The sequence below is a fragment of the Simochromis diagramma genome, unplaced genomic scaffold (assembly GCF_900408965.1).
Source record: "Simochromis diagramma unplaced genomic scaffold, fSimDia1.1 OVJJ01000433.1, whole genome shotgun sequence".
Taxonomy (NCBI): domain Eukaryota; kingdom Metazoa; phylum Chordata; class Actinopteri; order Cichliformes; family Cichlidae; genus Simochromis; species Simochromis diagramma.
In genome coordinates, this window is record NW_024387031.1 from 5425894 (window position 1) to 5497982 (window position 72089).

The 72089-nt window shown below is 41.0% G+C and overlaps 1 protein-coding gene across 2 annotated transcripts; it reads left to right on the forward strand.

Annotated features, from left to right (window-relative positions):
- Nucleotides 1-31346: 31346 nt before the first annotated feature.
- LOC120740686 lies at nt 31347-56490 on the forward strand. 2 transcript variants are annotated; one of them, XM_040043174.1, is made up of 3 exons: nt 31347-31847; nt 32005-32145; nt 32290-33521. In XM_040043174.1, the coding sequence occupies exons 1-3, from the start codon at nt 31571-31573 to the stop codon at nt 33468-33470; spliced, it is 1599 nt and encodes a 532-aa protein (XP_039899108.1). In that variant the 5' UTR covers nt 31347-31570; the 3' UTR covers nt 33471-33521. The 2 variants fall into 2 exon arrangements, 1 of the variants encoding a protein (XP_039899108.1); XR_005697444.1 differs by lacking the exons at nt 32005-32145; nt 32290-33521 and adding an exon at nt 56444-56490 and having other exon boundaries at nt 31744-31847.
- The last annotated feature ends 15599 nt before the right edge of the window (nt 56491-72089 follow it).

Here is a 72089-nt window from a genome sequence, read left to right on the forward strand (position 1 = left end):
TTTTTCAAAGCAGATGTTTGGACTCGTCACAGGAGGAAAAGCGCAGAATAACCGTAAAGATGGCCGAGTTCCATTTAGCGCTGCATTAATCCACGCCATTCAGCGAGGAGCCTTAAACAGCTCACCTAAATGGCATGCAACCATTAATACTGGTATCAGCTACACCGGCACTTTTCCTGATATGGAGAGTAAAATATGTCAAAATGAGAGCGTGCGGTCTCTTAATGTGACACTGGCGGCGAACGGCGACTCTCTCACATCCCTCGGAGACCTGAATCGGCCACACACTCAGCCAAGATGACATTTTTGAGGGTAGAGAGCAGCCTCAAGGGTTACCAAGAGAAAAAGCAGGATCCAAGGAAGAAAAGCAGAAGGAAAGAGACAGGAAATGTCACGGGGTGCGCAGGATGTCCTGAGGGAACATGCTGGCAGAGGATGCTGGCAAGTTTCCTTTGTGAAGAGTCTTTTCCTCCTTCTGCTGATGAGAAGGTGGATAACAGATCAGATTCAGGAAGTGATTAGCCTAGTTTAGCATAAACAGTGGAAGTAAAAGGAAAACTGTTAGGGGAGTTTGATTAAATAAGGACACTGCACCGGATGTTGCTGGGGTTATTTTTTGGCAAAGGTGGTCCATCAGCAGTGAATTTAGAAACATTTTTAATAAGACCATTAGTTTTATGTGTTATCCCTTAAAACTGGCCTGAGGACAGAGTCAGTAAAAATGGATATGATTTAAAACACTATCTTCCCATTTAGATAAATTAAAATGTAACCCTGCACTTTTTCTGTCAGACAAATTCCAGTTACAGATACTGGATTACCCGCTTCTGTCAGATTTTTAGATCCTATGTAGTTGACGCCTGACCTTTGAATCCATCCAAAGGGCAACTCAACAGTGAGCAACACTACCGTATTTTTCGGACCATAAGGCGCACCAGATTATAAGGCGCATTAAGTGAAACAAAACAGTCAGATAAGTCAAACTTTACTCATCTCATTCTTCTTGCTTCCTCCACTTCCGTACCATTGATTCATTAATGTTGAACTCTCTGGCAGCTGCTCTATACCCATGTTGTTGCAGTATATTAATGACTAACCTCGTATTGTGGATGGATTATCTCAGTTGTTCTCCTGACTGAAATTTGGTCAGTTTACTGCATCCTGCCATGCGATTGCATTTGTCCCTAACAATCAGGAACCCTCACGTTAACTTCGAGTGGAAAAAAGTTAGCGTTCATCCTCCAGCTTCACTGTGTTTATGTTATGCTAACATAGCTGTGTCACAAGCGATCACGTAGCACATCATTATATACCAGCTAGCCCAACTTCAGTAACCCTACAAACGTCACTGCTGTTTAGTTTTCTGTTTTTATTTATGTTAGAAGTGATAGCAACACTGATCATTTTATTAAAGATAAAAGAATTTACACAGTTTTTAGCTCTCAGTGACGCCGAAGTGTTCGTTTGATTTTGGAACCTGACGCGGATGGAGTTTTGGACCCAAATTACTCCACGAGGCTCCTGACTACAGCAGCTGTAATCCTCCTACAATCCATCAAGCTTCGTAGCTTACCAAAGTCATACTCCAACATTTTTTGACAGATTTTTGAGCGCTGTGTACTACATAAAATCGGTTCGAGGTCAGTAAGCAGAACCAGAATTCATACATAAGGCACACCGGATTATAAGGCGCACATTGTTGAGAAAATTAAAGGATTTTAAGTGCGTCTTATAGTGTGGAAAATACGGCAACTTACATTAGCTTAGAACCAGTTACCAGCGACACAGGCTCCAACACAAGCTCCACAGAAGGAAAAAAACAAACACCCGTGTGACTTCACACAGGATTCAGACAGAGACAACGTTAGAGAGCAGTCTAGCTTCTATAGGAAATGTTCTATGCTAGTCAGCAAGACCAGCTGAGCTAAGCGGACATCAGCTCTGCTGGTTTTCTTTCTTTAGTGATATTTAATGATGTTCAAAGATTTACTAATAAAAGTGAGAATGTCTTGTAATGCAGTGACTTCTGGCCTGTGTCACGTGTGATGACTCTGGAAATATTGCTATTAGCGCTGTCAATAGATAGCAGCATCCACAACTAATGTATGCTTCCCGTCAATGTGATATTTTAAGCTGGAGGTGCTTCGGTGAAAAGAATATTCCTTCTTGCACAATGCGCTTAATACTTTATGTCAGTCGACTGTTCCGTCTTGTTATTTTTTTAATACTCAAATTTCCCATCGAGAGGGCCAATGTGCATTTATCATCTTCCATATTGAGTTGATTGGTTCAGCTGCCCGTCACTACCAGATCAACTGCCCATTTGCGCATTTGTGAAGGTAACTCTGTGAAGGAAAAACTGCCCGAAATGCGTTGACAGAAACATTTTGAGTCATTCTGCACTCCAGATGCGTTAATAGCGTTACTTTTTTTTTTTTATCGCATTAATCATGATGACGGCTTAATCTGCGTTAACGCGTTCATTTTGACAGCACTAATTGTTATATGATATTATCTAAGCTGGGCTGATATATTTTTCCATAATATATAGTTTTACAAGCCCTCTCTCACATGACTCTTTAAAAATATTCGAGGGAGTATCAGTCAGTTTAATCCACGCTGATGTAGTTCAGTGTGGTTCATATCGATGGATGACACAGAAAGAGTCAATCTGATGGTCTCTAATCATTAGACAATCTGTAAGCAGATGAAATTCTTCTCCCTGTTCTGTCTGGTATCGGATTCAAACTTCTACTGAGCCGACTAGGAAATGTTTCATGTAAAATGACACGATACCTCGAAACCCTCCTCATCGTCTGTCAGGCAGCAGAAAGCTCCGTCCAGCAGTCCGCACTTGTTCTTGTCACGGCCGTGGCTCACCGTAACACGGCAGTCCGGCATGGACGGGATGGAGGCTGACTGCGGCGCAAATACCAGCTGCCAATCGTCACACTCCTGACCTTTTCTGTGATTCTTCTGCCTGTGAGCGAGCGGAAAACGTTTGCTAGGAAACACTGCACAGTCAGTGAAGCACAGGTGATCTCAGGGTGTGTGTCTGATCAATAAAACTGCAACACTACACTGATTACGACACTAAGTGAATAAATATACTGTTAAAGAATGGTCTGAATAAAGCAACGTGAACCAGAGGAATCCAGAACAGTTAATGGGCAATAAAATCTTAAACTCTCGGCCTGAGGTCCACTTGCAGCTCACGTCAGCCATACTTGCCCGTATATTGACATGAAGAAATATAATGCAACGCATGTGAACAAATAAAACAAAGATTTTTCTTTTGCAGGATCCAAGGTGAGTGTCTCTTTTTTTGACGTCAGACTTTGTGCCGTGTCCGTTTGTGGGCTTTTGACTGGCCAGCATTTCTTTGCACCACTTGTAGCTTTGGGATGCTCTTGACAGTAGTTTTTTATTGATTTTTTGATTGATTTTTTATTGTTTTCATGTGGACAGAGAAATCTTTCAAAATGAACTCATAAACATCCCTCTTTACATACAAATGTATCTGTGGATTTCATCCCATGACCTGGTTATCCTCTCAACAAATAACTTTTCCTGGTCATTGTTGTGATGCGTTCATGTTGCAAATGTCAATAAAGTTGTTCGGGTGGTACTTCAGCATCTAGCTGACGGACCTGGCTAGCTCTACAGAAACTGAGCAAGCACAAACATTTATAAATGTTTCAACAAATATAGAAAACTCTTTCTGTGCAGTGTGGACCGCAGCATGTCTGAAAGCTATATTCACCAGGAAGGAAAACACTTCAGTATGTTAGCAATTTAAAATGATTCATGATTCACAATTCAAGACAATACGATCAATTCACCTATTACTGGGTCCTGCTGCAAGGTGCTCTAGCTCCTCCCCCTTTACGGCAACTTCACTTGATTGGTTGGCCCCTCATACAGTGAGTAGTAAACAGATGGAGGGGCTTCTCTGTGATAAACAGAGTGTTTAGAGCAGTCTAAAGCCTGAGTTGTTGGCTCACAGGTCCACTGGACATACACTGAGCTCAATATCAGAAACTCTGGCCATGTTTAATGTGAGCATCTGTCACTGAAACAGGAAGTACGTGACAGGAAATAGGATATAGGTCCACACAGTGCTTTAAGTGGGCCGGTACGCGCCGGTACTCAGTACTGCCACTTCTAAATATAGCTCTTGAGAGTACCGCCACCTCTCCATGCGCCCAGAACGTGCTTTTAGCGTACCGGTACTCTCATTTGCACATCTGTTATAATCGTTTGGCTGCGCTGCCGCTTTTCAGAGCGCCCTTCACAAGCACGCTTCCTAATTCGTCCCACCGAGAGCAGAGACTACATTACCCATACACCAATGTGTTTTACAAGTGAAAAGCGCATGCGTCGCTTTTGCCGTTGTCATGTCAACAACTCAACGTGGTCCGGAGAGGGTGTGTAAAACGCGCAAACAGCTGCTCGGTTAAAATACAAAAACAATGAACACTTAATATGCTCTCCTGGCTTCAGACTCTGAGTAGTAAAAGAACAAGGTCAGAATCAGAGGACTCGCTGGCTGACACCCCACCAAGCCAGAATGATATCGCTGCAGGTCAGACGCAAGCTAATGAAAGCTGCACTAGTGCCGCAGCCGCGGACGACGGCACTTTTTGCGACGACGAGGACGAGAATGACACCATTTCTACCGATGACAACAGCCGCGTTAGCGAGCATGAGTGGCCAGAATGTTGGTCCCAAGTACAAGTCCGGTATTTCTCCACAAATTACAAGTGGCTGATCAGCAGAAATCAAAAGTTGGGTTGTAGTGTGTGTAGTCAAGTTTGTGCTCGCGTGGACATGCAGCAAGGGCAGAGAGTGTCGCAGGAGTGGAGTGGGTGCTTAATCTCGTCTTTTGGAAGGGACAAGGCTGCACAACAAAACTCACTACGAAAGAAAATAAAAGAGCACAGAGACTCAATTTATCACAAGAAAGCAGTTGAAATAAAAGAGAAGGCAACACAAAATACAATGCAAAAACACATTGAAGATATGAGAAAGGCTGACTACGCTTCAACTTGCAATGTGTTTAGAACAGCTTATAAGATTGGCAAGCATGGGCGTCCCTTTACAGACATGCCAATAGATGTCCAGTTGCAAGTCTTAAATGGTGTTAAGATGGGCAGAGTTTTGCACTCTAATAACTCATGTGCAAATATACTGGATCACATTGCAGCTGAAATGAAAAAGAAGGTAGTCAATGACATAGTGATGAATGAAAGAAAATTGTGTGTGCTCATTGATGAATCCACTACAATAAGTGGAAAGTCTGTGCTTGTCGTGTGCCTGCGGTCAGCTATTTCCAGTGAAAATCCAGACACAATATTTTTTGAACTGATTGAGCTGCAGGGGACCACAGCAAAGGACATCACTGAAGCACTGTTAGGATGTCTTCATAATAATGGCTTTGACCCTCACTACCTACAGGAACATTTGTTGGCATTTGCTTGTGATGGAGCCTCAGTGATGCTTGGGAGGAAAGCAGGAGTTGCTGCGCAGCTTTGTTCCAAATTCCCTTACCTGTTTGTCTGGCATTGTTCCAATCACAGACTGGAACTGGCAATTTGTGATGTTTTGAAGGAGGTAGGAGGAATCAACCACTTTAAAATATTCTTAGATCAGCTTTACTCCCTCTACCATGCATCACCAAAAAACCAAAGGGAGTTAACCGAGAGTGCTCACAATGTTGGACAACGTCTACTTGTGATAGGCCGTGTTTTATCAGTGCGTTGGGTTGCTTCAAGTGAGAGAACAGTGAAAGCAGTATGGGAGAACTACCAAGCTCTGCAGGTACACTTTACAATTGCTGCTGCTGATACCAGCAGGGACTCAAGAGAGAGCAAAATACAAATTAGTTTATAATTTATTTTATATACATTTTGTGTAAAAAAAAAACTTTACAAGTGCTGCTGCTGATAGCAGCAGTGACTCAAGAGAGAGCAAAATACAAATTAGTTTATAATTTATTTTATGTACATTTTGTTAAAAAAAAATTTCAATACCTTTTTGTCCTCTTTTTTTTACTCTTTTTCGACATTTTCTGCATTTCTGAAATTTCTCTCTGTTTTACTTTAAGGTCTATTTACAATGTTTATTCCCTGGATTATTCCCATCTCTCTGTGCTGGTCTCCAGAGGCAGCTCCCAACCATTATCTCCATCCTCGTTCTCCCTGACTGTGTTTAACACGCTGTAATGACGGAGCCCGCCTCTGTGACTTCTTATTTTTTTCTCTGCTTTTGTGTCATTAATCTTCATTGGTGACCGCGATGGTGGGGAAACAAACACATTAATACATAAATGGGTCAGTGCAGCATCAGCGCGGTTCACTGTTTTTCCTCCTCACTGAATTTCAATAGACTCACAATGCAGCATGTCAACAGAGATGCATGAAATATGATCATTTTACCGTCCACTGGCTATCTGTGTGACATGATGTATGTTTAATTAGTAAATTTACATGCTTGCCATGTCCCCAGTCCCTTCTTTTATGCATGCAAACACTTCATAGTGAGAAGTACGGGATACCTCCCACAGATTAAAGCTGCTGTGATTAAAAAACGCCTGTGCACACTCAACGGTTAGCACAACAAATTTTTGGTTATTAAATTCTCATTGGTTAGACTGTCGCCAGTCAAAAACACAGCTTCTCTTCTGTTTCAGGATCAATCAGTTAGTTATGGCAACCTGCAAAACACCCCTACATTGTCAAAACTGTGGACTCACCCAACGAGCTTTTAATCAGCGTCAGCTCTGAGCTAACATGTTAAAGAACCCATCAGTATGGCTGCGTTTTGTTCACAGGTCAACGACCGCCATGACACATGTTCTGTCATCTTGTTTAATGCTTTAGTGCAGGGATATAAAACTCATTTTACATCATGGGCTGGACCACAGAAACTCTCTGATAGTGTAAAGACACTTAAAGACTACTAAAGACTACTAAAGTACTTTGGTGTAGTATGAAAAAATATAGTTGTCGTCTTTTTTTAATAGGAAAACTTTTAAAACTTATCAAAATACAGCTAAAAGTTTGCACTCCTTCACATTTTCCAAAGCCTTCCACTGGGCCGGATTGGAGTCTGTGATGGACCAATTTTGGCCCTCGGGCCTTGTGTTTGACATACAAATTCACCCAAATCTAAAAAAGCTCCCACCAGACCCCCCGTTTTTTGCGTTTTTACTCCTTTTTCCAGCGTTTTTGACGTGTCATAACTTTATAAGTGCAACTTCAAGGTATGAAAAACACATATAAGCTCTGCTAAAAACAGCAACCAAGTTAATGTTACACAAACTGTAAGGTTCACGATCTAAAGATTAAATGGTTTACCAGCTGTGAGCATCAGTACGATGGGATCTATCATAGTTTCTGTAATATATCTATATTATTGCTAAAGCACTTCTGGATGGATGCAGACTGCATTTCGTTGCCTTGTACTTGTGACATGTGCAGTTGAATTCTATTCTTTTCTATTCTATTTAATAAACTACAGCAGATGAATGTGCATCACACAGAGGAACCTACTATCATGTGTGATTGGTGGCTTCTCAGAAGGTCTCCTTACATGAAATGCTGTCAGTTGGCATAAAAGTGTCAGTTAATGCAACACGTCGTGATTGTCTGATTTAAAATCCTCTGTGGCCTTGCACAGAAACAGAACATGTCTTTTATCTACCAAACTGTGGACCAGAGCTAATGTTCTCTGTGCACCTCACAGATGTTCTGGATGGGGGTTTTTTTGTTTCACACTTTGGACTTTTATGAAATCAAATTTGTCCACAACTTGTTTTTAGATTTAAAAAAGTTGAAGGTAGCTAGTTTATTGCATGTTTCAGCCATTATTCATTGTATTTAAGTCAGTAATTCTGTTTCATTCTTTGCCCCAAATCACCTGCACAAACCCAAAGCATCAAAGCGAGGATTAGAAGGTTAGCTTCAGATGAAGCAAATGAATTAATTGACTAAAACTGAACAGAAAAGCAAATATATATACTTTAATATTCTGGCTTCAAAAGCAACACAATGAATCTGAAATCAAACACAGATATTTTTGAAAGACTTCCAGTTAAGTGATCTTTTGTCTGCAGCCAAAAGGATTTACCTCCAAACATTTAGTGTGAACTTTATACAGTCGAGTTTCTTTGAGTAAAATCTAATATCAGTCACTTTGAACATCAGCAGCAGGTCCTTCATAGAAGTTTAAAGTCTCGCTAACCTTCAACTGAACTTTGAAAATGAGTCATTGAGGTGAATTCAGTCAGTTTGTGTTTACTGTGAAAAGAAGAGCACAAGAGGATCCACTTCATCGGCTCCTGCTCGTTATTCGCGCTCGCTCCTTAATATGTGGGTGCATTGAAATGACTGGCGCAGTATGTGAGCCTTTCACTTCCACCGCTGCCTGTTCACAGCGCTTTCACAGGGCTTTTATAAAGGAGGATTAAAAACATGACCGGAGCTAAATGAACTAACAGGCAGGGAGATGGCTCTGCGCCGACCGGCCTTGGTAACGGGACTCAGGTAAAAAAGAGAGCCAGTGCTGCAAAAAGAGAAGAAAGAAAGAAAGAAAGTTATGTGAATGCGAAGCAGATGGATGTCTTACACTCTCTGAAAGCTTGATAAGATGAGAACTCAGAGCTGAAAGAGACACCAAAAGGCAGAGGCGAGGAAAGAGAAATTTAAATTCTCTAGTTTTCTTAATGCATTCATTCAGGCTGCCTGAACGTGGCTGAAACTCCTCAAACATGCCTGAGGATCAGAAATGAAACTGCTGGCAAGTCCAAACAGGAGTCTGTGCTCCAGCTGTTGAGCCCTTCTCACTGACCCCAAATACTGAACATAAGCAGGAGCTTTCAGGGCCTAGAGGAGCTGTTAAGCCTCCAGTTGGTTTGTTATTTGCTGTGCTGGGCAGTTCAGTGGGGCAGAGAGCATTTACAGAGTTCATATACTGTGTGTGAGCTCAGTCAGAGGAAAAGCTATAACCAGGTGCTCTAAACAGCCAGTGAGGAATAAATTAATCAACAAGTGCAACTAAGAAAAAAGACACTTCAGATATCTCTGATGGCTCCACCGCCATTGTCTAACATCCACAACGTCCTGTGAGCCGCCGAGCCTCTGGCCTCAGAGTTCGATGGCCTGGTAGGTGTGTGTGTGAGTGTGTATTCATATCTTTGTGGGGAGAAAAGTTGTAAGTTTACTATACTTGTGTGGACCAAAATCCTGGTCTCACAAGTTTGAAGGCATTTTTGAGAGGTTTTAGTGACAGGGTTACAACTGGGTAACATTAGGGTTAGGGTAAGGGGCTAGGAAAAGCATTATGTCAATTAGATGTGCCCACAAGATATGAATGCCCGACGTGTGTATGGGTGTGTGTGTGTGTCCTGTTAATTTGAGAATCGCAGTGAAGAAGCTGCAATGATAAACTGACACACTTTCATTGTTACAAGTTGCAGAAGTTAACTGGAGGAGACGCTGAGGAGCAATTGTGAGACACGGGAACGCAGCTGCTGATAAATACGGTCATTAAAGCTCCGAGACACTCGGCGCGTCCGAGCAGGAGGATTCCTGAAGGGAAATCTGCTGCTGCAGGCACGTAATGAAGGGATAGATCAGAGGAGGACCTTTCTCTCTCATTTTCTTCTAGCGTTCTGCCTCCACCTGTAACTCTGACAGTCTCCCACAAACTGGTGAAGTTTCCGGTTGTTGTTTGGCACTGTGGTTAATAATATGAACACTGGAACTCTTAAAGGAGTCAAATACCAAAAATCTGAGGTTTTGCACTTATCGCTCATGTAACATGTCAAACCTGATTCTTTAACGTGATTTTAATAAAATTACATTTTATTTGGTGTGACCACCTTTATTCTCAGCTCAGTTCAAACTCTCTGAGCAGCATTCTGTAATTTCTGGAAGTATCTTCAGGAATAGTTCTCCAGGCTTTTATTAGAAAATGTCTAATAAAATGCATTATTTGCAAAAATGCATTATTTGCAAAATTCATCACAAAAAATAAGTTTGTGCAATTTTTCATTAACTGTAAAAAATAGTCAAAATGAAAATTGTTATTATTTTAGTGTTAAAAGTGTTAAAACTCACACTAAACATGTTTTTATTAGTTTTATTAGTTTGTGTGTTTAGTTTACAACATGGAAGGGCAACTTTACCAGTCAGATCAAAGAAAACATGCACCGATATAAACACCTCAACAGGACTGATATTGACCTGAACATCAGGTAACAACAGCAAGGCAATTATACCTAGCTAACAAGAAGTCCACACATTTTCAAACGCGTATAAAACAAATCAGGTTTGGGATCGAGCAGCGATCAATTCTTTTGCGAGAGTTTCCAACACAGACAACGTTTTACACCCGGGTAACCTGCAGTGTTGAAAACGTGTTTTCTGATGATGTTTGCTACCCTGCGATCCGTCCTATTCTGTGGTAAAATCAGCGACATTTGACCGTTGTGTTGCTCCCATTGAAATTTATGTAGCCTATTATACAGCTGTGTGTTAACTGATGGCACGACACGCAGTGAATTAATCTGAGAAGGTGCATTATAAATGAATGGCCAGGCCAGCGATGCACTTCGCAAATTAGCTTGCATAGACACATTAGTTGTGCCGCTTCTTAATGATGATATCTTAGCTAGCGATCCTTTTGAATTTTCTCTCACACGAAGAGTGTCCTCAGGTAGCCGTCTGAACGCTGGACACTCGGAGACCTGTGTCTCTGAGTGGGAGACTAGAGATCACATTAACATGTGTATCTGTGTATTAACAAACATGCCATATTGGCCCAGTTTATTTTTCTTATCATTGTTGTGAGGAGACCATAAATAGCATTTGCATTTTCTGTTGTGCAATTAATTTGCTGTTATTTATTTCTTGTTATAGATAAAAAGTCTTTTTTTTGTTTCAAAATAGCTGATTACTATTCGCTGATAGCTGCCAACATCTGCGAACAAATATAATTCTATAAAGTTGTTCTATATAGTGTGTAACTGTTAATATAGAGTGTTTTTTAATTTATTGCTAATGCAATCATTTGGAACATTGACTTCTGAGGAAATTTTAGATGGCACTCGTCATCAGAAAGGTTGCCGACCCCTGGCCTATTTAAAATCTAAAACTTAAAATTGTCCGCAGCCTGATGTTGTTACCGCTGTCCTGTTTGAAATGGAATGAGAGAAGCTGGTTATTTTATCATATGTGCATGTGCCGATATTAAACCCAAGGTACTAACTAACTAACTGGATGCCCATTAACCTTGTAGCTCCTGTTGTGTGTGTGTGTGTGTGTGTGTGTGTGTGTGTGTGTGTGTGTGTGTGTGTGTGTGTGTGCAAAGAGACAGCCAGGTTCATAATGGATATAAGGAAGTTTTTTCCAAATAAGGAGACAAAAAAAAAAAGATAGAAAGATAGAAAAAAAGATCAAATGATCCGTCAACCAAGAATAATGTTGGATCAGTGTTTCAATGTTTATATCTTTTATTAGATGTTCATGTGGTTTGGTTATTTGCATTTTTGGTTGAAAGTACACTGAGAGAGGACTTTTTGTTAGTGATCTTAATAGTAATTTTTTTTTCATATTAATGTAATTTTTTCATCTAATTGAATACAATCTATTTGTGTATGATTGTCAGTCCGAAGAGGGAGAGAGGAAAGAGGTGAATGTGAGGAGAAAGTACAAGGACAGGAAGAACCAGGTAAGAAAACAGACAGGGAACAGTGACAGGCACAACAGAAACTGTTAAACTGACAAAGAAAAAAAAAACTAATTTTACTCATACAATATGGAAGTTTTTATAATTGTTTTTATTAATATTTTGTACATCTGTACATTTCAAGACTCTTCTATTTCTGGAGTGTATTTTTTATGCATCTGTATTATATTTTACACACACATTAAAAGGGAATCTCTGTCCAAAAAACTCACTCAGTTAACTTATTACTCACTATGAGCATCATTCATCATTTCCCCCCAGTAATTAAGGTTAGGGTATGTATTTTTTTTTTTTTTTATTCCAATCCATTCTACTTTTGCAGCATTTAAATAACCTTTATCAGATTTGATGGTTTTGTTACCGACTTTTCAAAAAAGTGTTTTGCTTTACTTTCACAAATGTGGGGATTAAACTGTGTTAAAATGTACAAAACAGTGATGTCATGTTTTGTGACGAGGACCCAGGCACAGAGAGACTTGATGAATTTAAGAATCTTATGAATTAATAAAGAAATTTGCAGACTTGCACAGAGATGGTAAAATTATGATGAGTGATAACGGAGACGAAGACAACAGACGACGAGGACAGGGAGGAACAGGGGTTTGAATGCACCAAGGAGACAGTCAGAGAGAACTCAGGACAACTGGAGACAGGGGACTGACAGAGGCGGGGAAGAAGTCTCATCGTGACGAGTAAAGTTTATGTTGCCTGGCTGGGCAGCTCTCTGGGTGCTCAGCACCCCCAAAGCTCTGATCCTAGAATCGCCCCTGCTTTAAGCATATTTTTATTTGGACTGCTAAGCAGGATTATGACTTTTACTTTAGTAAAGAGTGAATACTTTTCTCACCACGGTGCAGTCACGCCTGTTAAACTTAAACGTTCACTGATTTCCTACAGATCAAAAATTCTCATGCAGCATGTAGATGTTTGCATAGACAGAAAAATGTCCCGCGTGCGGCTTCAGTCTGTCTGCAGATAATTTCCCACGCGGTACCATATCCGGTGACTTTTTTCACATTGCCACCATTTGCTGCCATTTTTTCTCCCTTTTCCTGCCTGTGGCACAGCACAGCCAGCTTGTTTCCTTCAAAACATGTTTTCTTTATTTTTGCTCCATTTGACTGACCTTTGACCCACTTCGCCTGCAGCCTTCATCATCTCTGGTGGTACTGTGCACTGCTGTGTCTCCAATCATCTAAAATAAAAGAAGAAAAACAACAACACTGACTTATGAGAGTCTGACAGCTGCTGCTCACAGGTCTGAACACGGTGTCAGCGGGAATGCCTACCACTGAACTTTGATTTTGCCATTTTGAGATAAGATGCGGGAGGGGCTGGAGAGCTAGCAGGTCCGTATATAGGAAGCGGCGTATTTTACCTGCAGGGTGTTTCCATTTCTGCTCCCTCTGCTGGGTTAGATATTATACACTGTAATTCAGCCGGGGGAATAATTGACCTGTCAGCGGGTTCACGCCACCAGTCCCGTCACTCAGCAGCAGCGGCCCTGTTCCTGCAGATTGATACAGCCCGGTTCCCCCTCAGAGGGCTCGTAACCTTACAGACATTTCACACTCAGACATAAAGATGAGGAGCTGCTGGAGAGCTGCTGCTTTTCCCCTCAGCTGCTCAAATTCAGCATCAACACACTGAAACTGAAGCTTTGCCTCCATCAAGGCTCGATCAGCTGAATTGATGGAGGCGATTTAAGAGGTATATATCCATATTCTGCTTTTCCTTAATCTTGCCTTTATCTCCTGTCCCGGTGGTGGATGTTCATATTAAAGATGACTACAGATACTAATAAGGAGGTCATAGTATGTACAGTAATGTTTTCCTGCACACTGCTCTAAACACTCAGGTTGACACAGTTTTTTCTGCTCTTGGATCTTTATATCTGAATGAGGGGATCTCCTAATATGGTCATTTTAGGCACAGGAGCTCCACCAACATGATGTGCAAATCTTTTGCAGCCAGTCACAGCATTGAAGGTTTAAATGAGGTGGAGCTAGAACAGCTTGTTTCACATTGAAGCTGTGTTAGCTCCTCCCCCTACCTCCTCCTCCTGACTGGCTGCCCCTCACTTTTGAGCAGCCTGTAACTGGAAATACGGAGAAAAACGGTCAGGTGAATGATTTCGCTGTCATGATGAGGATTAAAGATGAGTCTGAGTTAGAAAATACTAAATTTCCTCTTGTGATATCAAAATGTTAGAAATGCATCTCGAAACATTCGGCTCCACTTATAAAACACGAAGAAGCAGCTGATTCAGAGAAATTTGGGGTTTAAGGAGCGCCCCTGAATGCACCATTCCTCCCACTCAGACAGCTCTCACACTCCTGCACATCAGTAGTTTAATAAAGCATTCAAGGGATCTTATTAACTCACAGGTACAGGTAAATGACGAGCGCCAATCAGGAAAGGCCAGGTGTAACGGCTGCCTGTGATTGGTGTGGGAGCTGCTGCAAGATTCTCTGTTTGAAGTTTATTTTTGGTCACATGATTTAAAACTTTTTGTTCATCTGTAGTTCAGATTCTGAATAAAAATGTGAATAAAATAAAAAAAATAAATGCAAAATAAATTCAAAATAAATGCTAAAAAAATGTCATAACATGCTGAATAAGAAGTAAAAAACAAACTAGAACATAATCTGAATAGAATGCTAACTACAAAGTTAAATAAAATACAGTGAAACATCTTGTTAAAATAACTTAATAAAAAGTAATTAAAATGTTTAAATATATATTTATATACATTTTTAAGTTTTTTGTGCTGAAATCCTGTTTTTCCAGCTTTGTTTTCTCTGTTTTCCATGGATGTTATCTCATGTCCAACACAGCAGGAACAAATATTTGACAAACAATGACAGTGACCCAAAAATCCTTCAGCTTGGCATGCTGACGTTCTGTACGCTTCAGAAAGGATCGTCCACGCATGACTGCAGCTCGCCGTGACGCCGTCGCCACAGATCTGCGAGCAGCGATAACACGCAGGAGGATTAAAAGCAGGCGACTCTTCGTCCTTGTTCGCATTTCGTCTTTGAAGCTGAACCTGTCAGCTGGTGGAGAGACACGACGGTCTGTCAGGACAGGGAGGGGGTCCACACACACACACACACTTACCATAATCAGCAGGTGAGTACAGTAAGGGACAAACTGTTGGAAAGTGACTGTGTCCTCCCTGTCAGCTTGAAGCAGCTGCTGGAAGAACAAACCTGCAGCATTAGAGCTTCACACTAACCCTAAGCCATTTGTAAAGGCAGAGTTTATCCACTTAAAGGTCTCAGAGACAGAAGAACACAAAACATCCTTAAAACTAATACTGTACGTGTTTGAAGTCGTTGCCAACACGGTGACGCTTGGCTTCGAGCATGTCCAAAACTGCTGCTCTGTGGGGTGTCTGCGGTCTGTGGGGGTCAGTATCTATCAAAAGTGTCCAAGGAACAGGGGTGAACCAGCGACAGGTTCGTGGACGGCCAAGGGTCACTGATGCAGATGGGGAGCGAAGGCTGGCCCGTGTGGTCCAACCCAGCAGACGAGCAGCTGTAGCTCAAATTAGTATTTATAACAGGGGGGCCAAACATACGACCAGAATCAGCCTACCAGAGACTCCAATCCGGCCCACTGCATGGCTTTAGGAAGAAATTTGGACTGTTTTTCATCTTTTGCTACACTCATACTACAACAAAGTATGTGTTAACCTCTTCGACATGTCAATGGCTGTGAACAAAGAAAAACTTGTAAATAACTCATGAAAGAATAAAGTTACGTTGAAACCAAGCACACCATTGTTTTTCTTGTGACATTACCAATAAGTTTGATGTGTCACATGGCCCTCTTCCTATTGAAAAAGCAAAAGTTGTATCCAAGATGGCCGACTTCTAAATGGCCACCATGGTCACCACCCATCTTGAGGAGTTTGCCCCCTCACATATACTAATGTGCCACAAACAGGACTTTAATATCACCAACCATTCCCATGTTATTACGGTGTATCCATATAAATGGCCCACCCTGTAATTAGTAACATTTGGGGTGGCTGTAGCTCAGGTGGTAGAGCAGGTCATCTACTGATCGGAAGGTTGGTGGTTTGATTCCTGGTTTCCCCTAGTCTGCATGCCAAATATCCTTGGGCAAGATACTAACCCCAAATTGCTCTCCGATGTGTCCATCGGAGTGTGAATGTCAGTTAGAAAGCAACTAGGAAAAATGTGCTTGTGCGAATGGGTGTGAATGGGTGAATGCACAAGTTGTATAAAGCGCTTTGAGTGCTCAGAAGAGTAGAAAAGCGCTATACAAGAACCAGTGGGCAACGAGCTACTAGAACCGGTTCTGCGATTTTACACATTTACTTCTTACAGCTTAATCCCAAAGAGTGGTGCTGCCATATTTCTTTTACTGCTGCAGCAGCTTTTCCTTATTGTGCAGAAAAAATAAGATGCACTTGAAAACTGCACTTCTTCTTTTTGTCTGTGACCACATCTCTGGGATTAAATGTGCAGCTAAACTTCATTTTCACTGACAGAAGTGAGTTTCACTAGTCGCGCTTGGAGGCGACAGTTGTGATTTAGTGACTTGATTTAGTGACGTGACCATCTTTCTTGATGATTTTTGTGTTAATTATCAATTTAGTCAAGACAGCAAGAGTTGAAAGCACAGCTACAATAAAATTAAATGTTAAATCTTCTTAACAAGCACGTGAAAATGTTGAAATTTCTGTTTGCTCCTCTGTGGGCTTTATTAATATTCTCTTCTCTCTCTTTAAAGGCAGGCAGAGGAGCTCAGAGTGTCTTCATGTGAGCTGAAGAGTTCTGTGTTTCCTCTTAGCTGATTATGTAACCCCATCCTGCTGGCTGACTCGCAGTCAGAGTAATGGAGGGCCGAGCTAATCGATGCTCAGACCGTGTGATTTATAGCGTTTGCTGAAATCAGCAGTACGAGCTGCTTGAGAGCGGCGAGGGGATTCTCTCTCCGGCATCCCTCCCTCACACTGTACCGCTCACTGCTCGTAATTGGATCTCTGTATGAGGCTTCCAAGAAGTTCTCATCTGGGCTTTACCCACAATGCACAGTTCTCTCCTCATAACCTAGATTACTAATGGAGACAAATGTTGCAGATCCTGGGAGAGTTCTCTAATTGGAGGAGTAGGAGAGGAAACAGAAGAGCGAAGAGACAGAAAGCGTTTTAACAGGATCTCGACTGCGAATCTTGTAAATCCACAAGTGAGTAAAACCAGAGAGTAGAGGTTACTCTTCTTTTAAAGTCCTGTGGTACTTCAAACGCAGCCGTGGCTGTACGGCTCTTTAACGTTTTCTTTTCTTTGAAAACGCAGGAATTGATTTAAACTTAAACTAAACTGTGCTGTGGAAGAAAAATCTGAGACTAGATTTGTCAACATTGATGCTTACAGCATGTTTCATCTGCTTGTTAAGAGATGAAGTATTGACTATTTTTACTGGGCCGAACCTCTGCTGCATGGGCGCGAGTCCTAAAACGCTGTTCAGCTGTAATTCTTCCCACATACAGCTTCTTTGATTAGCGCTCTTAGTTCTCGCAGTTGAACTTGTTATTTGGCCTAATCATATTTCTAATAGTGTCATTCCCCACCACGGGCAACTAATAACCAAGCCCAAAGCAATCTGCTACAAAACCAGGCATTATTGTCATCGATATCTCAATGTCAGCCGGCACTCCAGAAGTCTAAGTCCAGTCCTGCTTTGTACAGATTAGAAATATTCCCCAGGCCAGTCCAATTCTTCTAAATAATATAAGTGAACACCTTATCCACACAGTCATTTCCTCCAGATTAGATTACTGCAGCTTGTGAGACGATTCGCAAACACTCAAACATATCACTCCAAGAATTACACTGGCTTCCCGTTCGCAACAGAATCCAATTTAAGCGTTCGCTGATTACTTTTAAATCACTACATGGTGTGGCTCCAACTCCTAACACCTTACATGGCCTCCAGACCCCTCAGAGTGGAGGATCAGTAGGTAGTGATGTGCGGATCGATCCTGAAATATCAATTCCTCCGATACCAATCATTTATGTTCTAGAATCGATTCTCACATTAAAATATCGATATTTTAGTAATTTAGGGTAAATTTGTTGTTTATCACTAACAGGAACACAGTGGAAAGAAACTATAACATTCAGATTGTCTACATTCAAAGGAACTACTTCCTCTTCCGCCTTTCATAGTCATGTGCGAAATACGGCTGTATAAATGTCTCGCAGCCCCTTGGCGTGCGCACTCACAACAATGGCTGAGCGTAATCGGAGTCATATGCGGACTTATTTTACCTCCACAAACAGCTGAGACGTGGTTTGCGATACATGTGGCAAAAAAAGTGCTCCAAGAGTGAGGTGTTGTGGCCATACTAGAGAGACATTCAAAAGGGCTGTTGGGGTGGGGGGATACGTTTTACAGTGTTTATTTATCGGATAAAATACGTTAAATGTCACCGTTATTATTGGCCGGCCCGGAAACAGCGGGGGTGTCCAAATTCAGAGGCTGCTTCCACCTGAGGACCCGGCCTTCGCGGTCTAAAGAAAGCCGGGTAGTACAGCACGAGCTCCCTCGGTGGAGTGAAACTGCCGTCTGCTCCTTGCTATCTAAAATATAACCGGGCACTGACGTAAACGCTCGACCGTCTCACACTTCTGTTTAATCATTTTCTGTTTGACGTTTATTCAGCTGTGTGAAAACCCCGGAGGAACCCTCCCGAGGGATTAATAAAGTTACATTTAATTTAATCTAATCTAATAACTTTAATCTCAGCCAAACCGATTTGCTCATGAACAAATAAAACACTGAAAAAGCCAAACAATAACATTTTTAAGTTATCAAAGTGACTTATATATCATGTTTAACCCAAGAAAGACTGCGGGGGTTTGAAGACGATGTGTCGGTCGGCTCAGATATTTGAAGTTTACACAGCTACATTCTCACCTGAAAATATGTTAAAAGTTTTTTTGCGACCCAGAAAGAGAAATAAGAGTAATATTAAAACTAAGTCGCTGCCGCCATTGTTGGAAACTGGAATTGGCTGGGCCGCGCTATGAATTCTGCGATATGGTTTTTCAATTTTGTTGTCCGGGTGGAAAATCGGGAGAAATTCGGGAGAATGGTGGCTCTGGGAGATTTTCGGGAGGGGCACTGAAATTCAGTATTCTCCCAGAAAAATCAGGAGGGTTGGCATGTATGGTTGTGGCAACATCACTAACCTTGTCAAACACCTCAGAGTAAATCATATCACAGAATATGACGAGCGTATGTTGAGGCGAACTGAAGAGGAGGACAAAGACAGGTGCTGCTAGGGCGAGACAGACCTCTCTCACGGAGTCCTTTAGTGCTGCAGGCAGGCAAGGTGTTCAAATAGCACAACTTCAGTTTTTTTATTTCTATATGATGATCTCTGCATTATTAAGTGATAAGAACAAGTAATCTGATGTCCTGTAATCATTATGATGCTATAATTTGAGATACAATAAATAAAATAAGTTTTTGTACAAAGTATTGGTATCGGATCAGTATCGTCGATACCACCCTGAATATTACTTGGTATCAGATCGGAAAGAAAATCAGTGGTATCGCACATCACTATCAGTAGGACAGGCTGTATAGGCTGATTTGCATTTCCTCTTTTATGTGTTTTGGAATTTTCTAATTCTGTTTTATTTTGTTTGGGGTTTCTTTTACATTTTAAGTAAAGAAAGAAAATGCACCGCACACAATTACACCAGTGCCTGAACTTTGTTTTCAACGTGTTTTTCTAATTTCTCCCTTCGTAACAGCTGTATGGGGAGTCTCTGAACTGGACCTCTGGACTGAGTTGTGTTGTTGGAGACTTTTGGAGCATTTTTAATATATTTATCTGACCAGTAATATTGCTTCTTTGAAGTTAATTGTACTAAGAGGCCATCTGTTATTAACTGTTCTTTACCTTGTGTTAATTTTACAAAGTTTCTTTTAAAAAAGCACAGTTTGGAATCATGTTGCTTTATTTAATTTCAGCTCAGTTTCTTTTATAAGTAGCAATAATACTTTTAACAAGTCTCCAATAATATATTTTTAACAGCCAAGCTCAGATTTGATAGCATTCCCATTTTAACTATGGTGTTCCTCAAGGCTCTATCACGGGCCCACTATTTCAATATGCATGCTTCCATTCAGCCAGGTCTTTCATAATGACATAATTGATCATAACTGTTAGATGTCCCTCTGCAATCCAACCCCTTTAGCCTTTATAAAATTTTTGCAAGCCTACTTTAATATATTTTAAATAGCCTCTAAGCTCGTTGTTTTATAGTGTTAAACAAGAAACACCCAACGAGCTGCATTCTGAGGAAGGAAACGCCTTGCCGGAAAATCACATGATAAAAAGAGCACTTACATTTTCGTACAGTCAAACTCAAAATGTGCTCAACTATACTTCCTCTGAAACTGTTCATCTCAGCACAATAACACATTAAACTGTCCTCACCTCTGTGAAATCTCGCAAATCTGCATGCAGTTATAAAGAAGCCCTGCAGCAAAGTGTCAGGAAGCAGCTTCATCAAACCACCACAGAACAGACTCATATAAATGGACCACATCAAGACACACACACAGACACTCATGCAATACTCTGCTGTAACACAGTGCAGATTTGTGCACAGACAACGAACTCCGGGTGTTAGAAGTTGACTGAATCCATTTAAATAACCGAAGCATTAAATAACAACGCATATTAAAGAGAGATAGAAGGAAGCTGCTGCACTGTTCACCAATTATTACAGCACAGTTTATTGCCACAGATGTTAGAAAAAAAGACTCAACAGCAGGCCAGCGCTGACACTGTGCAGACTGCAGATCTGCAAGTCAGCTGCTGCTTTGTAGACACAAAATGAACAGCAGCACTTAGTGACATTATTACAGCAGATTTTCTATCAGTGATTTTCACACTTTTCATACATAAAGAGACATCTTGGACTGCAATATCTGCATGTTTTGATTATTAAAAGTTTGATTTTATTGACTCGTTCAAGGGTCCTTTGATACATTTCAACCATCAAATGACACACATTATCATATGTAGTGAAAAAAAATGTATCATATTCTAGATTCACCAAAATGGACCTGCTTCTCGTTATTTCCTGTCATCCAGTGGTGGATGTTCTTGTTAAATATGAACCGCACTGTCGATGAACTATGTAGTTGATGCCTGTGTGCAGACCTTTGAATCCATCCAAAGGGCAACTCAACAGTGAGCAACACTACCGTTTTTTTCGGACCATAAGGTGCATTAAGTGAAACAAAACAGTTAAATAAGTCAAACTTTACTCAACTCATTCTTCTCACTACTTCCACTTCCGTACCATTGATTCATTAATGTTGAATTCTCTCGCAGCTGCTCTATTCCCATGTTGTTGCAGTATATTAATGACTAACCTCGTATTGTGGATGGATTATCTCAGTTGTTCTCCTGACTGAAGTTTGGTCTGTTTACAGCATCCTGCCATGCGATTGCATTTGTCCCTAACCATCGGGAACCCTCACGTTAACTTTTATCGAGTGGAAAAAAGTTACCATTCATCCTCCAGCTTCACTGTTCATGTTATGCTGACATAGCTGTGTCACTAGCAATCACGTAGCACATCATTATATACCAGCTAGCCCAACTTCAGTAACCCTACAAACGTCACTGCTGTTTAGTTTTCTGTCTTCATTTATGTTGGAAGTGATAGTAGAGCTGTACGTTTCATTTTTTTCAGAAATCTCTCAGTCAGAACATGATATATCATGTTTAGGTGGAAACTAGCGAGCTAACTTCCTGCTAACTTCTAACTCCATTAAATTTAATAAATTCTCTTTTCATGGATGCCTGGATGTTAAACTTCATTGTTACACCTGGTAAAGCAGCAACGCTGATCATTTTATTAAAGATGAAAGGATTAGACAGTTTTTGACTCTCAGTGATGCTGCAGTGTTTGTTTGAATTTGGGACCTGAAGCGGACGGAGTTTTGGACCCAGATTACTCCGCAAGGCTCCTGACTACGGTAGCCGTAATGCTCCGACAATCCATGAAGCGGTGCAGCTTCGTAGCTTACCAAAGTCATACTTCTACATTTTTTGACAGATTTTTGAGCAAAGTGCACCTCATAAAATCAGTTCGAGGTCAGTAAGCACAACCAGAATTCATACATAAGGTGCACCGGATCATAAGTTGCACTGTTGATTTTTGAGAAAATCAAAGGATTTTAAGTGTGATTTATAATAGAGACGATGGGGTTTATGGGGACTCACTCAGGCTACGAAAATTTCAGGAGCCTTCAAAGTAATGAATCATAAAAAATGTACACAATCCATTTTGCTTTCCCCTTGCTAGTTGAATCTGATGCTGTTAGGTTTAATTGTACACTTTAAAAAATGTAAGAAAATTGATCAAAAAAGAAGAATTGATTACCAAAATGCATGTGCATGTAAGAAGTATAAAACAAAAAAAAGAAAATAAAACTTTGACCATATCGGTTAAAATGCTAAACAGTGTACACCAGGTCCTCATCAGTACTGAGACAGTAATATGAATATTTACATCGGTTAAGATTATTGACACACAGCAGAGGTGACCCTGTGTAATCACATTACCATTTCAACATTAATGTTATGAAATAAAAATAAAGAAATAATGACAACCTTGAATTTATATCAGTCCAAACAGTGCAGTACCATCAGCAATCATTCAAGAGTTGTTTATTCAAATCTAAATATATTAAAGCATCAAACTAACAGGTTCATTAGCTTTCTCTTTGCAGTAGTTTTTAGAAGCAAGCGCCCTCTCCTGGATTGGTCAGTATTTTTTATTCCTTCTCTCAAAGTTAAAACTTTAATTTGATTAAAATGTATGCTAGTAGGCATATACATATTAAGTGCTTTTTAGTATCACTGTAACGTAACTTTTCTAACTCACTTAATTCTGGAAAGATTCCTACTGGCATGGTGTATAAAGAATGTAAGTAGGTGTACTTTCTTTTTACAGTGACTGTATATGGCTTAAACTTTCCATTAAAATCTAAAGGACATGATGTTTATGCTCCATGTGTCTTGGTACAGTTAGCAACATTAGCTAACATTAGCTTAGAAACGGAATCCAATAATCACTAACGTCTTTAGACAACTGGCTCCTAGCAGAGCTTACATATATAAAGACAAAGATAGGTTAGATGAGTTTAGTGAGCAAGCAAGCTAAGATTAACTAGCTAGCTCGTACACTGCATATTAAGAAATTTGCTCTTGTTTGCAGGTTACCTAACATTAGCCACAAAAAAAGAAAAAATTGTATTATCTAATGAAGGCCATCTCGTTAAATAGGAATTTAACCATCAGTTGAGTTATAATCTGGACAGCATCTGATTTATGGTGGAACTGTTTAGTTTTCAGGACAAATCCCCAGCGTTGCCAACTCCTCAGTAAGGAAAATTGCTATTGGCTGTCCTAAAAGTCGCTAGAAGTCGCTAAATGACATCATGGTCTAATTTGCATAATTGGTCATGCTTACGTAATTGTAATCAACGCTGTAGGAGAGAGGAATAACATTATCGAAGAGACATAAAGTCAGTAAGAAAAACACCCTAAATGCATTTATAATATATTTAGAACTACAAATTAAATTTCTTTTAGCAATTTTTTTTTTTTTAATGTCCCAATTCCAACCCTCCTCTGTTAGGTTTTGTATTGTTGATTGTCATTTATGCTTAGAAATATTTAACCATATATGCTTAGAGGTGTATAATCAATTGTGTAGTGATAGGATGTGTGATCTTTAGCAGGCTACAAAGGCTTGGTGCACACCTACATCCTGGGAGCATGGGAAGAGGTCGTACCTTGTTTTATTGTTTTATGGTAGGATAAACGTGGCTATATCTGTTTTAGGCTAAGTGCCTTTTGTTTAGATGAACTGTTGGACTTCCAGACCAGCAGGTTTAGGGAAGCCATTTATGGGGTCACACTCTGACCACACACACACACACACACACACACACGGTACTCTTTGTTTGTATGTAGACGTCATATGTTAATGAACCTATGCATATTCATGTAACCTCAATAAAAGAGCAGTGTTACGGGGGAGCGGACGAGAGCAACTGGGGTCAAGCGAAGGAACGGCGTTTGTCCGGTTCTCTCCCGTGCACGAGAAACATGAAGAACTTTGCCTACTTCGTGTCTTGCTTGCTGTGTAATTATATTGTCTTCTACGTTCCAGCGAATAGGTTCAAGCTACAAACCTATCACCTCCTTTATCCGAAATAGGCACTCCGGCGGAGTTACTTTGTGTGTGTGTCTGTGTTTAAGTAGTTTTAAGCCTAGTGATCCACAAAAAGTAACAGTAAAAGAAAAACATTTTTAACAATAACGTTGTTAACAAACTACATTAACAATCGAAATGGACAAAAAAGAGACAAATAGCCGATGTGCCAAAAAGCTGCAAAACATTATCAGACAGCTGGTGTTCATAGCAAGCTTCACCAGGTATCTTCAGTCCATATCGGAAGTACAAGATGGAGTTAAGGCTCTGAAAGGACATCCAATTTCTAAGTTTTCAATGATTGGAATTATGTATTTTAGTGCACTGATTTATTTTAGACAAAGAAAGATGTACATTTACCACTGCTTCTGCACTGCGTTACAGTCAGGGTGCGAGCGGCGCAACTCATGTGCGATTCATTTGCAGTTTGGACGCGTGGAGGGGGGGGACATCTCCTGCTCTGACAGCAGCTAGGGGTGACTGCTGCGTGAGGACTATCCGCTGCATGTGAGCGCTGCTTGTTGAGAGTAAGAGCGATACGTGCTTTCATGTCAAAAAGTCGTCATAAGTCTCCACTAATGCCAGCAAAAGTCAGCAGATTTGTCGCTAGTCGCTTTTTAGAAAAAAGTCGCTAAGGGGGTCTGAAAACTCGCTAAATATAGTGACAAAGTCGCTAAGTTTGGCAACACTGCAAATCCCACCTTGAGCTGGCTAATGCTAGCTGATGCTAGCTTTCCCTGCTAATGGTCACCTCAACCTGAATTTTCTGCTATTGGCTCAACCTAGCATTCAGCACAGAGCATAGCACTAATCTGAAGTGGTCATAACAAAGATGAGTTTTGCCTCTTCGTATGGAAAAATGCTATCTTGAAGGAGTAAACTCGGCTAAATCATCCAAAGTCTGTGGACTGACCATTCTAAACTCGTCATCAGTTTTGTGTAATGTAGCTAACTTATCGTTAGCTGGCTAACCATCTCGCATGGTAACATTATTATGATCAAAATCCTCTCAGTACAACATTGTACTGTCAACCTAAATTTCACTGAATTAAATCTGGATCATTCGTGAACCCGCAGTTGTTATTGAAGCAGTGTTAAACTCATGAGTAGCCATCAACAGGATTTCAATGGTAGTTAAAATACTCACTTAAAACAGAAAATTAGCAATAACACTTTAAAATATTGTATTTCTCAATATTGTCAACAGCGAGGGTAATTGGCATAATAATGTTAAATAAATCTATTTAACTTTGCTATTAAACAACAGGATCTAATATGTAAATAACAACGGACAAGCCCAGTTAAATACACAAGTTTATTTCATTTCTAGATCGTAGCTGAGAACTGCCTCTATGTGAAGAAGACCTCTCATTCTGCCAGTGACTCCATCTGTAGAATCAATCCATGTACAAAGCAAAGCTAAACCTAAACTAAAAGTAACTGTATATAAGGAGAATATTAATATTATATCCATATCATTATATTATTCATATATTTTATTTACTAATTCAATTACTCGTAACATGCACTCTGTGTAAATAATGTTAGTTTGTAAGAAAAACATGAACTCTTTGTTAAAGTATATGTTGTGTAATATCCCTATTTACAGTTGTGCTATTCAAAGATATGCATGTCTGTGTACTCAGTATGCCATGAAGAAGATTATATTTAGTGGTTAATCTACTGTGTTACATTCCCTGCTCATTGTTTATTCATGTAATATAACAGCAACATTTGAAGACAGTACACAGAACAGTTTTTGTGAAGCAAATCAGAGATAGACAAATACAAAAAATAGACAAAAACTGTGTAACAGCAGTTAATATTAAAATGCTTCATGCAAAATTAAAAGGAACAGAATAAGTCAACCAAAGAGGATATGATAAGACCAATATTTGACAGAGGACGCATAGAACTCAAACTTTTTCCATATTAAATGGCGATTAATGTGCATCTGTAACATTTACATCAGCATTAAAGATTGGTCTGTACCCAGAAACCAACAATGTCATCAGTTCATTCAAGAACCTCCAGTAGTGACCTTTTATATCTCTTCAACAGGAAAGGGTGAATTTATATACTGCAATATTATATTTGTTCATGTGTTCAAATTGGTTGAATCAGTGGATAAAATAAATAAGTAATGTGTAAAATACTGTGACATATCAAAACATTTGCATTTGAATAGTTTGATTAGCTAATTGTAATCTCTTTACAGCAGATTGATGAGACAACAGCAGAGCAGGAAACGTGAGCAGATACAGGAGACACGGTGTAAAAGGAGCCATCACGGAACAACAGAAACGCTCTGAGACCAGGGCTGGTAAAGTGAACACTATCATCATGTCCACATGCAATCAGTTTGTCTTTTAAATGATTTTCTGAGTTCACGCTGAGCCTCTTTTTAACTTAATTCCTATTAATTATTCTCTTCTCTGTTGTCTGGCTTCTTTACCTCCTGCGTGTTATCTTTCCTTGGATACCTGCCATGTGTGCATGTTTCCATTGTGTACATTATCTTTCTGCTAACAGTAATTTCCCTTTGGAATAATATAAAAGTTAATCTTAACTGGAAGCACATGATCAACGTGGGGACGGCCTCGGTGTAGCGATGCAGAAAGGTTTCCACGCTTAAAGTCAGACAGTCAGAGCATTTCCGGCCCCCGGGCAAATTCATCTGCTAAACTCTCCTCGCTGATCACAATTAAGAGATGAGAAACTTCTGAAGACCTCTTCTACCTTCACTCATATCTCCCCTCCACCCGTCCCCCCTCGTCATCCCTCGCTCATCCCTTCCTCCTACCTCTGTGATGCCCTCCTATCTGTGTTTGCAGTCACACTGGGATAATTGCACACCTATAATGGAGAAATTAGTCGGCCCTGAAATGAGCTTGTCTCCCTCTCTTTCTCTCTCTGCTCTGAGAGGTCGAACGCTGCCGCTCGCCTCGCTCTGCCACATCAAACCCTGACGAGCTGCAGGAGGAGGAGGAGGGATCACCGCTGCGAGGCATCCTCCACAAATCAGCTTTCACTCTGCAGCTTCCTGTCTTCCTCTTCCCTCTGCTGCTCCTGCTTCTTATTATAATATCACTTTAATGTCGCACTGCAGGTGTTTTATGACTATAAAGAAAAAATAAAATGGAATAAAAAGCGATGCAGCGGCTGTCAGCTGAAGAAAGTGGCCTGTCCACGTTTCTTCATTAGTCCCTGGAAATGTCTTTATCAAACGTATTGATCTGGTTTTCTGGTCCTGAGATATGATCGTAGCTTTAAGAAGTGATTTTAACAGTTTGAACCCTGCAGGAATTTTTCATATTATCTTTATAATGATGACGGCTACATGCATAAAATGTACGGTGGCTTATAAAGTACTGCTATTGTACCGTGGACAGTGTTTTTGAACCTGTGGTGAAAATTTGGTACTAATACTGAAATTGTTAAAAGAATCATCTATATATGAAAATGTGATTTCCCTTTTTTTTTTAAATAAACAGCCACTAAAGCTACAAACATACAAGAAAAAACCCAAAACGCTTGAATATTAAGAAGCTAAAGAGCATTAAAATCACATTTACTCTGATATGAATACTGGGGTGGGGGGGTGGGAAACACGACCTCCGACCTGAAAAACAATCACGGTCACGTGTCAAAGTTTAAGCCCAGGGGCCACATCATGCCCTTTTCAGTTTTTAATCCTTAATTACTTCAGACTAGGCGCAAGCATTTTCCAGAGCTAGTCGAGCCTGATGAAAAATTACCTGGGATTCAAAATCTAAATATATATTCAGTTTACAAACACACCTATCTACATTTGGTACAATTTTCTATTCACAAACTTCACTGAAAATAATTATTGTGCACACAATTGTCAAATGCTTTCCTCTGATTTCTTTACTCTCAATTTGGAGTTGAATAAAAGCTTTACTTTTCTCACTTGTTCGCCTCATTTCCACCTCCATATTTTTATTCTAGGACTCTATAAGAGCAGCTTTGCATGATTCACAGTTCAAAATAAACCAGATGTTTTTGATACAAGGATGAAGCATGGAGTTCGGTGTATTTTGAAAAATACTGACACTGATCTGGAAATAAATAACCTCTTCTCCTGGCTGACACAGAATGCCCTTGGCAGAGGTGTGGACTCGAGTCACATGACTTGGACTCGAGTCAGACTCGAGTCATTAATTTTATGACTTTAGACTTGACTTGAAAAAATGTTCTAAGACTTGTGACTTGACTTGGACTTTTACACCAATGACCTGGGACTTGAATTGGACTTGAACCGGTTTACTTGAAAAGACTTGATATTTTACCCCAAATATAAAATTTAACATGCATATTATATAGAGATTGAAAATGTGATGTCATTCAGGGGTAAAACCGCAAAGGATTCTGGGAACTCGTGGCAAGAGGTACTAGCGCACGCAGGCTTTCAATTGAAATCAGTTACACAGCGATAAAAAGAAACACAAAAAATGGCAAGAAGCCGTTGTATTATTAACTGCAATATCCGGTCGCATGACAGCCACGGGAAGCCGACGGGTAAAGAGATCGGTTGTTATCGGATTACGTCGTTGAAGAGAAATTGTTCAAGCCATGTTTCCGAAGTGACAAAGACGCGACTGGATTGCAGCCATTCAAAGATCAAATATAACGTCCCAGAACACTCCAGCTCACAGGTTAGTCTGCTCCAAGCATTTACACGAAGGTCAGTGTTTTTTAGTAGTTAATACGTCATTTTCATAACATAATTGGTGATATAGGTTACAAGCAAGTCTGGCGCTGAACAGAAATTGTCGCGCTATGCTCCTTTGTTTATTGTGCATAAATAGTGAATTGTCCTGACACAATATTGCGTTTCGCTTCTGTTATTATGGTACAGTGACAAAAACATACACTTTTATTCACAGGATAAAACAGTTGTTTTGTATCACTAATTGCCCAGTACGATTACAGCATACAATATTATTGTCACTGCTACATTTCTGTAACTCGTACCAGAAATTATTTCCACTACTAATTAATTACCCTTGAGCTCAAAGGTCCTATTAATAAACGGTTAACGAATGTGTATTTATGACGACGATTTGTGAGACTGGTAAACTTATGATACGTACGATGGTCTTTCGTTCTACACGGTGCATTTCAAGGTCCTGCACCCATCCGTCGGTAAACTGTACCTGGGCTTTGTAACGTTGGGTTGTGTTGTGTGGTTGAGAAGAGGCGGCAAAACACCTAGCAGGCTAGGCGGAAGGATACACACCCACACTGGTATCAGTAATCCACGGCGGTTCTTTAATACGCATTCTTCAGCAACCGTATAAAAGCCCGGCTGAACGGCTGCGGCTCAACAACAAAATGCCCAGCGTTCATACAACCCAAGCGTTGCAAACAAAACAAAAAAAGGGTCTGGAAAAGAAAACATAAGTCCGTCCCTCATTAAGCACGAGCGTGAAGGCACATGTCCACACCATCAGAGGGGAAGAAACTGTTCTTATGGCGAGAGGTTCTGGTGCGAATGGACCGGAGCCTCCTGCCTGAGGGGAGCAGGTCAAACAGACTGTGTCCAGGGTGAGAAGGGTCAGCTGAGATCCGAGCTGCACGCCGCAATGTCCTGGAGGTGTACAGGTCCTGCAAAGATGGGAGTCTGCAGCCAAGTTACTAAACTTCATGAGTGTGTGCACTCACTCCAAGAACCATATGATTATAAATATGCATATAAATATGCTACAATGAGATAGCTGACTTCATCTAACTAGCAAATGTTTTCCAGGCTACGTTGGTGATGCAGTTTTTTTTAAATATGTATGATATTTTTGTCATGCGATTTTAAAGCCGGTCCTACAACCGCATCCAAGAATAACATGCAGCTTATCTCAGAACTGTCGGTGAAAATTATTCTTGGAGCTAGGTTTAATTGAGCTGCATTTTAAAGAGGTGCAATTTCACAATTTGTGTATATTTTCTAAGTTCACTATTTTGTCATGTGTTGAGAAAAACACAGATTTAAAAATTACATGGTCTAATATTTACATTTAGCATAACTGCAACATTCTTTTTTCGTTTTTTTTTTTTAAAGACTCGAAAGGACTTGAAATTCAAAATTTCAGACTTGTGACTTTACTCGGACTTTTACACCAGTGACTTGAGACTCGACTCTGACTTGCCTGACATTACTTGAGACTTGACTTGAGACTTGAGGATAAAGACTTGAGACTTACTTGAAACTTGAAAAACAATGATTTGGTCCCACCTCTGGCCCTTGGTATTCTTAATATGCTCTACATTTTCCTGCTCCATATTTTATTCTTCAGTTATATATGTCATTACAGCATGGTACACGGGTGCTTTTTATAATTGTATGAGATCTAGAGGCGACTACTGCGGTCTCCTAGTGACCAAATCAATGCCAAGGAAGGTTTTTGCAGGTTGCATAGACACCTTTCAACTACAACAAGTAGTTTGCAGATGTTCAGGACCAGTTTCACCTAACTGGCAACAAAAACTTACCAACCAGTCAAGGGATACATAATTTTTTATCATTTTACCCACTTGACCTCACTGTCACACGTCCAAAGTGGCAGACAGCCTAATGTCACACAATTAGTAGTCAAAGGCCGTGTCCAAATTCATGGGCTGCATCCTCCCGAGGCCGCATTTGTCGGCCGATTACGACACAGCGACGCAACAAAGGCTGTCCAAATTCGTAGACTCTGACAAATGCGGCCGACAAATGCGGCCTCCTTTTCCCCAGATTTGAAGGATGGGTCGGGTGTATCCTTCGCGGTCCACCATATCCCAGAATTCATACCACGGCCCAGCCAATTCCAGGCGGCAGCTACTTAGTTTTAATATTACTCTTATTACTCTTTCTGGGTCACAAAATAAACTTTTAACATATTTTCAGGCGAAAATTTAGCTGTGTAAACCTCAAATATCTGCTTGGTTTATCAAGACATCGCATATTTGCAAAAATACTCAGAGGTTTTCATTGATGTTTGTTACCCACCAGCTCGATAGCTAACCGGAAGGTCGAGGCTCACTAGAGCTGGGCTCCCGACACATTGTTTTCAGACCCCCCGCGGTCTTTCGTTACTCAGGTTAAACATGATATATAAGTCGCCTAGCTAACTTTAAAATGTTATTGTCTGGCTTTTTTTTTTTTTGGCGTTTAATTTGTTCGTGAGTAAATCAGTTTGGCTAAGATTACAGCTGAATAAATGTCAAACTGATTAAACAGAAGTGTGAGATGATCGAGAATTTACGCCACTGTCCTGTTAAATTTTAGATAGCAAGGAGCAGACGGCTGAGTTTATTAAACTCCACCGAGACAGCTGCTGACGCAAATCTGAAGGCTAGACCGTCCAATTTCACAGCCGCTCACTTCCGGCCTTCGGAGGACCTGGCCCATGTAGACCGCGAAGGCCTGGTCCTCAGGAGGATGCAGCCTATAAATTTGGACACTCCCAACGTCTCTATAGGGCTTTGGAGCGTGATGTCACAGGAGGCGGGCCACGCCCCCCGCCGCCATGACAGTAGGCCAGACAAAGGATACAGCTTCAGCTATGGTTCGTACGTGTTTTGTAGTTGGTTGCAACGTTAGATCTCACGATCGTGAAGGCAAGAACCTGGATAATGGGCTATCTTTTCATCGTTTTCCATCCTGGCGGCAACGTGAGGGATCCCATGTATCCGATATCACCAAACAAAGACGCCAGGCATGGATTGCAGCGGTGAGACGAGCGGATATCGAGTTCCGTGCAATCCCCAGCTTTTTGTTGGTTTGCTCGCGGCATTTTCTCTCCAGTGAGTTCTAAATTAATTCATATCACTATTAAAAGGCTTTTAGTGTTTTTTTTTCAATGCGCTGCGATCATAGATAATGAGATAAAACATGCTAATGTGTGATGCTGCAGAACCATGTCATGTCGACTGAGTAGCTTTTGATTTGGCATTATTGCAGGCAAACCAGCATATGAAATGGATGCAACAAATCCAGACTGGGCACCAACACTGCACATGGGGCACGACGACAAACCTGTGTCAGACTCGGACCGGCACGCAAGGCGTATGCAACCGAAGCGAAAAAGAGCACCCATTGCAGGTAAACACCCCCCCCCTCTGAAAACATACTAAATTGCTCTTATGGTACACTAATCCGCACATAACTTAAAGATGAATCACACACCTGTCATTGGAATATTGGTGTACATTAACCTTATGTCTATGCACTATTTTTATCTTACAGGCTTGATGATCGATGAAGGTCTGACAGAAGAACAACAACAAAATAACCATGTCATGGAGGCAGTGGACAGCAGTTGTGTTGGACAAGTGGAGGTTGACGTACCAGCTGCAAATGTGGACAGTGGTGATGGGAGTGACAGCGTCACGGAAGCTGAAGGGCAGACGAAGGATTGTGTGTGCAGTCAACAGGGCAGAGCAGAAATAAACCGGCTGTTGGAGGAGAACAGACTGCTTCGAGCACAGTTGCAAAAGACAGAGCTGAATGAAACTTTCTTAAAGGACAATACCGAAAAAGTAAGATATTACACTGGACTACATTGTTATGCTGTCTTAATGTCCCTCTTCAACACTGTCAAAGATTTCCTGCCAATATCGAAGAAACTGACAGGTTTCCAAATGCTCTTACTCACACTAATGCGTCTGAGACTTGATCTTCCAGTCCAGCATCTTTGTCATCTATTCCATGTGTCCCACAAAACACTGTCTTCTGTCTTCACCGATACCATTGATGTTTTGTATGCCCGCTTAGGAGCACTGGTGCACTGGCCTGAGAGGCACTGTCTGCAGGCAACAATGCCTCCACAGTTTACTGAAACATTTGGAAAACGAGTAGCCATCATTGTTGACTGTTTTGAGATTCGAACAGAAAGACCATCTAATTTAAAGGCACGCGCACAAACATACTCTCATTACAAGGGTACACACACCATAAAATACCTCATCGGGATTACACCCCATGGAGCTATTTCTTTCATTTCCAGGGGATGGGGGAGTCGTGCATCAGATAAACACATCACAGAGAGATGTGGCATTCTTCAAAAGCTGTTACCAGGGGACGTAGTATTGGCTGACAGAGGCTTTGACATCAGAGATGCTGTAGGAATGATGTGTGCGGAGGTCAAGATTCCAGCTTTCACAAAAGGCTACTGTCAACTTGATGCAAGGGACGTTGAACAAACGAGAGCAACTGCCCACCTGAGAATTCATGTTGAGCGAGTAATAGGTAGTTTGCGCAACAAGTTCAAAATGTTACACACTACAATGCCAATCCGACTACTCTTATCATGTGAGGCTGAAGACACAACACTTCTTGATAAGATCGTTAAGGTTTGCTGTGTTTTTGTTAATATGTGCCCCAGTGTTGTTGTCAAACCAGGGCCAAATGACACTTGCTCCTGTTGAGTATTCTTAAAGCTGTTTTTTTGGATGTACAGTACATTGTAAATAGCTGTACTTTGTGTGAAGTTGTTTTAATAAAACAAAAAAGAATAGTATATTTGTTTGTTTTTCTTTATTATAGATCTATTCACATGTACACAGCAATCACATAAAAATGAAATGCAAACTATTTACATCGCACCACACAGCTGTCATCAATCTTTAACCACAACATGAAACATTACAGGCTATTTAGAGCAGCACGTTGTTTCGAGAAGTATTTCCTAACAAGTTCAGGAAGGCACACTTTACGAAAGAAGTCTTGTGCTTGCTTTAAGCGCGGTTTCCAGAAATCCATAGCAGGGAAGATACAGCCCTTTGTCTTTTGCGCTGATTTTGAGCATGGTTCTGGCAGTCCCTGAATCCAACACTGTGCGCTTGTTTTGCTTTCTGGCCTACTGACATGGCGCCGCGATCCCACAATGCACTGCGGCGTGACGTCAACTCCAAAGCCCTATACTGGGCCTTAGCTTAAACAAGCTGTGTTAGCTCCTCCCCCATTCCCCCATTGGCTGCCTCTCATGAACATGAAGTTTGAACAGTGTGTGGGTGGGGCTTCTGTGCCTCTGATGACATCACACATATGTAAGAGTGTAAAAAACTGTGATGAGCTGAATGTTTAGAGCAGCCTGAGCTTTTAGCTCACAAGCCTTACTGTACATACACTGACCTCACAATATGAGCCTCCAACACTGAAACATCAGATATATGACAGGAAGTAAGAAGAAGCAGAATAGATCATCTTAAAGCTGTGTGTAATCACAAAATTCGTCAATCGAGATTAAAATTAAAGATTAAGAAAAGGTAATTTTATGGCCTGATATTATAAAATAATGTAATTAAATTTTGTGAGTGCTGCTTTTCCAGTAATCAAAAAAGAAGAAGAAAAGAATCGATAACTGCAGATTTACATAAAATATTCAAGTATTTTCAAAAAATATCTTGTAAATAAGTTTTAAAAAAGCACCTTAATGTGTGTATTTTATTCTGTGTGCATCACCTGCTCTGCCATACAAACACAGCCAGAGTGATAACATGTTATTGGACTGTATGATGCATACACTGTGGCTCAGACCTGCAGATCTCTGGTCACTGAACCATCAGCAGGAAAACAGATAGCGAGCGTTCAGGATGAGGCAGCCGTCGGGATATTTGCTGATTGAGAGCTTTAAACCGACAAAGAAAGTGTAATTGAAAAGGCGAGTTTAGCCCGACAGCCTTTTGTGATATCTTTTTAATTAAGTTTCCCTTTCTAATGTGCGATCGGCGGGAGCGATAGGAGCGGCGGCGACACGCACAAGGTTTTGTTCATTAAAATGTGGATCTTCAAGAATGTGGCGCTACTTAAAATTCACCCAGATGAGAGGGGAAAAAAAGCCGCTGTGGATACACAGCGACTCACACCGAGTCCACTTTACAGGCGCGAATACACAGAGGATAAAGCATACATGTGATCAACGTGCAGAATATTAATATCACACCTGAATACTAAGCTATCATCACAGGCTCTGCACACCATCTTATATACAAAACCCTTCTTGTAGAAGACTGAGAGATGCTAGAATTTAGTCAAGTCAGTCAGCAGATTTAAAAACACCAACGTGAACTTCAGATACGAAAATGTACTTGTATATTTATTCATGTGTTAAGTCTGATGGCAGTAATCGTTCAGTTACCAACAAATAACAAACTACGAGGCACTGCTCAGACTTAAAAACGGCCCCAATAGTTATGAGGGCCACGGTGGCTCAGTGGAGATATCTCATATTACTGTCACGTAGTGTATTTTGTATGATTTACTGATTAATTTCAGGAAGTCCAAAGCTTTTATTGATTTTTTTTAAGCACTACAATGTACAATGACTACAATGTTTCCATACTGTAAGGTTCATTTATGTCTATGTCAGCTGCCATGCAAATGACATCCAAGCATCCCTTCATCCATCCACCCATTTTCAGAGATGTGGGGGGCAGCAGCCTACTCCAGCTATCATACTGAGAGAGGCGGGTACACCCCAGAAATGCCCCCAATCTGCCATACCTACTTAATTTGCAAAGATGGTCATTCTTCATAAAATTGTTACCATTTATAGTCTCACTTTAGAAATACACAAGTCACTGTAGTCTTCTCCTAATAGATCAATCGCACTAGAGAAAAGTTGGCAGTTGCCTGATGATTGCATTTGATCTTTTCACAATGGGCAACCGATTGCAAGTAGTTAGGCAAGTTACCAAGAAGTTGCAATTTCAGTACCTACGACCTCTGTGCAACCACATTTGGTGTTCTGACTCTGACTGCAGTCACTTTCAGACAAAGTTTATTTAAAGTCAAGTTAAAAACACGGATCGTCAACATGTTACAGCAACAGTGAGCATGTGAGGCATCTCTGTCCGGTAGGTGACTCAACTCAGCTGGTTATAGTCTTATATAAAAGCAAGCCGCTTAGGTCATTTGTCATTAAATCAACATGTTGCAGCAATTACATCTCTACATCACTTTGTGGAGGAATTTATCTTTCTAATCTGCGAGCTTCTGGCTGGAGTCTTAATGTAAGCAGTCAATACCAGCCAACTTGACCCCATTCAATCACAGACTGATTAACTCTGTTTTACTGGAAGTTTATTGCCATCTTCATGCAGCAGAGTCAGTCTGAAAACAGCAACTGATGATGAGCTTGAGTCTATCCACAGGATGAGAAGCTCAGTGGAGAAACGGGCCATATTTGCTTTGTTATGTATCGTCACAAACTGTGTGCAGTACGATTTATTGATATTTTAACAAAGCCTGTGTACCAATTGCCAAAGTTACAGCTTTTATATAAATACAGTGTTTCTCAAAAAAAAAAGGTACGTCTATTTCAGCTGCCAAGCAAACGTCATTGTGGAGTGATGATTTTCTAGTGCAGGACGAGAGCTGGGAAACAATTTATTTAAAAAAGAAAATGTTCTGAATCTGAATGTATCATTTTTAAGGTGAAAATGAATTTAGAGTAGGTAAAACAAGAGGAAATAAGGAAAAGCAGAAGGGTTTCCTGACAATAAAGCATGCGTTTGAGGGTTATGGATGGGATTCATCTCCTAAAACCGCCATCATTACACTCTCTGTTATTGAATTGTAAGCAGGTGTAGTTCTTGAGTCTTGCTAGCTTTATGTTTAGTTACACAACAAGATGCTTCCAGTTAAAAATACCAAAACGTAAAGAGTCTTCGATAGCTTTGAAGAGAGAAGATGGCGTCTGTACGTCCGTAAGAACTCTTTGTCTTCAATCAAACAGAAAAGAAGCGAGGAGAAGACGACGCTCGGCATGAAAAGAAAGCCTCGAGAGGGTTTTGAGCGGAAGCAGAAAGACCTCTCCAGTTTTTCATCATGAGTAAAGTCAGACAGTGAAAGCCCAATCAGAGCTGCAGGGTTACAGAATAAATTCAATGGAAAGAGACTCATCACAAACAACAACTTCTCCTGACAGCGCTGATTGAGAGGCACGGAGACACAAACGAGCAGCTGTTTGGGCTGCGTTCTCCCTCACTTCCTGTTTGTCTTCGCAGCTTGAAGTGTTTCTTTCCTCCAGTTAAGGTCTATTCAGCGTCTCTGGAAACTGGCGTTTTGCCTTTTGTGTCTTGTTGATGACTTTGGAGGCAAGTTAATGAAAGGCGATACTGAAGGCAGAAAGCGAGGAGAAATAAAGACCAGTGTTGTTTTTTAAAACGCCATTACGGGCGGTGGATTACAGCTGAGGGAGGAGAGAGCGCACAGTGAAAGACGAGCCGGCTGCTTCGCTAAAGCTTTGTGTTTTAAGGCGGAATGAAGCAATGATCTCTTAAGGTTTCCCAGCATGGAAACGCAGGAGTCTCCTGGATCATTTATGCTGTCGTCTGTTTCTTTATGATGATTCACACTAAACGTAAAGTGTGGCAGTCATGTTTGTATAAGCGAATACTAAGAGTGACCAGAAAAAAGTATTTTCTCACACAGAAGAAAGACATAATGGCCTCAGCCCGGTCACTGTTATAGAAACTCTGTCTGGTTTGTGATGACAGCCGACTTATTGTGACTTGAAGACTCGCTTTGAAAAAGAAAAATATCCAGTCCTTGTACCTGTTGGCCTTGAGTGACCGTGAGACCTCCCTCGCTCTTTTCTCCTCGCCTTCTCTGCACTGGAGGTTTGTCTACACCGATTATTTTGCAGGACATGGCTCACACCCTGATATTTTTCTTTGTAAATGGATTTCCTGTGCACGGGGCCTCATTGTACCTTCAGAATTTGCTTGACTGAACATTTTATAAGTTGAGGAAGAATGAAAATAACTATTGCAACTCAAAGAAAAGAACAGAAAAGCGAAGGCTGAATTCTTTCTAATGGCCAGCAGAGGTGATACTGGTTGTATAGAAGTGTATGAAAAAATGATCCCATTGCTCACTTGATCTCTGGCTTCAGTAAACGCTTTCTTGGTGAGTTTATGGTTTCAGGTATTATTGAATAAAGCATAATGTTCATTTTGTACATTATGATCCCAGTTAAGCCACAGAGAAGGATAAACGTGAGCATCCCTCTCAATCAGGTCCAGCAACAAGATGGAGAAAGTGAAAATTCCTTATTTACCAATGGGTGGTGTCACAGTGGCTACATCCATCCTACAGTCTATGACACTAGAATGAAAAAGTAAGCTGCTGCCACATTAATTAAAAGTCATGCAAGTCCATCCTATGTAAATTACTATTTATATTAATTTGCATTGTTTACACTCCTGATTTTATTTAAACTCCACACAAGTGACTTTGCTTTTACCTATATATCAAGATTAGCTGTAGTTACAAAGGTTTTGCCTTTAAAGGTAACCCAAGTAAATTAATCAGGTACAAACGACCTTAATCTGCGTGATGGCAGTGTGGAGGGTGGGTGTTTTAAAGGTGTCCCACCACCAAGCAGTTTGGATGGAGTTTAAAGCCGGCTTTAGTAAGTAAGCCCCCCCTTTCGGACCATACGGTGGCTCAGGTGGTGGCCTCAGAGTTGCTCCTGATTCTGGACTCTGGAGATCAGAGGAAGTTGCCATGCCTGCCTCAGGAGGCAGCATTCATCATAGCACAGCATGCAGTGGGGTTGTTCCAAGGTTACACTGCCTGCTCCATACATTGCTGATTACATAATCCTCCAGCAGGGTCGGGATCAGTTTATTATAGTACTCATTACAGTGATAAAAAAAACAAAGTGCTCTTTATATATGATATTACTGAAGTCGACACTTGGACAAGAGGTAATAATTACGAAGCATAAACAAATCAGCCATTGCTGGGCTTTGGATTTACAGACATCATCATATAGATGACAGTTTTAAAACCCATAACATTTTTTAAAAGACTAAAATCCCCTGCTCATTTACTCTCTCGCTTCCATTTGAATACACAGTTCACCAAATTTAATGAATAAAATTAAGTATGACACGGATAAGTGGAAGACAATATATGGATGGCTGGATGGATGACACATGACAGTAAGTAATTCAATTAAAGACTTTAGAAAACTTTAAGAAATCCTGGTGAACTATTGCTAAAGACCACTTTTAAAAATTGTAATAAAGTCTGTCTCCTTGAAAGCAAAATATAAGAAGTGAGGAGTGGCGCAAGACTTTTGCACAGTACTAGTATATGTTTGAGCCTGGCTGTCAGTATCTTATTCAAAAAATGTGACACACATATGAATCGTAACATGACAAAAGTATGCTATGTAGCTAAGGTACAGTTAGCTAGTCATGTACCCTTGTCTTGCTTTTGGCAAAAAAGCAATTGTGCTCTTAAATAATGTATTGCTGATTTAAATCAGCTTTTGTTTGAGGGCAGACATAAGTTGGTATCATGTTAGCTGGTGAAGTTGTTGAATAATCCAGGCAGCTAGCATTCCATTCAATGCTAGCAAGCAAGAAAGCTACTACAGCTAGCTAACTTAGCTACAGTGTATGAATAGTTTATAATGTTAGCTGATAAAATAAAATGAATATGGTTTGCTTTGGAAAATTTGTTGATTTTTATGCATACAAGCAAGTATCTCCAAAGACAAAGAAAGGCTCCAACATGAATCAAAGGTCTGACTTTTGAGACTAATTTTCATTTAAATCAGGCTTTATTAAAGTAAATACTGTTTTTGTCAAAATATGCAATATGAAAAACAACAGATGAACTTATATGAAACATTCACATTTATACCCAATTGAAAAAGTCTTATTTTTATTCAATTTTTTTTAGTTGTGACCAGAGATGGGCAGATCCGATTACTTTTTTCAAGTAACGAGTAAAGTAAGGGATTACTATTGCAAAAAAGTAATTAGATTAGTGTTACTTTCCCGTAACCAGGCTGCGTTACTGCGTTACTAAACCGTGATTTTGTTTGTCAGAGTGTTTCATGACAATGACGTAATCGCGTGCGACATTTGTGGCAACAGACGTGTGTAGATCAACAATGGATAATACAGGGAGTGCAGAATTATTAGGCAAGTTGTATTTTTGAGGAATAATTTTATTATTGAACAACAACCATGTTCTCAATGAACCCAAAAAACTCATTAATATCAAAGCTGAATGTTTTTGGAAGTAGTTTTTAGTTTGTTTTTAGTTTTAGCTATTTTAGGGGGATATCTGTGTGTGCAGGTGACTATTACTGTGCATAATTATTAGGCAACTTAACAAAAAACAAATATATACCCATTTCAATTATTTATTTTTACCAGTGAAACCAATATAACATCTCCACATTCACAAATATACATTTCTGACATTCAAAAGCAAAACAAAAACAAATCAGCGACCAATATAGCAGGGCTTGTGATGTAGCATAACTTAAGCAGCAAGGAAGGTGATAAGTAAATAGCATTAGCAGACAATTGAAGTTCTTTTTAAGCATACTTTATTGCTAGCATCTCCCTTTTACCATAAAACAATCAATCCGGCATGCAAAAATCCCACTGGCTTTATACAAGACTTTGCCCACACCTGACCTCGTTAGTCCCTACCATTGAACAAAATAGGTCAAACCAAATAATACAATTCTAAACAAAGAACAGGAATAAAGTCATGCATGAAACTGACAAACTCATTTACTCAACTAAATAGTTTGTAAAGTAAAACACTGCATACAATATAACTCAAAAGGCTACTTTAAAGAAAACAAACAATACTATACAAAATGAAAAACCCTCCATTTGGTTACACCCAGTGATCCAATCATTGACCTCATGACCCTATATAAACAGGAAGTAGTGGGCGGCCCTTCCCATACACCTGTCTCACATATAGGACCTGCAAGCACAACATGGACACCATGGTAAGTATAACCAAAGCAACATAAAGAAACATAATTTACTAGACATGTGCCTGTAAACAGAAGAGAATTCAGATGATCTGGTGGTTAGTAGTGTTTGCTTTAAAACACATGCATGGATGTAAAGAATGTAACTACTGCTACCACAAACAAAACCCGGGATATTGTGTGTTAAGAGAAGTTACACCAGCAATGTCTAAATTAAAGCATTATGGCTGACTGTAAAATAACAGAGCACAGAATAATAATATACGCAAGTGACAAATGGCAAATGAATTCTGTCCTAGCCACTTTGTCACAGGGCTCTAGACTAACTTTTTGCCATGGGTGTACCGGTACGCCTAACTTTAAAAAGTTAGGCGTACCGGCACAAAAGTTAGGCGCACACAAATTTTATAATAATTTATATAATATAATGTGTTTTTCTGGATACACTGTGCTTTTTCAGCATTCAAAGATTGATGACACCGTGTCAGAGCACTGGCTATGAATATCAGAAGGATCAGGCCTTAACTTAACAGAAAAGTTAGCAATAGTTCTTTTCCTATTACAGCTACATCCACTTCTGTCGTGCCTAGGCTGCTCACTAGGGCTGGGTATCATCACTGATTTCTATAATCCATTCGATTCCGGTTTTCAAAGTCCCAATTCGATTCAACTTAGCCTCAGACAGTCAGAAATATTATAATTCTGATCATTTATCAGTACTGACTTCATCAGAATTGTGAACATCACAGCAGATGCCTTTGTGTGAAAGTAACTGAGAATAAAACACAGAAAAACATGAAGGAGATTTTCCTGGTCTGGCTTTTTATAGCAGATAACCTTAAAAATATTCTACAATGTCCTGCATATAAAGTTTAAATTTCTTCAGTATTGAACAACAGAAAAAAATAGGCTTTCTTGTCCGAGGTCATTTAAGTGAAAAAAAGAAAAAGAAAAAGACAGCAGCCGACAGCTCTGTAAACAACGGTAGACTGGTGGGTAATAAGCGAATGAATAATACAGAAAACAGAGATTGGAGACGGGAAACTGTTCTTGAAGTACAGAGAGAGAGCTAGCTGTGCATGAAGTGTGATTTTAATAGCCGTGGAAGCAAAACAGCAAAATTCATGACGACATTGATCAAATGTGAAGCGCAGTTTGCTGCTTCTTTTGCTGCTGGCTCGGTGGATTTTGGTTGGAGAGAGACAAAACCTGCAGCTCAGAATCAGCGCAAAAAGACGTAATCACAGCGCGGAACGGACGCATCAGAATCGCTAAGTTCCGACAGCGTGTCTGTCTACGGGCTGTCGGGTGAGAAAGCCGAGAAAGACAAAGTTGATTCTGATGCGTCGGTCCGTTCTGTGTTTACGTCTTTGTGTGGAATCCGTGTACCTGCTCTCATCTGCTGTTTGGTTGTTGTTGAAATGGTTTTGTGAGCTTTAATCTGAGAATCTGGCGTTTCTGGAAAAACACAGTTATATTTAAAAGTCGATTCAGGATTTAATGAATATCGCTTTATTCAAGCTACTCACCTCCCACTTCCACCTGCACTTTCAACTGGACCACGACCAATCAGAGAGGTCCCGCCCCTTACTATCTCTGATTGGTTTAGTCCACGATAGGGGCAAAATGTGTGTCTGTTGTTGACCACAGGGAAGGTTGCAGATTTTTTTTTTTTTTTTTTTTTTTTTTTTGCTACCCAAACAGTTGGTTGCACAAGTGCGACCAAATTTTTTTTTTTTAGTCGCACCACTGAAAAATTTGGTCGCATTTGCGACCAAATTGGTCGCACTCTAGAGCCCTGTATAGCCACCTTTCTTTGCAAGGACACTCAAAAGCCTGCCATCCATGGATTCTGTCAGTGTTTTGATCTGTTCACCATCAACATTGCGTGCAGCAGCAACCACAGCCTCCCAGACACTGTTCAGAGAGGTGTACTGTTTTCCCTCCTTGTAAATCTCACATTTGATGATGGACCACAGGTTCTCAATGGGGTTCAGATCAGGTGAACAAGGAGGCCATGTCATTAGTTTGTCTTCTTTTATACCCTTTCTTGCCAGCCACGCTGTGGAGTACTTGGACGCGTGTGATGGAGCATTGTCCTGCATGAAAATCATGTTTTTCTTGAAGGATGCAGACTTCTTCCTGTACCACTGCTTGAAGAAGGTGTCTTCCAGAAACTGGCAGTAGGACTGGGAGTTGAGCTTGACTCCATCCTCAACCCGAAAAGGCCCCACAAGCTCATCTTTGATGATACCAGCCCAAACCAGTACTCCACCTCCACCTTGCTGGCGTCTGAGTCGGACTGGAGCTCTCTGCCCTTTACCAATCCAGCCACGGGCCCATCCATCTGGCCCATCAAGACTCACTCTCATTTCATCAGTCCATAAAACCTTAGAAAAACAGTCTTGAGATATTTCTTGGCCCAGTCTTGACGTTTCAGCTTGTGTGTCTTGTTCAGTGGTGGTCGTCTTTCAGCCTTTCTTACCTTGGCCATGTCTCTGAGTATTGCACACCTTGTGCTTTTGGGCACTCCGGTGATGTTGCAGCTCTGAAATATGGCCAAACTGGTGGCAAGTGGCATCTTGGCAGCTGCACGCTTGACTTTTCTCAGTTCATGGGCAGTTATTTTGCGCCTTGGTTTTTCCACACGCTTCTTGCGACCCTGTTGACTATTTTGAATGAAACGCTTGATTGTTCGATGATCACGCTTCAGAAGCTTTGCAATTTTGAGACTGCTACATCCCTCTGCAAGATATCTCACTATTTTTGACTTTTCTGAGCCTGTCAAGTCCTTCTTTTGACCCATTTTGCCAAAGGAAAGAAAGTTGCCTAATAATTATGCACACACCCCTTCTCATTACAGAGATGCACATCACCTAATATGCTTAATTGGTAGTAGGCTTTCGAGCCTATACAGCTTGGAGTAAGACAACATGCATGGAGAGGATGATGTGGACAAAATACTCATTTGCCTAATAATTCTGCACTCCCTGTATATAGAGTATGGGAGAGCAGTAGCGGTTTTAGATACGGGCGGTTGCCCGGGGCGGCATCGTGGTGGGGGGCGGCATCATGGGCATCGGCAAAAAAAAAAAAAATGCTTGTACTCATGCTGCCCCGACGTCAGCCAACACATATTGGGAATGGCATAGGCACCGATCGGTTTTCTATCGCCCATTTGCTGGGAGTAAGGACGCCCTTCGTTTGCGAGGTGCGCCTGCTGCTTGCGGCGCAGAGAGGAGAGGGCGGGGCGGCGGGGGGATTTTCTGACCGGCTGGAGCAGCATCTAATGACCAACTCGCAAAGTAAAACAAAATAAAAATAAACCAACAAACACGAAAACACCAGACATTATGATACAGACTTATAATTTGCACCAATGTTTTTTCGAAATTCTATACACGAAAAGTGAGCGCGAGAGCCCTCGGTGCGCCTGCTTGCTGCTGAAGTCAAAGTAAACTTTATTGTCATCTCCGTTACATACAGTCCAGTATATAGAGCAGGGGTCCTCAATCCCAGTCCACGAGGGCCGGTGTCCCTGCAGGTTTTAGATGTGTCCTTGATCCATCACAGCTGATTTAAATGGATAAATTACCTTCTCAACATGTCTTCAGTTCTCCAGAGGCCTGGTAATGAACTAATCATGTGATTCAGGTGTGTTGACCCAGGGTGATATCTAAAACCTGCAGGGACACCGAGAATTAACAGAGAAACCCCCGGATCCCCCCACTGACATGACCGCTGTGACACCGGGCAAACCTCCGCCTGCTGCACTCCTGCTAAACAGGTGAATATAGATTTAAGAATTTTCTGCTGTGTTTTATTTGCATCTATTTGAAAGAGCGAGTGTAAACCCAAAAAAATTATTTTATTTTATGCTAAGTAATGCTTAAGTAACTAATTACTTTTGAAAATAAGTAATCAGTAAGGTAATGGGATTACTTTTTTGGAGACGTATTCAGTAAATAGTTACTAATTACGTTTTTCAAGTAACTTAACCAGCACCAGTTGTGACAGTGTTTTAAACCAGCGGTCCCCAACCTTTTTTGCGCCATGGACCGGTTTATGTCCGACAATATTTTCACAGACCAGCCTTTAAGGTGTCACAGATAAATACAAGAAAATAAAACCAGTACCAAAAAAAAGAAGATTTATTCATAACACAAAGACCCAGGGAAACCGAGTTAATGATAAAAAAAAAAAATAACGATAAAAATCCTGAAAACCATACATTTCACACCCGAGCCTCAACTCTCACGGCCCGGTACCAAACAACTCGGGGTTGGGGACCGCTGTTTTAAACTAACTGAGAATTGTTTTTAGCTAACGCTTGCTTGCATGCTACCAGAAACAAACTGTAATATCCAATGTAGCTGCTAGCTAGCTAACCTTAGCTTGTAACATCTCTTTGATTCCTCTTTGAAGACACATCAGTGTTAGTTTTTGTCCTTATATGGTGTTTCTGTTGTGTCAGTTATTTGTTGATGTTAATAATTTCCCTCCATTGGTAATCTAATACTGCTGACTGTCGATGCAGTAGTGAAGAGGGTCACTGAGGCAAAACACTTAGTGGAAAACTATAAAGTTATTAAATCACTCATTTTAAATTTGCTTTACAATACATCCATATTCTACCAATAAAAAGTCATGTTAAAAATGTTTCAAAAGCAGATTTAGCCTCATACAATCGAGTCCAGAGTTAACACTGAACATGTACATGAGTCTAAATCTCCAGTGGAGCTTGATTTTATTTTGAAAAACATGCATGCTCTGTTTGGTGCATTTTACCTGTGTGTGTGTGTGTGTGTGTGTGTGTCAGATGTGACTGCACTAATGAATTAAACAGCAGGCTCATTGCACACGCAAACACACACTCTCTCAAAACAGCCTCCAACAATGACCACTCACTGAATCCCATTCAGCCTTGATTTAATCAAACTCCACTCGGCCTTTAGTCTTTTGTTCACTGATTTTATTTTTCCTCTCTGCCGTGAGTGGCTGCGGGGATGCACGGGCAGGGAGGGAGAAAAGCTGCGGTCAAATAAACAAACAGGACGAAACCATCTTTTGTTGTAGATTAATGGACGCCGTGCTGTCCAGCGGGGTGTTATTTTGAGGTTTATTTTTTGAATCATTCGGGTTTAATTGCAGATGACAAAAGCAAGGGGATGGGGCTGAATGGAAAATTACAAACACCCTCCATTAAAAGGGAGGGCTTTGCTGAGGAAAGGGCGTTTAAACACAGCATAGACACAGGATGAGTTCAGTTAATGGGAGATTTCATTTGTGTTAACCCAGAGCTGTGATTGAACCTCTGAACCTCAAGCTGGGCTTTGGTTCAAATGAAACCAGACCACCCCGCACAATAAAAACCCACAACCCTTTAGAAATGCCTCAGAGACCACTGCCATTTCTTCAGTTTATCTACTGTTTACCTTTTTCTCCTGTCCTGTTCAGATCTGTACATTAATATTAATGTTGTTTGGTAATGTCTTTTTCTCACCCACAGACTGTATATAAGCATCACCTTTGAAAGACTCCACCTCAGACAGTATCAAAGATGGACGTGGACTTAAACCTGCATTCTTTTTCAGCTCCACCAGGGGGCGACGCTGTTGACTTCAGGGGTACAGTGTTTCGTTTCTGACCACAATCACTGCTCTCGCAGTTTCTGAAGTTTCAAACTCACTAAGCAACCTGAGTGTCCATGGAAAGATTTCGATGGTACCAATCAAAGACAACTTTGTTTCATTGTAGGATGATGGGTAGAGCTGATCATTTACACAACATTGCAAATAAAATGCTTACCATCATTACCATCATTTTACCGCGCCGTAGCTCATAGTAAAGTCTGCTTTGGATTATTGGCTGTTGTGATTTGGTTCTATACAAAGAAAAGTCAAAGGAGAACATCCATTCGTCCATTTTCTTCCACTTTTTTCCCGTCTCAGATTGCTGCCCTTCCCACAGCCTAGTTCTGTCATGGTCTGGGTGAGTTGTGAAGCCCCTGTGTTCCTGGCGTCTCCACCCCTGGGCGGGGTCCCTTTTTTTTCTGACCAGTGGCACCTGTGAGCAATTAGGCTATGGAGATATAAGACTAACGCGTGCAACCACTCCTCGCCAGATCGTCAGCCCACCCATGTTAGTGAAGGTTTCGCAGTCACTGAATGTTGTCATGTTTTTCTAGAATTAATTCTGAGCTCTCTGCTCACAGTTAAACCTCCGGACATCTTGCAATCAGGTTCCTATTTCCTCATTGACTTTGATCGCTGGATTACTCGCAGCCTCTCCGGACACACTCACTTACCTGCCCCCCATGCCCAGCACATTGTGGATGCATTGAATATCTCCTTCATGTCACCCAGACCGTCTTCCTCCTCTATGCTTTGCCTCTGCCTGCAGAAAGTAAGACTGTTTGCAAATGCAACCTACATCTGGGATCTGTGTCCGGAATAGTAACTAACTACTTGTTTCCTTGTTTCACTGACTTGGGTTTCTTGCTTGCTCCTTTTTCCCCGGGTTCCTACTCTGGATATTGCCCAGTGTCGGGTTCCCAGCTATGTCCACGACATCCCCAAAGCTCCCTCATGGACTCCCTCACTGACTATTTCACTGTAAATGTGTATATAGAGTGACTCATGTAGTGTCTCTTCCAGTAGGGCAACATTTATAGTATTCACCTGGAGTGTTTAGTATTGTGCTCAGGGAATCTTAGTTTAACCTTCATTCGTAGTGAGACTAGCTACATTCTGTTTTTGCTGCAGGGTTTCCTTAGCTCATCGAGATGATAATTAATCGGATGATCTCGTGGTGTTTCATTATTTGAAGTCATAGCTAAATCTGAATTAACAATAACTGGTCTGAATTTACGTAATCCCCAAGGTTTTAGTATATCACGGCAGATGTTGTTTATTTGAGTTGTCACCCTGTCAGTACTGTTATGTTGTGAATAAAGTTTCGGATACTTGCATTCACTTCACGTGAATGGGTCATGAGTGGTGTCTGCACCTGAGTCCTTCCTCCTGTGGGCAGTTGCTCTTATTTTCTTCCCACCGTCACCACTTGCTTGGGGGGGGGTAATGGGCTTCTTGTGGTTCTCTGTATTATTGTAGGGTCTTATGAACCTTGAGGCTTCTGTGGTTGTGATTTGATGCTGCATAAATAAAATTGAATTGAAAGCCTTAATTAAGAATTTAAATTATAAAACAGGTGACTTTTTAAAAAAAAAAAAAAAAAAGAAAAAACACCGCTGTACAGTTGTCATAAAGGGAGAAATTAGCTGTAGACCAAAACAGTTTTTAAGTGGTTTTATTTGTTTTTTGCATCAGGCTGTAAACATGTTTCTGTTTTAGAGTTGGGCATTTTAACATGGGAGTCTATGGGGACTGACTCACTCTAGTGGACATCAGAGGAACTGCAGGTTTGGAGGCCACGTCCATCTTTTATGTCCAGTCGGTGGTAACAAGGTACTATTGGAGGGGGGGAAAGGTGATGTTAGACTTGGACAATGAAGTGAATATTAAAGGAAAAGTATAAGAATTATTGTTAATGTTAGTACAGTCAACCCGATTTGTGTCCTGCTGGGTTTGATTTTCAACCAAATTTTAAATCTGGTCTGTAACCAATTAACATTTAAACACTTTTCTGTTGTCCACAAAATGTTGCATATTTTTATATTTTTTCAAGTTTCTGCACAAGTGGTTTTTAGCAGGTAACATACGGTCACTAAAAATCTTGCTATAGATCAAGTGGTTTGAATGCTGAGGAGACAAAGGAGGAAAAGATCAAACATAAATCACTTCTGCAGATGAAAACACAAAATCACAGCAGAGGATGAAACGTGGTGGCGCTCAGACCGGAGCCCTCCAGCGGCGTTCGTGGAGGCAGAAGCACATAAACTCTGTGCTGTCAGCCGATGTTGGACTAATACTGAAATAATCCAGGAGTTCATTTATGAAGCGGCTGGCGAATAAAACAATATGAATCCCTGGACTCTGCAGGAATACATTAGGCAGCGTGCACTAATTCTCTGTTCAACTTGAGTGCAGCCAGTTTCTCCATTAAAGGCCTGTGTGCTGTTTGCTCTGTAATTACTACTGCAGCTACAAACAGTCACTGCTAATGTTCACTGTGTTAAAGTGGCTTTAAAAAGGAAAACATACACTGAGCTCTGTGCTGCTGTATTTCTAAAATGACCATTTCATCAATAATGCAGCAGCTGCAGGAAAAGCGGGAACTACTGGCTCTATTTCATAACTGGACTAATAAACCCCCAGTGAAGACTTCGCCTCCAATTTGTGCATTTATTAAAGCTTTTTGTACTGTGGGGCTGATAAAGGGATGGAGGAAGGAAACACTACAATGTTAAAGCGATATCCAGTATCAGTGAGTCATTTTAGTGACTAAAAAGCCTTCAGCTCTGTCTCTGTTTAAAGTTACTCCCTTTTAGGAGAAGGTGTCAGTGACAGAAAGAAGCGACTAATAAGACTGAAAAGTCTCTGTCAGAAACTGCAGTTCCTCTGCTCTCCACTAGGGGCTCCAGCTGTAATTCAGTCCCTATAGACTCCGATGCTAAAATGTCCAACTTTATATGAGAAAAAAATTTGTTTACACCCTGATACAAGAAAGGAGGCGTGGCCATTAGGGGCGTGGCCTCTTTAACTCAAAGGTGAATGGTGACACAGGTGGTATTTGAGAGCATACCGTGTGTAGATGCAAAAAATGGCAGTAGCTTGAATGTTGACCCATCAAAATGTGGCATCGTGATGTCTATCGAGGTTTCTCACATGAAAACAAGTGAACATTGCTCAAGTCTTGTCCACCATATTGGATGAGATAACAGAACAAGCATCAAAGGAAAAATGTGTATTCCTTGAGGGGGTGGTGAGTGGTTTGAGAGGTTGCTGCACCCATAAACGTGCTTCCTTATAATTGCTAAAAGTGCAATGCAAAGTGGGTGTGCTGGGTACCACTGCACCAGACACAATCACTGACCCCTAAGAGTAGCTAGCAAAACTACAGGTGACCACAGCAACTTGTTAGCAACCAAAGCAATCACCCAGAGGTTTTTGGTGCCCCTTGTCTTTATGACCAATTTAACCCAGAGTTAACTGAATATTTATTCAGTGAATTAATCCTCAAAAACTAATTAAACTTTGAGATTTTTGAGGAGTAAATTCATTTGCAAGAAGAAGAATGCTAACGTTAGCCTCAAAACTGTCCAAGTCTTGGTCAAATTAATTTAATGTCACCACCACTAAGCTCCTTGGTTTGAATTATGACACTTAATTTTCTTGACAGCTTCTGTTGTCTGGTCTTATTGTTGCCACCACCTGTTGCAAATAAACACACAGTAGTTTAAAAACTGTGATTTTATGTTAAAACATCTTAACTTGTGTAACAGACCTTATTTCAGATGTCCACCAAATTTGAGACAGATAAGCCAAAAGGACAAAAACTCATTTTCATCTTTAGGACTCTTTTTCAAGTTTTTTTTAATTGGCAAAAAAGTCAGAGTTGTAGAAAATGTCAAGTAAAGACATCATCCAAGTTATAAAAAAACAACCCTCAAAAACACACTTCTGTGATATTAGACCATTAAATTAAACCAACCACTCTGCTCACTCAACAGTGCTCCATCTCACTTCAAAGACTTCAGCGTCTCCATCTATCCACGCCATGGTCAGCTCCCCTCTCTTACTCTGGTCAATTGCCTGAATATTTAAAATCAGCTATAGGTCAACTATTGCTCCAAAAGTCAAACCCATTTCAAACAGCTTCCACCCGATATCTAAACCCCCCTCTTGGCCTTTGAAAATGAGCAGATCATTGATTACATGAATGGCACCGGCTCTTTGATAAATGTCAGTGGGGTTTTAAGGTGGACCCAATAGACACTCTTTGACTTTCTCCTATGACCGAACACCCACTCCAGTGCTTTTAGTTTTAGAGTCAAAAAACCCCAAACACTAAGTTCATTATCATAGAACGAGTTATTACAAGCACCATGTTTTATTTTTATGTGGCTCAAAATGAACATTTGAAAATTACGGTCTTGTGAGGATCCCAAATATTTAATCCCGTCTGTGTAATTGGTCTTATTGTTGAACTACTTCCTGCTTAGTTTTCTCCTCATGGTTTCTACTTCCTGTCTTAATTATTTCCACCTGTGTCTCATCTCCAATCTTTGTCTTTTGGCCTTCTAGTGTTCATTGTTTGAGTTCCTGTGGTTTTCATATCCTGTTCCTGTTCCCTTTTATGGAATTTAATGCCAGCCTCAGCTGGAATATCTTGCAACTCATGTGCACTGCTTTATTATTGTGTAAGTCGACTAAAATCGCTTTTGTTTTACTCCTTGCCTCATGTCGTATAGTTCTTCTGAAACATTTACCATATACGTTACTGGAGCAACCACTGTTTAAATATAACTCACCAGAATGAAGCTTTGGGCTTGGGGTGTCAAACAAGCGGTCTGGGGGCTAGAATCAGCCCACTACAGGTGCAGTCTGGCCCACTCGATGGCTTTGGAGAACATAAACTGTGAACCTTTAACTAACTGTAATTTGATCAGATTTCTGACAGAGAGATTTTTTAACTAAACATTGACACATATTAATAATCCTTCATGCATAATAATAATTCATGCATTGGGTTAAAATGAAGAATCTAAAATTCAGATTTTCCCATCTCAAAGATAATCGACTCCAACTTGATAGAATTAAAGCCATCATTAGCACACTGGAGGATTTAATGTATTATTACTGTTATTGCATTAAATTAATGTTTACCTGTAAGACAGCTTTAGTATTTAGTGTCAGCTCCAGCCTGATTGGACTGGTCGGTGGGGGGGAGCTTCAAACGTCCTCTCAAATGTAACCTGCTGCAGAGCAGGTCTGCAGCATACTGCAGGTTACCTATAATTTTGTTTTTTTCATTATATAAATAAAAACATTTTGATCATAAACTGCAGAAAATGTAGTCGTGGGTGCGTAAAAGTGATCAGAATCCAGGGAAATAAAGTTCCTAATGCTGAAAAGTTTCCAGGTAGAAAATGAGGGAATTAGTGAGATGACATCTGATTCTGTGAAGTTTTCGAGTTTAAAACCAAAAGTATTATTTCTGTTTCCAGGAGCCCAGCCGTGCCTCTTTGTTTATTATAAGTTATTACAGAAAATGCCCCAAGTTTTAATAACTTTAACAGCTCCCAGCTTCAGAGCCGGTCCTTAATAATGATGCGAGCCGCAGCAGTGAAATCCTCTGAGAAATGGTTTGCTGGTAACGGAGGGGACAAACTCCAATTCTCAGCCTGCGGTGGAATAAAACCACGAACAAATCAGGGCCAAGCTGACATTAGCCTCACACCATCGCAGGACGCCCACTTCCCATGAAGGCCAATTACTGTACCTTCACAGGGGCGACGGAGGGTTTCCACCACTTCCAGCCAATGTTTTCATGTGAGGTTAAAGGAGGTGAGAGGAAGCAGCCAGTTTTTACCTTTACAAAGGCACACAGCAGACATGTCTGCCAGACCTGACATGTTTTTTCCTTTGGTTCCCCTTTTTACTCCTCACCCAGCTGCTGTATAATGAGCCTATCTGGCCTTAAGAGAGAGCATTAGCAGTCCGCCGGCTCTGCTATCTGTGACACTTTGCCGCTGCTGAGGAGGAGGAGAGCCGCTTTCCCTTTGAAGAAGATATCAGAATCATTTTGTATTTCCTGCTCATCATCTCTCTGAGCAGAGCTGCAGGACGTCTGAGCTCTGCTTCATCACAAATCAGCACTTCATGTTTGGGTCAGTGAGCTGCAGACGTGTATGCACAGTTTTTATTTCTGCTCAAGGAAAGTAGTTCATTATTAAATCCATTAATATTTTCAGTGTGTGAAATAAAACGCCATCTTACATGTGCTACTGTACTGTAAATAGTACTGTTTGTGTGCTTGGCTGGATGTGTGAATACACACCATTCCCCTCTCTGAGAATGCTGGGAATATGCTGGGAATAATCCCAGTCACTGTCGAGTTTTAAACTGAGCAGATTAAGATGCTTCAAAGAAACTGTCTAAACTAAAATCTCAAAGATGTGAGTAAATGAAAATACAAAAGTAAAAACTAAACTTTTTGGGGGGGAAATTCAAACTAATCTAAAATGATTTATATGAATTTACATAATTAACAAAACATAAACAGGTAATGTCTTTAGTTGTAGTGACAGGCAGTTTTGGTTCACTAACACTTTTCAATATGTCTGCTGGGTTTGTTTTTAAAATCTCGCCTCTGAAAAATATCCTCTGTCAATATTTTCCAACTAGCACTGAAACTAAACATTTTAAAACAATTAAACAAAATAAAATTATATAAATATGAAAATGAACTGAAACTAAACTGAATTTAAAACAAAAATTCAAAATAAATAAAAACTAACTAACTGAACTATGAGGCTGGACCAGAGATGAGAACTCTGTTAGACTATGTTATCATATGTAACATTTTTACAACCTAAAATTGATGTTTTTTAGGAACGTTGTTGCTACATTAGCAATGCTATGCTTTAGTAACTTCAAATTTTAATCTGTTAGCATATGTTAGCCTGATATTAGCATAATTTTTTCGAGGATCCAAATTTCTATTGTCTTTTATGCTAAATAAAATATTTAGATTTTATTGTGTCTCCATACCTTAATAATGTGTACTTCCACTCCACCCACTCCAGAGTTATCTTTCCTTGTTGTCCGTTTTAACCGTGACCCGTGGAAAAGGTAAACATGGCTGCTCTGTTGTCACCTGTTGGTTTGTGAAATTCCATTTTGAAGTCTCAACACCATTTTTCTGTTTTTCCCTCTTGTTTTTTTTTTTTGTTTTTTTTTTTGTTTTTTTTGTTTTTTAAATCTAATATGAAAAGTCAGAGGTGGATCTGAGAAACTGCATGTTCATCGCCAAATGACTTGTTAGGCAGGGGGCTTACCCTGGTTTATCCTTACTTTTGACTCTATTGGGACCAAAATGTAAAAACTTAATTTCATGTTTTATTTAAAAGGACTTCCAACTAGCTAACTAAGCCCATGCTGTTCAACACCGAGAAGACCAAGGAGCTCATCATGGACTACAGGAGGAATGCTGGTCCACATCCACCAATCTACATTAAAGTAAGTAAGTAAAATTTTATTTATATAGCACATTTCTAGATAGACATCACAAAGTGCTTTACAGATATAACAGATTAAAAGACAAAAAACAAACAAAGTTAACAAAAAGCAATTTTAAAAAGGTACGTTTTTAGCTGTTTTTTAAAAGTAATCAATGAATCAACGGATCGTAGGTCCTGAGGAAGGGAGTTCCAAAGTCGAGCGGCCACAGTAGCAAAAGCTCTATCACCCCTAGTTTTCAGTCTCGTATACTGAATGACAAGTAGGCCCTGACTACTCGACCTCAGAGACCTACTAGGGGCATAGGGCTGCAAAAGTTCAATAATATATGGTGGTGCTTGTTGTCGAAGAGCCTTAAAAGTTAAAACCAAAATCTTAAAATGGACTCTAGATTCGACAGGAAGCCAATGTAACTGCTTAAGCAACGGTGTTATATGTGAATATTTAGAAACTTTCGTCAAAAGTCTTGCTGCAGCATTCTGAACGATCTGCAGACGCTCCAAGGAACCTTTGTTTAAACAAGTAAACAGGGAATTGCAATAGTCCAATCGTGATGAAATAAAAGCATGAATAACAATCTCGAGTTCGGTATAGGATATTATGGAGCTCAATTTAGAGATATTTCTTAAATGATAAAAGCAGGACCGATTTAACAGATTTAACATGACTATCTAACGTAAGAGCAGGATCAAGGATAATCCCTAAGTTCCTGACAGATGGTTTTACAAACGCTGAAAGAGGACCAAGAGCATTTATTATACTGGGTCTATGTCTATCTGGGGCACATAAGAGGACTTCGGTTTTGTTATCATTTAGTTGGAGGAAGTTTTCAGCCATCCAGCCCTTAATGGTTTCCAAGCACACATTTAAAAGCCACAGCTTAGAAACCTCCTCCGGCTTAAAAGATATATAGAGTTGGATATCGTCCGCATAACAATGGTAACAAATATCCTCAAAAGGGCTCAGAATGTGCTGGAGAGGGAGTAAATAAACTAAAAACAGTAATGGCCCCAGCACAGAGCCTTGTGGCACACCAAAAGACAGAGACGCAGAAGATGATCTATACTTAGAAACTGCCACAGAGGAAAATCGGTCAGAGAGATACGAGGAGAACCATTTCAATGCAGTCCCAGAGACACCGACCCAGTATTTCAACCTGTTAAGTAAGATAAAATGGTCAACAGTATCAAAAGCCGACGGCTGTGGAGCGTGTGAGCAGCTTCAAGCTCCTGGGAGTCCATATCTCCGAGGATCTCATCTGGACGACCAACTGCTCCAAGCTGGTCAAGAAGCCTCACCAGCGCCTCTTCTTCTTGAGAACTCTGAGGAAGAACCACCTGTCCTCAGACATCCTGGTGAACTTCTATCGCTGCACCATCAAGATCATCCTGACCAACTGTATAACAGTCTGGTACGGGAGCTGCTTTGCCTCAGACTGGAAGGCATTGCAGAGGGTCATAAAAACTGCCCAGCGCATCGCCGGAGAACCACTTCCTGCCATAAAGGACATCTACAGGAAGCGGTGTCTGAAAAGGGCTGGGAAAATCATCAAAGACCCCAGTCACCCATCACATGGCCTCTTCACCCTCCTGCCCTCTGGGAGGCGCTACAGGAATCTCCAGACTAAATACACCAGGTACCGGAACAGCTTCTTCCCCATAGCTGTCAGACTCCTGAACTCTGCCTCCTGACATCTGACCCACATTAAACTCATGGACTGAACATACACACACCCACAACCACCTACACACACACAATGGACAAAAACAAACAAATGGACAACTGTACCCTCATACACACAATAATAACATGGACTGAACCACCACTCACAACCACTAGCTCTTTATAGAGCCTCTGTAGAAATTATCCACATATTTCACTTATCTTAACTGCACCACTGTAAATGCTGTATAGACAATCATTCTGTACAATACGATAATTATAATTCTACAACTGTTTACAACTGTTTATAACTTGCATAGTTCATATCCGATTGTTCAGTCTGACGTCACTAGCCGTGTCTGGGTCTAAACTCCGCTGCAAGTCCATATATCAAACGATCACTATGGCATTACTGAGAGTTGAAAAACTGTCTAAAGTCTTTCATCTTTAATAAAATGATCAGCGTTCTGCTCTACCAGGTGTAACAATTGAGTTTAACATCCAGGCATCCATGAAAACGGAATTTATGACATTTAACGGAGTTAGAAGTTAGCAGGGAGTTAGCTCGCTAGCTTCTATCTAAATACAATATAGCATGTCCTGACTGCGGGGTTTTGGAAACAAATTAAAACGTACAGCTCTGCTATCACTTCCAGCATAAATGAAGACAGAAAACTAAACAGCAGTGACGTTTGTAGGGTTACTGAAGTTTGGCTAGCTGGTATATAATGATGTGCTACGTGACCGCTAGCGACACAGCTATGTTAGCATAATATAAACAAGCTAACTTTTTTTCCACTCGATAAAAGTTAACGTGAGTGTTCTCGGTGGTCAGGAACAAATGTAATCGCATGGCAGGATGCTGTAAAAGGACCAAACTTCAGCCAGGAGAACAACTGAGATAATCCATCCACAATACGAGGTTAGTCATTCATATACTGCTGCATGGGCTGGGCTGTAGTTACATCCTAAGGTTTTAAAAACTGAGCTTAAATAAATGATTAGCGGTAATAAAAGCCGAGGGAGGTCAACAGTGATCACTGACTGTTTTAGGAGGTTTTTGAGATTAAATAGAAGAAAATATATAACATTAAACATGTTAACAACACAAAAGCCATATTAAACGCAGACTACTTTAGGCCCGGAAGTAGGATTCGTCGCGTCATCACTGAACAACCGGATAGCTTTCATATTTATATCCTGTTCATAGCCTGTACAGTGGGGCAAAAAAGTATTTAGTCAGCCACTGATTGTGCAAGTTCCCCCACTTAAAATGATGACAGAGGTCAGTAATTTGCACCAGAGGTACACTTCAACTGTGAGAGACAGAATGTGAAAAAAAAATCCATGAATCCACATGGTAGGATTTGTAAAGAATTTATTCGTAAATCAGGGTGGAAAATAAGTATTTGGTCAATAACAAAAATACAACTCAATACTTTGTAACATAACCTTTGTTGGCAATAACAGAGGTCAAACGTTTACTATAGGTCTTTACCAGGTTTGCACACACAGTAGCTGGTATTTTGGCCCATTCCTCCATGCAGATCTTCTCGAGAGCAGTGATGTTTTGGGGCTGTCGCCGAGCAACACGGACTTTCAAATCCCGCCACAGATTTTCTATGGGGTTGAGGTCTGGAGACTGGCTAGGCCACTCCAGGACTTTCAAATGCTTCTTACGGAGCCACTCCTTTGTTGCCCGGGCGGTGTGTTTCGGATCATTGTCATGTTGGAAGACCCAGCCTCGTTTCATCTTCAAAGTTCTCACTGATGGAAGGAGGTTTTGGCTCAAAATCTCACGATACATGGCCCCATTCATTCTGTCCTTAACACGGATCAGTCGTCCTGTCCCCTTGGCAGAAAAACAGCCCCATAGCATGATGTTTCCACCCTCATGCTTCACAGTAGGTATGGTGTTCTTGGGATGCAACTCAGTATTCTTCTTCCTCCAAACACGACGAGTTGAGTTTATACCAAAAAGTTCTACTTTGGTTTCATCTGACCACATGACATTCTCCCAATCCTCTGCTGTATCATCCATGTGCTCTCTGGCAAACTTCAGACGGGCCTGGACATGCACTGGCTTCAGTAGCGGAACACGTCTGGCACTGCGGGATTTGATTCCCTGCCGTTGTAGTGTGTTACTGATGGTGACCTTTGCTACTTTGGTCCCAGCTATCTGCAGGTCATTCACCAGGTCCCCCCGTGTGGTTCTGGGATCTTTGCTCACCGTTCTCATGATCATTTTGACCCCACGGGATGAGATCTTGCGTGGAGCCCCAGATCGAGGGAGATTATCAGTGGTCTTGTATGTCTTCCATTTTCTGATGATTGCTCCCACAGTTGATTTTTTTCACACCAAGCTGCTTGCCTATTGTAGATTCACTCTTCCCAGTCTGGTGCAGGTCTACAATACTTTTCCTGGTGTCCTTCGAAAGCTCTTTGGTCTTGGCCATGGCGGAGTTTGGAGTCTGACTGTTTGAGGCTGTGGACAGGTGTCTTTTATACAGATGATGAGTTCAAACAGGTGCCATTCATACAGGTAATGAGTGGGGGACAGAAAAGCTTCTTACAGAAGACGTTACAGGTCTGTGAGAGCCAGAGATTTTCCTTGTTTGAGGTGACCAAATACTTATTTTCCACCCTAATTTACGAATAAATTCTTTACAAATCCTACCATGTGAATTCATGGATTTTTTTTTTCACATTCTGTCTCTCACAGTTGAAGTGTACCTCTGGTGCAAATTACTGGCCTCTGTCATCATTTTAAGTGGGGGAACTTGCACAATCGGTGGCTGACTAAATACTTTTTTGCCCCACTGTACATACTTATAGCATATTCATAACATTCCTTCATACCGTGTACATTGTAACATACCTATAATAGACCCATTTTTGTAATATATCTATTTTATTGCTAAAACACTTTCTGGATGGATGCAAACTGCATTTTGTTGCCTTGTACTTGTGACATGTGCATTGACAATAACGTTGAATTCTATTCTTAAAAAAAACAAAACTAAATTTTCTTTACAGTTTTAAAAATAAAAACTGTCTATTCATATGTGTGGATTTCTCATATTTTAAATTTGACATGTATTTTTTTTTTTTAATTTATTGATATTTCATGATTTCTTTTCTTCTAATGGTGTACAGTCTGAGCTGCAGCTTCCTCAGTGTTTGAGTCCCATCATGCTTTGTACCACACTCTGATGTTCTCACTCTGATGCAGTTTTTTGTGTTTTAAAAGGCCTGATTAAAAAAAGAGGGGGTTGTGAGGGGGTCCTTTAATCTATAATGGAACAGACGTTATCATTATTGTTAAATAATGCACAGCGGCCACCAGCATCAAATATTAATAACTTATTGAACAGAGCGGTTTCCGGTGACCTGCCTCTGGGCCCAAAACCACGACTTTGAACAGGTCCTGTGCGCGCGTGTGTGTGTGTATGTGTGTGTGTTTATTGACAAAAGGCCACTGTAATATCGAGGGCTGAAAAAGCCCAGGAGGGGCAGCAGAGGGGAAGGTTGTTTCTCTTTCACATTGCTGCAGTTTAGTGGATTATTCTTATAATCCTGGTGTTTACTCAGATTTGTTTTCATAATGTGTAAGAATTAAAATCCTTATTTTATTCATAACAATATTCATTGGGGTAATTTTTCTGGACCATTTCCTTTCTTTGTCTCTCATTCCAATGAATATTTCAAAAACTCTACTTGCTCTCTGTTCTGAGTATTAAAATTAATCCTACTGTTTCTGCAACTATCGGAAAAAAACCTTCTGAGACTCAGTTTGAAACTAAATAGTTCATGTTTTTGAACCAAAGTACTGTACTAAAATATTAAATCTATTAAGAACCAACAAAGGCCACTCAGAAAATTTCATAACCATCTAACAACTTGATGTTTTGTTTTTATAGTGTAGAAGTGTAAAAACCTTTAAAGGGACAGTGTGTAAAATCTCACCACTAGATGTCAGTAGATTGCACTGAACTGTGTTCTGTTTTCTTACCCCTCCCAGCTCATGTGCATTCTCCCAGCTGCGCTGGCTGCTAATACTATGAGTGTATGACTGAGTGAAGCTCACTTCTATCTGATGACAGTGGTACTGAAGTGAACTGCTCAGTAGTTTGTATGACACCCGCATGGTTGCACAGATGGCTGACAATGTTGGGGCATGTTCCTAATGAGACAACGATGAGATGGTGTCCTGGGGGTTCTCCTACCAGATTTGGACCTGGGCATCACAGAACTTGATAGACCAAAACAGAACCACCAGGAACTGCCTTCATATTCTCATGAGGGTGGGCATTGTCTAGCACCAGGAGGACCCCAGGACCTGCTGCACCAGTGTAGGGTATGGCAGCGGGTCCAAGGATTCCATTCTAATAACTAATGGCTGTCAGGCTGCCGTTGCCGAGCCTGTAGAGATCTGTGCGCCCCTCCATGGATATGCCTCCCCAGACCATCACTGATCCACCACCAAATTGGACATGTTGAACAATGTTACAGGCAGCATAAAGTTCTCCACAGCTTCTCCAGACCCTTTCACATCTGTCACATATGCTCAGGGGGAACCTGCTCAACTATGAAAAGCACAGGGCTGGCATTTTATAGCAAACAGGCTCCATGGTGCAGGGCAGTGAGCACAGGGTCCTATAGTGGAGGTTGGGCCCTAAGACACCCTCATGAAGTCTATGTCTGATTGTTTGGTCAGAGACATTCACACCAGTGACCTGCTGGAGGCCATTTTGTAGCTCTGGCAGTGCTCATCCTGTTCCTCCCTGCACAAAGAAGCACATATCAGTCATGCTGTGGGTTAAGGACCTTCTGCAGCCCTGTCCAGCTCTTCTAGAGTAACTGTCTGTCTCCAGGAATCTCCTCCATGCTCTTGAGACACAGCAAATTTTGATGTGCCATCCTGGAGGAGCTGGTCTACCTGTGTGACCTCTGTGGAGTCCAGGTATAACCTCATGCTATCGGTAGTGACACTGACACTAGTAAAATGCAAAAGTAGTGAAAAAACAGTCAGCCAATATGAGCAGGGAGACAGTCCACATGTGAAATCCTTCCTATTTTGGGGGATTGTCCCATTATTGACTTTCTAGTGCACCTGCTGTTAATTTGATTAACATCAAAGCAGCTGAAAATAATTAACACCCTCCTCTGCTACTTAACTGACCGGATCAATATCCCAGAAGTTCAACTGACTTGATGCTTTACTCTGATTAAAACTGTTCTTTTTTCATTTTATTTTTTGATCAGAGCATTTTTAATGAATTAAGTTCATTAAAAACTCACTGTAGGAGCAGCAAACACGACCCCTGACCCTTGTTCAGGCCCATATTTGTGTCTCTGCAGAGGCCGGCGGTCTTTGAGAAGGCCAGCATGTCTGCAGATGTTTATTTGCAGCTCAGGAGAGACCCCGTCTGTCGCAGTTTACTCACAGCCGTCTACGTTTCATGTTCTGCTGGAAACCCATAAAACTAAATGAAAAACGAAACACGAGTTAACAAACATTTTGGCCGTCTTTCACCCTGTGAGCACTAAACATCCCGTATAAAAACCTATTTGCTGGACGGCTTGTAAATTGAAAGCTTTGGAGACGGTTGCCTAGCAACTGGGGCCTGGTTGCCAACCTCGGCATTACTGCCAATTATGGTGGGCAGGAGAAATTGGTGTCATCCCTTTTTTTTCTCCCCCTTTTCTCTTTCCCATCTTCTGAGTGCTTTTTTCCCCAGAAGCCAATCAGCCTTCACACAAAGATCTGAGAACAGCGCCGATATCTCAGCCTTTCACCACACACAAGTGAAAAGTGATCAAAACACGGCAGGAAAAAAAAAAGTTGATGAAAAATCTTTTTTTTTTTTCTTTTTAATGGAGTTCTGCAAAGGCTTTTGTTCGTGTTTGTTCCCTCACTCAGTCTCTGTGTCTGTAATAACATAAATCAAAGGGGGCTGTTTAAAACCACCGTTTGATTTATGTTATTACACACGCGACTCATCATTCGGGCGCTCGCATCATCATCTTTCAGGCTGGGGTTTGCTCATTTTCTCCAAACACGATCCAGAAGTTTTTGTAGCAAAAAAAGAGGAAAAAAGGGCAAACAATCCGCGAGTTAATGCATTTTTTCACAATTAGATTTCAGCAGACATGTTTTGCAGCCCCACCTAGCTGCTGGGGGGACACTGATGAAAACTAATGCTGTAATTCTGCTCAGATATTGCCACCTGACTATTAGATTTTGCCCTTTCTCTTGTATGGGGGCCAATGTGCTTGTTGGTTAACCGAATTAGCTTTTGTGTGTTATTGCTTTACGTTCTCACCCAGAGGACAGTTTCAATAATCGTAGGAGGAGGAGGAGGCGGAGGAGGAAGGGGCGTTCGTCAGCCACCCAGCCCACGGGGTCGTGAATCAGCTCTGCAGCGCAGTACGAGCTGCAGAGGAGCAAACACTTTCAGTTCAGTCAGCATCCGTGGATTAAACCTGTAATCAAATCAATTAAAAACGAATCGGCTCATTTAGAAAGTTTAAAGTACCTGAAAGTCTGTAATGCTTCAGGCTCATTCTAACCAGCCTTTAAAGAGGACGCGATATGCTTATTTCCACCTCTATGCTTTTATTCTTCACTCTACTAGACCAGCTTTGCATGATTCACAGTTCAAAATAACCCTTCTTTATTATACATCGAGCCGTACTGCCGACTGTTTGGTAATCATCACAGAGTTTAACTGTACTTCAGGTTCGTTCAGCCATGAGGCTCTCGTGGTTTTATCTTGGCTCCATGTTTTCATCTGTCTCTGCTTATTTAGTTTTAGCTGTGTAAGTTTCTTTAGTATTCTGTATCAGTTTTATTATTATTGATTTTTGTATTCTAGTTTGTCATTTCTGCATCCTCGTCATCCTCCTGCACCTGGTTGTCAAGTCTCTTGTGCATTGCTTTTACTTTTACTCCTTTTCACACTTAGTTCAGATGTGTTTTGTCCCCCAGGTGTTTCCATGCTGCCTTGGTTACCTTTCTGTGTACATGTACTAATCGTCTTCCTTTGGCCTCTGAATGTCTGTGTTTTCTGCCCATTTACTGTGGCTCATGTGCATTGATGGACTTTTATACTTCTCCTAAATAACAGTTATGTTTTGTAGGTCTTGCTTTGAGTCCTGTAATTGGGTCCCCTTTTTTTGCCTCTCATAACATCCCCCTCTCTGATTCAAGATTCAAGATTCTTCATTTGTCACATGCATAGTTGTACAAGTACAACACGCAGTGAAATGTATCCTCGACTGTTCAAAAGTGGAGAGAAGAACACTATACATTAAGTGAATATATACATGGGGGACACTATGTGCAGTAAGTGGCATAGTGTGGATCAAGTGGATGAATTATGTAGAAAGTGGCATTTTATGCAGTAAGTATTGTGTATGTGACATCATACAGATCCCGGAGTAGAAAAACTGTGATCAACTGAGTGTTTAGAACAGTCTGAGGTTTTGTCTCATATTGCTGTGCATACAAACTGATCTCATCTGAAACTTATTGTAGGGTCTTGACATTACAGCATAAAGCGCCTTGAGCCAAATGTTGTCATTTGGAGCTATATAAATGAAGTAGAACTGAATTGATATGGATAATCATTGAGGTGTTTTGGGGGCTTTTTTTTTTTTAATTAACTTTAGAGTCACGTTATTCTTTTCAAGGTTTTACAGTGACATTTTTACACAAAATATAAAATACAGGAAAATATAACAGGATAAATGTTTTTTATGCAGAAAATAAATATCTTAATCTGTGTAATGTTTTTAAAGACTCACAGCATCCAGAATTGCTCCTTGGTGTGAAAGAAAATCAAAAACCAGTCACAAATCGTCACTTTCTTTGTGCGTGTCAGTCTGTCAGTAAGAAATATGTTTTTTTTATCATAACCCTGACCAAGTACTTTTTAATGCCTAAATCTAAACATGTGGACTGTTTTATCCTTTAAGTCAGGGGTCTCCAACTCCAGGTCTCGAGGGCCGGTGTCCTGCAGGTTTTAGATCTCACCCTGGGTCAACACACCTGAATCAAATGCTTAGTTCATTACCAGGCCTCTGGAGAGCTTCAAGACATGTTGAGGAGGTAATTTAACCATTTGAATCAGCTGTGTTGGATCAAGGACATCTAAAAACTGCAGGACACCGGCCCTCGAGGCCTGGAGTTGGGGACCCCTGCTTTAAGTGGAAAACAAAACAATAAAAACTCGTGCTGATGTCCAGGAACAGGAATCAGACCAACGGCCATGAGACTGCGTTATGAAGCCACACCTTAATACTAAAGAAGAATTGTATCGCAGCTTGATAGTAACACACTAACAGTTGGGTAATAACGTGGAATGGGGTCAATAACTTTGTAATACCATTTTATTGTGGGACAACTATAGCAACGATTCATGGTTATTATAAACAAACTACCATTGATATTTCCAGTTAATAAAACACAGCATCAGACATAATAATAATCACATAATTACCTCCAAAAAGAATTTTAGAGGTTATAAGGTCGGATCATCTCAGTGTCCTAAAATTGGACAGCACCAACCCAAATTATTATTAAATTATTAAAATATTACTGTTGCTAATGGGGTTGAATTGAAGGCACTGTCACGTTTTTATCGAGGAGGTTATGATTTTGGGAGCATTTGTATGCCATTCTGTCTGTAAACACAATAACTGGAAAAGTTTTAATGAATTCTGATCAAACTTCGTAGAGATGTAGAGTGGGCTCGTGTTAACGGTAAGTCACATCCACTGAAGTTTTCAAGGTCACCTTCATGAATTATTGTTGGAAACTTTACAAAAAGCCCGATAACTCTCTGAGTGCTTCTTGTTTCCACATACATGTAAATTAGCACCAAATCAAAACAAATGTCACCTCAAGCTGAAGACCCAGCGTAATCCTACTCAGCTAAAAACTATTGTTGAAATTTTAAGGTTTAATTTGAAATCTGCACTTCTGAACAGTCTGCTATTCTTTTCAAAATGAAGCTGAATATACCTGAGTAATTACATGGTAATTAAATGGTATTACATGTTATTGAAGCTTTATTCCAACATTACTGTTCCTATGTTATTAGCCCTTCGGGACACCTTTCAGCCTCATTTAGCTTCTTATTTTGGTTGTTCCAGATGTGACTTCTTTTGTCCTTCAAGGACCAAAGCTCTGGATTTGCTATAAATGATACATTTTCTTTGCTAATAAGCAACAAACTCTAATCCTGAACATAGACTGCAAATCTGACATCTGTAAACTTCATTATTTGTGAGGAGAAAAAGTATTTTGGGACTATTTGTCAGTTTGTATTCATGATTTCTGAGCTGTCACATAAACTACTGCAGCACAGCAGATATTTTATGGGGGGGGTTTCACCTTCAGGCTTCCTGTATTTCTGCACCTTTTGAAAACCACCAACAGCAAGTTTTCCTAATGTTGTCATTTTTTTTGGAGCACAGTCTCTGAACAGGTACAGTCACATAAGCGGGCTGTTTTCAGGTCTGAAATCAGCCGCGCTCAGGTGTGCGCGGCTCGTCACGGTGGCACACAGAAGGAAAAATCTGATTTGCCTCTGTGCTCTGAGGCTCTGCAGCTGCTGCCAGCCGTGGAAGATGACGTGGGGCTTTTTGGCTTTCACATTGCGAGAAACCCTCCAGTACAGAGCTGTCCCGCTTCGCTGCGAGCGAGGCGACACTTCGACAGGCTCCTCACCGAGCCCGAGGAGGATAAACAGAAAGCTGAAAACCTCGAAGACAGCCTCTCACCTCAAAAGCACACCTGAGGTGGCAGCTGGGCTCCTCCGAGTCAAACGGCCTTTTAATCTCGCTTCGAGGCATGTCAAGTTTGCTGTTGTTGGCCACCACCCCCTAAAAGGCGTTTTAATCATGCCAGGGATGCGTGAAGTGGTGGCGGCCTGGGGCCGGGCAGCACAGGGCCTCCGGGGTTCAGACTGTGCTCAGATTTCCTTTTAAAGGACGAGCCAGCAGAACGGCGGGATAATGTCGAGATAATGAGACTTCTCATTACGCAGCCAGGTGAGGAAACTGAGTGTTTTGACATCGCCGGGTCACGACTCGCCTCGGCCACAAGATGAGCGCTCACGTGCACCGTTGTGTGAGCTGCAGCCTTGGAGGAGCCGAGGTCTGTTGGCTTTCAACTGCTGAGGACACCGGAGCTGCAGGCTTTCATTTCAGACAGCTGTAACAGCTGCACATCAGCCGTCCACTTTAAAGCACTCAGACGGCTCGCTGAGGTGTGGTGACACGTGCCGCTGTGCTCGTGGAAAACTGCACGCCTGAAGAACATACAGAGGAAGAAATCAGACTGTGGAGTAACTGTGATGTCACTAATTGGCATTTTAAACCTGCTTACTAATGATGTTGTCCTGAGGCTGATTAATGTCACATCCACAAACATTTCTTCATTTCTTCTCTTTTTTTGGTCTCTTTCTGGTTTTTGCAGTATTTTACTTGTTTGAGTCACAGTAAATTATCTGGTTTTACTTCCTGTCTTTGCCTTTTTCTTACCCATAGATTTGATATGTGATGAACTGCCATGACATCACCTAAAAGTCAGCACTTTGGCCGCCACCAAAGTGGTTATTTTGGAGTCACAAATTACCATATTCTGGGTGACAGAGTCAGGTTTGTATGGGTTCATCACACAGATTTTGACTAATCAGATACTTAGTAACGCACAAATAAAATCCCAGAATTTCACCCAAACTGGAGCTCAGACTTGTCAGATAATTACATTACATTACAACAGCACAAACATAGTCAAGAGGTCCAGTTCAATTAGCTGAGGTGAAGTCTAGCAGACAGCTAACAGCTACTGCCTGTCAAAGACGCCACGCCCCTAATGTTGGAAACTTTAAGCCTTAATGCAATTAAAACAGGTAAGTAATGAATGAAAATTCACCCTGTGCAGCTGTTATGAAGGATTCAATTATCCACAGAGACCAAACCAGTTTGTATATCAGCTGTAAACATGTTTATTTCTGCTGTAAAGAGTCTGGAGGAGGAAGCCTCGGTTGGCTGGTTTACGTGAATAAACTGCAGTTTTTTTCTGTTTTAAATAGTCTTATAATTATTACAGATATCTGAAACTTGGGAAACTTTGCTAACCTGTTAAGAATGTTCTAAAGAGGGCTCCTTTAAAATAAGAGTATAACTTTTCCTGTCAGATTTCTAGTTTGTGCTCTGCCAGTTTCTCGTCCACCACGCTGCAGCGATGCTGAATTCCCTCCCCGCTTCTGACCAGATAAACTCTCCTATTTGTGAAGTCACAGCTGCAGATAAAGAGACTCTGACCTTTAGTCGGGAAACACTCTCTTGGTGTTTGTCTCCATATTTGTGAGATGTGGATGTTGTTTTCTTTCTCTTTCCAAGACCTCTGCTTTCCCCGCCATGCTTAGAAAGAGGAAAATAATTACCGCGGTCGAGGCTAGGGTCACACGGCAGCTAAACGCCGTGGCTTTGTCGACCGCTTTAAAGCTAATGTTTGCTGAGGCGGAAGGTCGCGGCTCTGGGCTCATTACTGGGGGAAAAAAATAGTCTGACAGAAAGATGAAAGTCGCTGTGCGATAAATTAAAACTGCTGGAAAAAAATTAAACATGAGCCAAAAAAGTTTTTCCTCACAGCAAAGTCTTCGCTAACACATCCACAGCTCATTGTATTGATTAGTTGTTTGCAGCTGGTTAAAATAAAGCTTTGTCATAAATTATTCACAATATTAAAATCCATAATTCTCAGTCCAGCATTGTGATTAATTAATGAGCATCTGAATGCGAGGTGAATATTTACTGCCTGCAAACTCGCTGCAGGTAGGTGATGATGTTAATAATTCAGAGATGAAACCGGCACAGAGAAAATGCGAATAATAAAACTCTTCATGTCTTTATTCCAGAGTTTCTTCGTGCAGCTGCAGCAGAGACGGCCGCGCCTGGAACATCATATCGCTGCAGATGAAATATTAAAGAGCTGGCTGAGATGAACACACTGGTTTGTATCAGCAGCAGCAGCAGGCTGAAGCCGCCGGAGGAAAGAGGAAGATGGACGAGTGTTTGGAGAGCTGAGAGAGAGAGACGATCGCAACGAGGAATATTTCTGATGTGAAAAACTCTCCTGATTCATCAGAGAAAGGTATGAAATATACACCCCAGCCTTACGACGGGACCCCGCAGACACCCGAGGTCAACTCTGAGCTCTGAGAAGAAAAACGCGCTCGGAATTGCACAATCTTCACTCAGCATCAGGACGGGTGCACGATGCGCTGACTGTATCAGAGGTTCACAAATGAAAAGATGGGGCTCGCTGGTGTTACAGAGTTATTAAAACTGCAGGAAAATAAATGTATTGGCAAACATCTAATGCCCCAAAACGGATGACTTTCTATGGTGGATACGACCTGTTTTTACGGCTCCAGCGCTTAAGTAATGCTAACACAGTGCCGAGCAAGTTAAATAGTACATACGCTATAAAAGATAAGAATAATAACCTGTGTTAATTAATATGGCACCTTTCAAAAACAGGGGTACAAAGTGCTTCAGAAGATGGGAAACAAAAAGCAAACCAAATACTTCAGAAGAGAGAGCTTGGTTGTAGCTTCTGAGCTAGCTTCTGAGTCCTGTCTATCAAGGGCCGGACCTCAATATAGGGTTCAGTCAGAGTTTTGAGTTACACTGAATAAAAATCCATGTCGTAAATTTAGGTCAGTCTAAGAGTGAGAAGGGAGGATTATCCAGGGTTGTTAGCCAGTTAGCTTGTAGTTTCAGTCAGATCCACCCTGAGCTCGGCACATCTAGACGTCCCGCCTGCTGTGAAGCGTTGGATCTAGCCTCGAGGCAGCAAGGCCATTAGCTGGATTGTGTGAAAGGGATGGACAGACGTTTTAAGCTGGTAGAGCTGCTTACAAAGGCAACAAATTGAAGTTGTCACACTCAAAAGCTCCTTTATCTTGCTGTACAGTCAAAAGTTTTTCACATTCCAGAAAATAACCGGTCTATGTAAGCAGTAGGGGTGAGTGCTGCAAAGCAGAGATTCTACTGGATATTCCCTTAGACTATTCTCAGATCTTACCCCATCCTGAGAGGCTGATTAACAAAGATCATTAAAACGAAGATTAGCCCCTTCTGATCAGAATTCATTAAAACTTTTCCAGTTTGTTAATACATCAACTTTTATGGACATAGTAATTTATCGGGACGTTGGAGGGTTTCCAGTTTGGTTTGGATTGCGATCCTGCTTTTTCTGCGTGACCTGCTGCTTTTGGCTTCATCAGGCGTGACCTTCACGTCGCACTGTGGTGGTTTTCAGGTTACGATGAGAACTGCCACCTCCAAGTGTGACGTTGTTGGATTTCAGCTGTAGAAAGGTGGAATGACTACTACACATCAGGACTGAGTTACCCCAAATGAAGGCATTGAAGGTGTGGAGGGTGGAGCAGAACATGGGTGTGGTGTCCAAATGAGTGAGGTCATGGATGCAAGTTTCCTTCAAAGGGTGTCTGAGCTCTCCCTGGGAGATGGGGTGAGGAGTTCGGCCATTCAGGAGGAACTCAGAATACGGCTGTTGCTCCTCCACATTGAAAGCAATGTTGGTTCAGGTATCTGAGGATGATGCCTCTTTGATGCCTCCTGGGTGAGATGTTTCAGGCATGTCGCACCAGGAAGGACGATACACTGGAGAGATTTTGTCTTTTGGCTGGGTTGGGAACACCTCGTGTCCCTGTAGAAGGTCATGGATGGATAGACGTTTACCTAGTCCGCCGAAGACAGTGATATGTTACATTGGACAGCTTGCAAACCATCTGGGACTTAGGCTCCCTCCACCATTAATGAGGTCAGGAGAAATGTGGCTCTCCAACTTGTGGCCACCTAGACATTGGGAGTTTATTGTTGCCTACATTTTACAGAGAGTTGATATCTTGAAATCTAACTGGCTGCTTTGAGTAAAAATCATTTTAAGCTTCTCAAACGATCCAGTTGAGTAAAAGCAAAAATAGTTCTCAAAAGTAAATCTGGTTTTCTACATTTCTTCATTGGTCTGGGCTCAGCTTTGACTTTCTCCTGTGCTTTCTTTATTTTTAATAAACTTTTAAATAAACCTTTTTTCCTTCTGTTTAATCAACCAGTAAATATGATCCCTTGTTATAAGGTCTTTGTATGGGATGCGTTTGCATGAACCCGATTTAAAGAGAAACACTTGGTCTCCAACACAGTCTTGCGATGTTCCCTGGGTTTAATAACTGCCCTGTTTGTGCCCCCGACGGTTTCCGCTCACTTTTGCAAAAGTTTCACTTCTTCTCTCATTTCTCTCATGGCTGGTGGCCAACTTTAAGTATCAACTTTTTTAAAACCTTCTGTTTATCTGCCCTCAAGTCCCTCCCACCAGTGGCTGATGTTTTTTAAAGAAGGATCTAAAATGACACACAAAGACAGCGAGGGCGGGTCATTCAGCGTCTGAAATGTTAGTGGGGTCGGACTCTTCCTCTAATTGGCCCCCTAAATAAAAAAAATAAAAATAAAATATCCATCTTGTTGTTTAATCGAGACAAAAACACAACCGACTGTAAATGAGCATTTAACACACACTTTCGCAGGACGGACACATCATTTAGAGTCAGCGAGAGCGGAGGGGAAAACAGAGGAGAGATGGCAAATAGATAATGAGTTAGCTAAAAGCTTGATCTTGAGAATAATTTGCTTCTTTTACAGCATGGCCTCGAGTGGGAAACCGTTAATCAAAGGTTAGAATGGAATAAACTTTGTTCAAAGATCCTTTTCCTCAAACGTTTAAGACTTGGAGGGCGAGAACGACAGAGGGAAAAAAATCCAATTATTTTCCTCTTTTATAACTTCACTCGTTACAAATAAGACACGCTTTCAGAGAGGCAACACAGTTTAGTTTTATAATTGCTGTTTTACCACCTGCCAGTTCAGCTAACAGTCACTCCGTCTCTGTCCTCCTCTCTTGTGGTACTCCAGCCCGAGATAATCAGCCCCGCCACAATTATAGCCGTCGCTGCCTCAGACGAGGACGGAGCCCGCCGCCGTTTGTTAACCCAAAACCAAATGAAGAGTGGGGAAAATAATATTCAATATCAGCGTCCTTCCTGCCCTTGAGGCTTATTAGCCAGTTAAAAGCCCTCGCTAAAAGATGTTGTGGTCAGGAGGATGTGATGGGGTCGTCGGCCGGGTTGCGTGTCTGCTCGGACTAATTTCCTCTTTAAATAAACCTTATTTTGAAAAATCCAAACAAAGCCCAAACCTCCCAAGCCCCCAAAACCCACAGATATACCCTCAAAAATCTGTAAAGTGTCACCAAGTTGTAGGTTAGTCACATCTACCCTATTTTTTAATTAACTGGCCTTTTTTGAAAAAAAAAAATAATAATAATAATTTCCATTTTATAGTAAAGAAAATAACTATCCTTCTATAATAACTAACATTTACCTAGGCGATCTTATAATTACGTATTATACAGTATATCAATATTTAGTGGAGTGTGCCTTCTGTATCCTGTCCTCACAGTGGAGGTTGTATCCGCGCTCCATGGAGCTCCGTCATGAAGTTGAGGAGATGTGTGTGAAGGCGACGTGTGTTCTCCACAATTTTCTGCGCCGTTTGGACGAGAGAGGGTGGAGCCGTTGCAAGGCCTGGGTCATGTAGCAACCAACAACTCCTCCAGAGAGGCTGTCCTGGAGAGGGAGAAGTTCATGGCCCACTTCTCGGTGGAGGGAGCTGTGTCTTGGCAGCCAAAAGAATAGCCTATTTGAAGTCCCAGTGACTTCCCCACAACGGCTCTGAGCCACCCACAAACCTCTAAGGAGCGTTCCCGCCTTTTTAAAATTTTCTTAATAAATGGAGCTTGCCTCCAAAATACACTAACCTCTCTTTAGTCTCTTCAATAATTGGTCTTCACTATGTTCCTATATAGTAGTATATTTTTTCATTAGTATAATATGAAATAAATTCTACATGTGTCAAGTTGTGTGCCAATATTTGCTGTGTAGTAGAACTGAGACATTACTCATTACAAAAATTTGAAATAATATTAAAATTCTCAAACAGAAAAACATTAAACATAAATATATAAAATATAGCTATTTACAGAGAGACGGGAATAAAAAGGACTGAAGAATGAATGGCTTTGGCTGGACCTGCCCCTTTGAACTAGAGTCAGAACATGTCACCAGGCTCCCGATTGGTTGTCGCGGTGCGACTTGAAGCTGAGTTCAGACTTTTCCAACTCGAGCGGTAAACGTAATAAGCGCGAATGACCAATATGCACCACACAAACTGCAGCGCATGTTTTCGATTGCATCAGTCGCGCTAATTGTTCGCGCGAATCAGGCAGAAAAGCGTTTTCACGACGCCAATCTGCTTCTGAAGTTTCGCAGAAGCCCCAGCCGCGCGTGATTGCACTCTTCCATTGACTTTACATGTAAACCTGA

Excerpts from the sequence above, each read along its gene's own strand:
- LOC120740686 (XM_040043174.1), top strand. The coding sequence starts at position 31,571 with ATGACAGTAGGCCAGACAAAGGATACAGCTTCAGCTATGGTTCGTACG. Across the intron at positions 31,848-32,004 it reads CTCGCGGCATTTTCTCTCCA|GCAAACCAGCATATGAAATG; the intron begins GTGAGTTCTAAA and ends GCATTATTGCAG. Across the intron at positions 32,146-32,289 it reads AAAAAGAGCACCCATTGCAG|GCTTGATGATCGATGAAGGT; the intron begins GTAAACACCCCC and ends TTTATCTTACAG.